The sequence below is a fragment of the Cnephaeus nilssonii genome (genome assembly GCF_951640355.1).
Source record: "Cnephaeus nilssonii genome assembly, chromosome: X".
NCBI classification, from domain to species: Eukaryota; Metazoa; Chordata; class Mammalia; order Chiroptera; family Vespertilionidae; genus Cnephaeus; species Cnephaeus nilssonii.
In genome coordinates this window covers 95,933,927-96,006,015 of record NC_137071.1, presented here as the reverse complement: position 1 = coordinate 96,006,015, position 72,089 = coordinate 95,933,927, and the positions used below count along the sequence as shown (strand labels likewise).

General features: G+C 39.8%; 1 protein-coding gene and 1 pseudogene across 2 annotated transcripts; both read right to left on the bottom strand.

The window, feature by feature from the left end:
• Positions 1-26,273: 26,273 nt before the first annotated feature.
• LOC307095387 (heat shock-related 70 kDa protein 2-like) lies at positions 26,274-27,432 on the bottom strand (annotated as a pseudogene). The gene has a single exon. The product of its transcript is annotated as a heat shock-related 70 kDa protein 2-like (transcript).
• A 19,910-nt stretch (positions 27,433-47,342) lies between these two features.
• LOC307095386 (endogenous retrovirus group K member 24 Gag polyprotein-like) lies at positions 47,343-48,900 on the bottom strand (the record flags this gene model as incomplete). The annotated part of the gene is made up of 3 exons (XM_079764594.1): positions 47,343-47,752; positions 47,843-48,277; positions 48,399-48,900. 3 exons carry the CDS (start codon positions 48,898-48,900, stop codon positions 47,343-47,345), a joined length of 1,347 nt encoding a protein of 448 aa, XP_079620720.1.
• Positions 48,901-72,089: the final 23,189 nt, after the last annotated feature.

Here is a 72,089-nt window from a genome sequence, read left to right as displayed (position 1 = left end):
GAATACTATCCAAAAAGCTGTGAAAATATAAATATCAAATACAAATAACTTACATAAAGAGCATGCACAGAAACAGAGATACAACGTAATAATAAAATCGGAAATTTTGCTGTCCCTGACAGAACAGCACAGTTTCTTAAAGATGGTCTGGTTTCTGGTTTCTGATAACGTCACCTACTCTTGTTGGTCTCCAGAACAAAAGGAGATGCAGCTCCTGCTATTTCTAATTTCTTTTTTTTTTAAATATATTTTATTGATTTTTTACAGAGAGGAAGAGAGAGGGATAGAGAGTTAGAAACATCGATGAGAGAGAAACATGGATCAGCTGCCTCTTGCACACACCCTACTGGGGATGTGCCCGCAACCAAGGTACATGCTCTTGACCAGAATCGAACCTGGGACGCTTGAGTCCGCAGGCCGATGCTCTATCCACTGAGCCAAACCCGTTTCGGCATATTGCTAATTTCTTGATTGTTTCACCTTTGGTAACCAATTCTTTTCATTAAATTTTCTCTTTGTAAACACAATGAATGATTTCAATTTTCCTAGTTGACTCATGACTGATATAAAACTAATTTTTGAGCAAAATTAGAACATATTCAAATTATGTAGTGTCACATCTCATAAAATCTGCTGGTTATTTTCCCTTTGATCCCCTCGACCATTCAATCTCTGTCCTTCTCTCCTTTGTTCTATGCCCTAGGTGGTAGCCCCTATAAGCTACATTCCCTAGCTCCTTGCACTCTGGCAGGAGTTTAGAGAATGTGAAGAAACAGAGATCAGGGTAATTTTCCCCTGTTCCCTCCCTGCCTAAGCCGCTGCCATGGTTCTGGCACTGGCAGTGCCCTTCTATAACTTCAGCTTCATATAGAGCATCTGCATCTTCGTATGGAGCATCCCCTTTCCTCTGCTCTACATCTCACTGGGTTCCAGTAATATTGTTTCCTCCCTTTGTCCTTTAAAGCTTGGCGATCATAACAGCCTCTTCTCACTGCTGATAGTCCCCAGGTGCCATGACCATAATCAACATATTTGTGAGTAAATTTTTGTCAAAATCCCAATTGAGTGTGCCTTCTGTTTCCTAGACTTTGAGTGTTGTTGAAGCATAACTGATACACAAAGGAAGTTTACCAATTTTTGAAGAACTGATATCACACAAATGAAAATACCCGACAATGCAATTATATTATAAATCAACAATAGAAATTAAATATATTTATACAAATATATATATATATATATATATATATATATATATATATATATACACACACACACACTGGAAGCCCAGTGCATGCACTGGAGGGGGGACCCTCAGCCCGGCCTGCCCCCTCTCACAGTCCAGGAGCCCTCAGGTGTTGGAGGCAACCCGGCGATCAGGGGACTGCGACACCCCCATTATACCTGCTGCCACTGCCGGCAGCACAAGCCTCGGCCAGCCCTGGTTACCTGAGCCTCGGATAGCCCCGAGCAGCTGGGCAGCTGACATTTGCGGCTTGCCGGCGCCTTGGGCATTGGCTGGGCAGCTGACATCCGAGGCTTGCCTAAGTCTTGAGCCAGCCCTGGGCAGCTTGGGGACTGAAGGGACTGGGGGACTCCAGTGGCAGGCGCGTAGAGCGGCCAGACCTGCCTGGGTGTGGGCCCGGCCGTGCCATGCGCCTGCCGCCCTGGCGGGGCTGAGGGGACTGGGCGCTGCCATCTTGTGGCTGTGGGTGCCGCCATCTTTGAGGGCATGGCAGTTAATTAGTATATTCCCTCCTTATTGGCTGTGGGCACCATCATCTTTGTGAGGTCGTAATGGTCAATTAGCATATTCCCTCTTTATTAGATAAGATACTTGTTTTGTACTTTTCTCAGCCTATTAATAACCAATGCTGTTGCTGGACAAGCCCCTGTGGTTCTTACTAAGGCTACAAGATGCCCTTTAGCAAGAACTTTGAAAAGATACAGGTTTACTACTTATAAGACCTGGAAATTATACAACACATTAGGGGCCACACAGTGACTTGGGGTGGGGGGGCCCGCAAGCATGGGCCTGAGGTTTTGCTTTTATTGGGGTCAAGAGGGGGCTAAGGTTTCGTGGGCTCACTCTATTGGTGAACTTAAAACAGATAAGAGGAAAAATTTTAAAGTAGGGGAAGAGAAAAAAAACAAATAGCTCAAATGATCAGTTACTGAAATCAACCAAGATTTCTAAAACAAAGGAGCCTCTGTGTTGGGAGGCAGCTTGGCTCTTTATCTAGACTGGCAATGTGTTTATGAAACCAAGGGTCCTGATGATTTTGATTGGATTTGTGACTATAGCTTTAGAAATCATCCTCCCTCCCACCTTCCCTCCCTCTACACCTTATAGACCTAGTCTTTCTCCCTGATAATCATTAACCCCTGAGGCAGCAAAAGACTGTAGTTAGGACCTGACTAATGGCCACAAGGTCCAGACCTTTGTCAGGTAAAATATCACTTTTTTATTTAAAATTTTTTTCAATTACAGTTGACATTCATTATATTAGTTTCAGGTGTATGCATAGTGGTTATACGTTTATATAACTTATGATGTGATTCACCCCAATAAGACTAGTACCCACCTGGCACCATACATAGTTATTACAATATTATTGACTATATTCCCTATGCTGTACTTTATCCCCCTGTGACTATTTTATAACTGCCAATTTGTACATCTTAATCCCTTCAACTTTTTTACCCAGTCTCCTAACAACTCCCCTCCATACACAATCTGGCAACCATCGGTCTGTTTTTTGCACTAAAGATAACATCTTGACCTAAATTATGTTTCAGTTCCTTAGTGTTAAGGTGCTAAGTTCCTTAGTGCTGGATACTTTTCCATGAAACCAGGCAGTAGGAAGCCACAGCAGACCTCAGAACTGTCCTCAAGACCTGAAGAAATTGTCTATTACCCTTATCTCACCTCTGACCAATCATCTCTTAACAGGACCCCAAATCCCCTAAGCCAAGATGTCTTGTGTTTTTCCCTATATAATCTGTAACCTACATGCTATCGGGGAGCCAGGTCTTTTAGAGCATGAGCTCTGGTTCTCCAGATTGGCCAATCCTATAATAATAAATTACTTTCTCCACTGCAAGACCCTGCTGGTTCATTTCTTTCAGCCAGTGCACACAGACAGACTCACATATTGGGGTCCAAACCATTTATTCGAAATAGTCATCTTTGAAGTGGATGCCTCTTTGAAGTGCATGCCTGGGCAATCAAAGCTTAAATCAGGTACTTGTATTATAAAAAATAAAAAATGTCAGGGCTTCACCATAACACTATTGATATAAAGGAGAAATCACAATGTAACATAACTAAATTGTAATAAAACTACTACACATTAAAGACTTTATAGTAATTTTATGGTGTTTTATACAGACAACTTTAATTTCGTTTTATCTATTTATCTCCTAATTTACTTACTCACCATTCTTTCTTGCATCTCAGATCTTCCTTCTGGAGTCTTTCTTCCATGTGGATAAATTCTTTAGACAGTCCTTCAATGAAGGCCATTTGTAAGTATGCTCTCTGTTTTGTTTGTCTTACAGGTCTTTATTTTCCCCACACTCTTATAATACAATTTGGCTAGATATACAGAATTCTATGTTGATGATTATTTTCTCTCAACTCTCAGAAAAATATTATCCAATCTCATTTTCTTGGTAGTTGATTCTGAGATGTTTGTCTTTGGTTTTCTGTAGTCTCACACCATTGTGTGTATTTCTTTTTATATCTCCTCCTATGTATAGCTGTTGTCTCCTATATTCAAGGATTCATGACTTTCATCAGATCTGGAAAATTGTAAGGCCTTAGATCCTCTTCAAAAATTATTCTTCTAATCTCTTCTCTCTAGACTTCTTGGTCTCTAATATGATATGCAATAAAAGATTTATTTCATATATCAAAATGGCAACAGGTTAAATCTACTTGATAGGTACATGGGTATTTCAGTATATTTGAATGATTTGATAATAAAAAATAAAAAATAATAATAATTTCCCATGGCTAAGAATTATCAAGTGCTTAAATGTTTCAGAATGGATGAACATCTGATAAAAGTAGAAAATGTCATCAAAGTTATTAAAATGATAAAAACCTAGAAAGTACAGCTTTCTTCAAATTTCTCACTAGAATTTGAACTACCTCTGAAAACAAATTCATCTATATTAAAAACCTATATACATAATGCTTGCTTTAGATGCTAAGATTCCCATGTTTCCCTGGAAAATTCTGGAATATATATTAAATTCTTAGTATTGGGGTCATGGAACATTTGTAGTAAAGCATTATATCTTAAGCTGAAAATTTCATCAGTTTGTAGCTTGTCTCTGATAGAGGAGGTTTTCATTTAAGTGTTATTGTTCAACTGTCAAGGGTTGAGACCGTACCTAATTTAAGTCTGCTCCATATCTCTAGTGTCCAATACAGCAGCTGACAGCAAAGAGGTACCCAATAAATGTTTAATGCAGTAGTTCTCAAACTTTAATGAGCATAAGAATCCCCTTGGAGAGCTAGTTAAAACACAGTTTTTTTTTTAATCCCATCACAAGATATTTTGGATTCAACAGTTCAGGTTGAGGGTCATGAATTTGCATTTCTAATCAGTTTGCACATAAAGCCTATAATGCTAGACTGAGGACCACACAACAAGTAATACATTTAATGAAAGAAAATGTATGTGAAGATATGCTGCTTGGGGAAAGCATTGAAATTTGCTTTACTCGTGTTATTATCTGATTCTATTTCTGAGTGACTTATATAAGAAATGTTTCTTTTTCCTTCTTATTGAGAGGCCTTTAAGGTAATAAAGCCCTCATGATCTTGTTCATAACTGAATTTTCAGGCCTTATTTGTTACTTTGGTCTCCTATGCTCTTCATACTCCAGCCATACCTATCTATTCTTCTGTCTCCTAAATCATATGCACTTCCACACCCAAGTGCTATTACACATGCTTTTTCCACTTGTTTTTAATTGTCCTACTTTCCATCAAAAATTCATCCTTCAAGGTTTAGATCAAACATTTCAAGTCTTCCATAACTCTCCCTTCTTCCATCCCAAATATAGATCACAATTTATCATCTGCTCTATATTCCCAGGAAACTCTCATATCTTAATTATCATCCAAGTTACATTAGGAGTGGTCATTTATGTCCCTGTCTATCCAAGTTTGTGCTTATCCTCCTCCAATTGTAGCCAACCTCCAATACTGTAGATAAAATCCATCACAGCCCCAGCTGGTTTGGCTCAGTGGATAGAGTGTCCACATGCGAATCAAAGGGTCCCAGATTTGATTCTGATCAAGGGCACATACGTTGGTTGCAGGCTCCTCCCAGGCCTGGGCCCTGTTCAGGGCTCATGCAGGAGGCAACCAATCAATGTGTTTCTCTCACATTGATGTTTCTCTATGTTTTTCCCTCTCTTCCACTCTCTCTAAAAATCAATGGAAAAATATCCCCAGGTGAGGATTAACAAAAAAACAACAACAACAAAAATCCATCACAGACCCAGAACATTGTAGATAGTTAATAAATGCTGGTTGAAATAGAACTAAAAGGACAACTTTAAGTATATTTTAATTTTGCATTAAAATTGCAATATAGCAAACAGTATTTTCATGGTGATGTCCATGAGACAGTGTGAGCCTATGTTTAGGTTAATGCCTGCCATCCCAACATAACTATTAAGAGGTCCCACTCTCACTCTTGAAAGGATCCCATCTAGAAGGGCAAATTACACAGTTACTTCATTATTAGCTCAAGTTCACTTATAGCAGGATCTGGCAAAATGCTGCCTCTGGTTTTAATTTTACCCCTTTGGTCCCTTCATGTAGTCAGCTTCATGTCATTTGATACACATCTGATTCAAATGGACTAACTACAAAGTCCATCTTCATATTTTAAAAACTGTTTTTCACTTGCTTTCTTAATGTGAAAAGATGAACTGTAGGAGGAAGAGGTTTCACAAAAAGAAATCAACCCAAGCAACTATGTGCCATACTCCTTAGACAACTGCTGCAAAAAGGAAATAAAAAGTTTTCATTAGGAGGAAAATCCCTGACCCAGTACTCCAATACTTGAAATCTAGAAAGGGATTGGGTCAACAATTCATTTTTTAAAAATATATTTTTATTGATTTCAGAGAGGAAGGGAGAGGGAGAAAGAGACAGAGACATCAATGACGAGAGAGAATCATTGATTGGCTGCTTCCTGCATGCCTCACACTGGAGATTGAGCCCGTAATCTGGACATATGCCCTGACCAGGAATTGAACAGTGACCTCCTAGTTCATAAGTTGATGCTCAACCACTGAACCACACCAGCTGGGCAACAATTCATTTTTAATATGGACTTCTACAAGGAGAATGATTATTTCTTTTATCAGCTAAAAAAGGCTTCATAGGAAATCTATTATCCAAATATGTGACAAGTGACAGTGTTTAACAACTGTGAAATAATTTATGGTTACATTATTTTAAATGATAAGCATATTAGCTTGACTACTAAATGAGGACTTTTTTTGGTACAACAAAGTAATGAATGAAGTTATTGAGATCCAATGTGGTACAATGAAAAGAACACATTCTTAGAGTCAGGCAAAAGTAGATTTAAATTTCAGTTCTGCCACTTAATACTTGTGAGCCTCTGAGCCTCAGTTTCTTCATCAATCAATATGGAATAACTAGAGGCCCGATGCAATAAAATTCATGCAAGAGTAGGCCTTCCTTCCCCTGGCTGCTGGCACCAGCTTCCATCCAGCACCCAGGACCCCGGCTGCCATCACCAGCTTCCCTCCAGCATCCGGGACCCAGGCTTCCCTCCTCTGGCCACCACAGGCACCCAGGACCCAGGCTGATTTCCTCCTCCAGCTGCCCAAAGGCACCTGGGACCCAGGCTGGCTTCCCTCCAACCGGCTTGGTTAGGAAGGACGTCTGGAATGACATCCGGAAAACGTCTGGTCTAATTAGCATATTACACTTTTATTATTATAGATAGCACCTCCCACTTAGGGTTGCTGAGAAGAATAAGTAAAATTACATTTATGAAGAGTCTAGCACATAAAAAGTATTCAATTAATACTTATTGTATTATTTTAATGATTTTCAAAAGCACAAAATATTGTACAGATGTATTTCGACAGTTGAACTAAAGATTAAAAATTCTTACCAATTGTTTTTATTTTTAATACTAGTGGCCCTATGCATGGATTTGTGCACATTGAAAGGAAATTAATTAGAAGAAATATTTTAATATCACTATTTGCTCTTTCTCTATAATAGACGTATCAGAAATGAAAGAAAATTAGTAAAATGTATATGAAAATAATATATAAATTGATTAATAAATATACAATAACAACATGATATAACAACAACAAATACATGATATGAAAACAACAAAAACATGATATAAAAACAAAAAATGATATAAAAACAACAGATAAAAACAATGACTGATAAATTGATTAAACTTATTCTAATATCTCCCTGTATACCACATTAAGAGTAAAAATACTTTCAGAGTGCTTGACTAATTTCCCTTGTAATGAAGTATTTACAACTTTAACATCACACGCTCTTTGAACTCGAGAGAAAGCAACATATGACTGACCATGTCCGAAAACAGGTTCAGGTAGGAATATTCCTATTCTGTCTAGCGTTTTTCCTTGTGATTTATTAATAGTCATCACAAATGCTGGCATCATGGTAAACTGTCTTCAAATTAATTTAAATGGGAGGTCAGTGTCAGATGGGGACAAATCAATTCTTGGAATCAGAACCACCTCTCCTTCTGCAGATCCTGTTAATACTTCAGCTTTGATTATGTTAGGTCACAATCTTTTGATAATAAATCTAGTACCATTACAAAGACCCCATTTACTATTAAGATTTGTCAGTAACATGGTGAGTGTACCTACTTTCAATTTTAATTTATGACACGGCATTCCCAAAAGAGTAATAGTATTAAGAAATTCGATGGGAAAATTTTCCTCTTTGGCATCATCTTTTGAATCAATGGAATCATCACTCAAATAGGTGTGAGCATCTCCATCGAGTATATCCAAAATTTCTTCATTTAATTTATGAATGTGTTCATTTTTAGGACAAAGAATCACACGTTTAGATGTATTTTTAATATTACCTGTAGATTTACTATTTCTAAAGGTAGCTTCAATAATAGATCCATTTCATGGAGGATTTCAATAATATCCATTCTTAAATGAAAACTGCTATCAAGTTTGCTATCTCCAAGTTTGACTAACCATTCGCTATAAGCAGAATCCTCTGATCTCATATTTGCTTTAAGAAACAACTGTCTGAAACATCCCCAAAGTACTACAGTACTTTAAACACATTTGTATTATGGCCGATCGCTTAGCATGTGGTACAACACTGACACATTGTCAAAAATCCCCTCCGAGAAGGAGAACTTTCCTATCAAATGCAACATTCAGATTCATAATTTCTCCTGGTAATCTATCTATGGTGTTTATAGCATGACTGGATGCCATGGTGCATTCATCAATAATGAGAAGTTGGGCCTTTTTAATGGTTTTAGCAACTTCACTCTTTATATCAAGTCTAGAAATTGAAGTTTCATTTAATGGAATTGGTAATTTATATTGGGAAAACTTCCTCTACCTGGTGAAATAAATAGACTTATAAGTCCAGGAAGCACAGAGAACCCCAAACAAGAGGTATCCAAATAGGACCACACCAAGACACATCATAATTAAAATGCCAAGGGCAAAAGACAAAGAGAGAATCTTAAAAGCAGCAAGAGAAAAGCATTTAGTTACCTACAAGGGAGTGCCCATATGACTGTCAGCTGATTTCTCAACAGAAAGTATGCAGGCCAGAAGGGAGTGGAAAGAAATATTCAAAGTGATGAATATCAAGAACCTACAATCAAGATTACCAGCAAAGTTGTCATTTTGAATTGAAGGTCAGATAAAGAGTTTCACAAACAAGAAAAAGCTAAAGGAGTTCATCACCACCAAACCAGTATTACATGAAATGCTGAAGGGTATTCTTTAAGAAGAGGAAGACAAAGAAGAAGAAAAAGATAAAAAATATGAACAACAAAGTGACAACAAATGCATATCTATCAACAATTGAATCTAAAAATCAAACGAATAAAAAATCTGATGAACAGAATAAACTGGTGAATGGAATAGAATCAGGGGCATGGAAATGGAACAGACTGACAATTCTCAGAGGGAAGGGGGTGTAGGGGAATGGGAAGAGATTAGACAAAGATCTTATATACATGTATGCATTACCTATGGACGCAGACAATAGGGTGGTGAGGGCCTGGGGTGGGGTGGGAACTGAGTGAAGGGGAGTTATGGTGGGGGGGGGAAAGAGGAACATCTGTAATACTCTCAACAATAAAGATTTAAAAAAACCAGCAAACCTGGACCATCATCCTTGCTCTGCTCACGTCTGTGTAACTGTCTATAACACATGCACCAAGAGGTCATTGGTTCGATTCCAGGTCAGGGCACATGCCTGGGTTGCTGGCTCCATCCCCAACAGCCAATCGATTTTGATGTTTCCATCTTTTCCTCTCACTCTAAAATCAATAGTAATAAAATAAACATATAAAAAAGTACAGTATAGTGGAGAGAGTATCAGGCCTTGGACTTAAACAAAACTGTTAAATTTCCAGTTTTGCATTTTACTAGCCATAATATCTTGAGCAAAATAGTTAATCCCTGATAAGCATTAGTTTCTTCACCTTCAATTGGAATGATGATAATGATATCAACTTTAGAGTTTTGTTAGGAGGGTTAAACTTGAAAATTTTTACGTTATTTTTTTAACCTTTCACCAGCATCTCACAATTTGTCCCATTCCCCAGCAACCACCATTCTACTCTGTTTCTATGACTTCAATGTTTTTAGATTCCACATATAAATGAAATCACACAGTATTTGTTATTGCTTGTCTTTTTAATAATGGACATACTAACAAGTATGAGGTGATATCTCATTGTGGTTTTGATGTGCAAACAATTTTAACTTTAAAAAATAAGAGGTTTTAGCAAGTACCTGACATATTCAGGAGTTCAAGAAATGACAGCTATACAATTCAAATAATAATTTGTTTTCATATCTTGTAATCACCATTTGATGACTAAATAAAACAGATACCCCCACAACATGTGTACATACATGTGTGGTATATACAGATATACAGATATAAAACACAATTACAAAGAAATTTGGAGATCATTTAGCCCAACCATTTATCCTGGATGCATATCAAAAACATACAAATGGATTTTAAAGAAAATATGATTATAAGGTGCCCTAATTCCTCCTGCCCCCTCCCCTCCCCCTCTCTGGCCCATAATTCTGACTGCCAAATGATTCTACTATAGCCACAGTTGAGAAGCACTCATCTGATGCAGGCACATTTTCTGGCTGGGAAAGTAAGGTCAAGGACTTGACTAATTTGGCGAAGGTCTCTCCTCAATTTGGAACCTTACTACTCTAGCATACTCCTCTTGGCAATAGAGAGCACAATATTACTTGAGGTTAAAATAAAGAGCCTTGTTCATATCACTGGGGGTAACTACTATGTTGACTTGCTTTCATCTATTACCTTTAAATATTAACAGAACCCCTATTAGTTAAGTTCATATAATTTATAGACTGGCTAAAGCTTTGAGAGGTTCCAAGAGCAAGTACCACTTTTTTAAGTGCCAATGAAGTGTAAAGTCAAGTAAATTATCTTGCTACTTCTAGTACTGCTGGGCTGTCAGAATAACAGAATAACAGAGCTGGCTATTCCTGTCATCAGTGCTCTACTCAACCCTTTAATTGCTTATAGTCTAAGGATATAGCAGGGAAAGAACTGTCCATTGAAAGCAGATAAGCCACACTTTCAATGGTAGGGTATCCCATATGAATAATATGTGGTATTATTATCACTGGCACTGGAAAACAGTACTAGGTTGCCAGTGCTTAAAAAGTAATGCCCATTCCCTTTGCACTTGCCCCAGGCCAGCATATTGACATTCCTTCAGCCACAGTATCCTGGCCTAGAAGGACACATTCAAGTTTTAAAATGTTGGTTTAGTAATTTGAAATAGGAACATCAAAAGAATTTGGGAAAATAAATCATTATTTCACCTCTATAACCCATCCATATCAATGTCTGTTCCATTTATTTGCATGTTGTCTGTACTTTTTTTTTTTCAGTTTGAGCATACAAAATAAATTTTACAATGATAATCCACTGAATATGCAATTTAGGGTTTTGCTTTCCTTTCATAAGTATCGTCTAAGTTAGCTATTTACAAAGTCTTTCTCTGAAGGTCCCTGTAGAAATATTTTAAGCTTTGGGACAATAAAGTCTCTGTCACAGTGTTGCCATTGGGAAGAGGGCTCTTCCACGGAGTCACAAGAAAAGCATTTTAAAGACCCACACATAGAAGATGAGGTGTAGTGGAAAGATTTATTGGAGTAAAAACAAAAGCCTGACCCTAGGTACCCAGTGTCTCATCCATAACCAAGTGGCTTAACTTTGTCTTGCTATGGAATGAATCATGGGCCTGGTGAGCATAAGTAACCATCAGGAGGTTCAGAATCCATAACTGTAATGCTATCACCCTGGGCTTTGATAGTTCAGCATAGTCTCTGATTAAGGCTACACTCTGGCTCACACTTGCCACCATTTGGACCTGCACTTGGAGCCACATGGCTGCTACAGAGAGAGCACACCTATAAAAGACGAAACACAGGAACTAACATGCTACTATGATGGCCTTTGTTAAGGTTTGATTATATTACCTTGGACTTGGGAGAGAGCAGGCTTTCTTTCAAACTAATCAATTTCATTCCTGGCTCTTGGCAGCTTGTGCTGGGTCCTCCCCTATCCAATCCAGTGCTTTTTCCCAGGATTTCCAAGCTAGACCCCGCCCTTTTGTCACCATTTTGGTCCCTACTGTGCATGCCTCAAATTTTGCTGTGTCATCTGGTTTCTACTGCACATGTGCTTATCTCCCCTTGTGCCATTTTGGCTTCTATTGCACATGTGCCTAGCAAAGGAATTTCCCTTACTGTTTTTATTCTTCCTTCAATAGTCCTGACTAATGACTGGCTAATGACGGGTAGCTGATTCTTCTTGCCCACTTCAGGAATTAAGTCCCCTTGGTGCAGGATGCGACTATCCCCTGGGGAGCCTGTGAATGTTGTGGCTCCCTGGTGAATCAAGCTTAATGTCTGATTCAGCTCCCTAGTGAATCAGGCATAATGTACGATTCCATTTGCTCTCTTCCTTAACTAGCTACCTATTCTAACAACAGTTGCTCACCTCTGCTATTGTACCACAAAAACAACATAGAAAATACAGAAATGGCATTGTTGTCTTCCAAAAATTTATTTACAATAAAAAAAAGCAGTGAAATGAATTGGTCCCAACTTAATCAAAATTTACTGACTCCTGTAATAAAATAGGCTCCATATTCACCATTTTAATAGTCACATAATATTTTATCTAGTGGAGACACTAATTTATTTGAGTATTATTCTATCACTGTAGATGGTGTTAAAATAAATAACATGCTATTACATAGTATTTTAGTGAGAGATAATCTTTCTCAGTCTGGTTTAGTTTTCTTAATATAAACTTAAATGTGATGAATCCAATGTCTAGGCCAAGAGGTACCAAATTATTCTAAGTGAATCTATTTTTACACTATCAGTAATATATACCTGTTTCTGCACATCTTTGCCAACATCAGATTTTTTTTTTACATTTTTTTATTGAGGTATTATATGTGTACATATCTTACCATTACCCCCCCACCCCACACCCACACATGCCCTCACCCCCCAGAGTTTTGCGTCCATTGTTTATGCTTATATGCATGCATACAAGTCCTTCGTTTGATTTCTTATCTCCCACCCTCTCCCTAACTTTCCGCCTGTAATTTGAAAGTCTGTTTGTTGCTTTACTGTCTCTGTATCTATCTTTTTGTTCATCAGTTTATAATGTTCTTTATTATCCATAAATGAGTGAGATCATGTGGTATTTTTCTTTCATTGACTGGCTTATTTCACTTAGTATAATATTCTCCAATTCCATCCAGGTTGCTTCAAATGATGAAAATTCCTTCTTTTTTATGGCAGCATAGTATTCCATTGTGTAGATGTACCACAGTTTTCTGATCCAGTCATCTGCTGATGGGCACCTAGGCTGTTTCCAAATCTTAGCTATTGTAAATTGTGCTGCTATGAACATAGGGGTGCATATATCCTTTCTGATTGGTGTTTCTAGTTTCTTCAGATATATTCCCAGGAGTGGGATTACTGGGTCAAATGGGAGTTCCATTTTCAGTTTTTTGAGGAAACTCCATACTGTTCTCCACAGTGGCTGCACCAGTCTGCATTCCCACCAGCAGTGCACGAGGGTTCCTTTTTCTCTGCATCCTCGCCAACACTTGTCGTTTGTTGATTTGTTGATGATAGCCATTCTGACAGGTGTGAGATGGTACCTCATTGTTGTTTTGATTTGCATCTCTCGGATAATAAGTGACTTTGAGCATGTTTTCATGTGTCTCTTGGCCTTCCTTCTGTCTTCTTTTGAAAATATTGAAGTCTCCTACTATAATTGTATTGCTATCAATCTCTCCTTTGATATCTTCCAGGAGTTTTTTAATGTATCTTGGTGCTCCTGTGTTGGGTGCATATATGTTTACCAGAATTATTTCTTCTTGTTGGATTTCTCCCTTTAGTATTATGAAGTGGCCTTCATTATCTCTTGTTATGTCCTTCACCTTGAGATCTAATTTGTCAGCTATAAGTATTGCTACCCCAGCTTTTTTTCATTTCCATTCGCCTGGAAAACCTTTTTCCATCCCTTTACTCTCAGTCTGTATGCGTCCTTTTTTTTGAGGTGGGTTTCCTGTAGACAGCAGATATATGGGTTTTGTTTTCTTATCCAATCTGTTACCCTGTGTCTTTTGATTGGGGCATTCAATCCATTTACATTTAAAGTTATTATTGATAGGCACTTATTTGTCGCCATTTTTATTCTATACCCCTGTGTTCCTTCTTTGCTTCCTATTTCTTTCTTTCTTTTTTTTTTTTACAGCAGACCCTTTAGCATTTCTTTCATTGCTGGTTTGGTGGTGATAAACTCCCTTAGCCCTTTTTTGTCTGTGAAGCTCCTGATTTCACCTTCAATTTTGATTGATAGCCTTGCTGGGTACAGTATTCTTGGATTGAGACCCTTCCTTTGCATGACTTTGTATATTTCATTCCATTCCCTTCTGGCTTGATGAGTTTCTGTTGAGAAATCAGTTGCTAGTCTGATGGGGGTTCCTTTGTATGTAACTGTCTGTCTCTCTCTGGCTGCTTTTAAGATTCTTACTTTGTCGTTGGTGTTTGCCAACTTAATTATAATGTGCCTTGGCGTTGGTCTTTTGGGGTTCATTTTGCTTGGAACTCTGTGAGCTACTTGGATTTGTGTGGGTTTTTTCTTCCCTATATCAGGGAAGTTTTCTGTTATTATTTCTTCTAACAGGTTTTCTATTCCTTGCTCCATTTCCTTTCCTTCTGGTACCCCTATTATCCTGATGTTGTTTTGTTTTGTGTTGTCCCGAAGTTCCCTTAGGCTCTCCTCATGCTTTCTAATTTTTGTTTCTAGAAGCTGTTGTAATTGGGTATTTTTTTCCATCTTGTCTTCTAGTTCACTTATGCGGTCCTCTGCTTCTTCTAGTCTACTCTTGATGCTTTCTATTGAGTTCTTTACAGCAGCGAAGTCATTTTTCATTTCTTCTTGGTTCTTCTTCATTTCCTCTTGGTTCTTACTCATATTGTCGAATTTGTCTTCCATCCTTTTCAGCCACCTTATGACCATTTCTCTGAATTCTTTCTCTGATAGGTTGTTTGCCTCTAGTTCGTTTACTTCCTTTTCTGGTGATGCCTGCTTCTCTTTCCTGTGGGGGCTATTTTTTTTGTCTCCCCATGGTCTCTCTTCTCCGGATGTCTGGTTATATAGTTCTCTCTCTCCGGCGTTGATTTAAAGGTACAAAATACAACACAACCAGGCACAACACACAAGGCACTGAACAGAATTGTATTCATGATATTAATAACCTCCAATAAAGGTAACCACCAGAGAAAGACAAATTAGGAAATAGGAGTGGAAGAGGGAGAGTAAAAAGAAAGAACAACAACAACAAAAAAGAGTGTGAATCTGAACTTGGGAGAAGAGCAGAAAAAAAAAAAGAAAAGAAAAATAAGTAAGAGAGACAAGAACAATACTAAGAGAGAAAAGGGGAACAAACTATATATATGGGGAGTAGACTCCACTAGAACAACCACTAATCCCAGCAAATTCCAGCAACACGAGCCTGGAGATTAATACAAACTGCAACACCAACTAATATCAAGTGAGGCAAGGGAAAACAAAAGTAAAAAACAAACAAAAACAAAGCAAACAATAGAACCAACCAAACAAACAACAAGAATAATCAAAATAATCTCATAAAAAAAGCATAAAAATTCAATCTAATCTACATTAAAGCAAACAACAACAAAAGGCCAGAGAGAAAAATAATTTTTTTAAGGTAGCGTAGAGAGAGGTATGTATGGATTTGGAGCAGGGGGTTGGGAATTAGATATATAAGTAGTGTGAAATTTTAGCAGAGGGTAAACTGAAAAAGTAGGGAAAATCTAAAGCCAGAAAGAATTAAGATAAGCAGAAGACCAAAAGGGGAAAGGTTAGGAGGAGAGTGATGGCAAAATGTTAGTGTTGAGATAGGATAAGGGAAAGATGCAAATAGAATGTAGGACACTAATCCCAAAATAAAAGAAAGAGAAAGTCTAATGACATTTAAAAAAAAAAAGTAAAATAATAGTAATAATAATGCTGATTGAAAATAAAGATGTAATAATTAAAAAGGTGAAAATCGAGTGAGGAAAAAGAAAAAAGTTTTGTTTCTTAAGTAAAAGATGCAAAAAATGAAAATAAAAAATTAGAATAAAAAAATTGAAAAAAAAATTGAAAAAAGAATTAAAAATTAAAAAATAGGAAGACTAAAATGTGCAGTAGCGGCTGTCATTCACTTCCTCTATTATTCTGTTTGGTATGCCTGTTTCCCAGTCTGGGCGGTATTTCAGTTCAGCTTCGTTCCTTTGCTCCTCAGTGTTGTAAGCCAGTCCTGCTTTTTAAGCCGGCCGTGTCTTAATTTCTTGTATTTATTTTTTGATTACACCAGAGACAATTAGCATTTCAGCCCCTGGGTGGCAGTGTTTCTGAATTGACTTCCGGGCCTCTCTAGCTTTTTTTTTTTTCCCCCCCTCTATGGCACTCACTACCGGTTTGTGGAGGTGTGTGCCTCACAGCTGCCTCTAGGATGGTCACACCCAGCTCTGTTCCCAGGTTCCGAAAAAACAACTTCCCCCTGCAGTCTTTCAGGGTTTTTCCACCAGGGTTTTCCTATGTATTGGGCTTAGTAATCAGAGTCGGAAAGAGCCCAAGTGTGAGGACAGTGGGTCTGTGTGCCAGACTAAGGAGCCCGCACTCCTTTGAAAATTCTTAGTCTGATCCTCCTCGTCAGATTAAAATGAGTTGCTTTTAAGAGGTCACTTCTGTTAGCAGCTCAGAGGACCCCCTTCCACATTCACGGATCATGGCAGCTCCAACTGCCGCCAATTTTTCTAGGCACAGACCTCCCGGTTCCTGCTGGTCCTGCGGTTCCCGTGCTTCCCTCCCACCGCGGGGATTAGAAACCACACCTTATTTCAGGCGAAATCTGACCTTTCCTTGGTGCAGTGAAGGGTTCCTTTGAATCCGAATGTTTGCGCCGATAGGGGACCGGTGTTCTGGTGCTCGCAGCTGTTCAGTGTTTGCAGTTGTCGTGGAAAGTCAGATTTCCAATACAATCCTCCTTTCCTTGCAAGATGGCGAGGCGCCCGGTGAGCCCGCAGCTCTGGGAGGGGACCCAGCCCCTGTGGGTGCTGCACGGTCAGGGGAGCCCTGGCCAGCACTCCCCCTCCTTCTCCTGGAGTTTAGCTGTCCCTTGGCTTGCCAACATGCACTCCCCCTGCTAACCTCTGTGGCTCCTACTCTCAGCCCCAGGACCAGACTCCAAACACGACTCTATTCCATCGCCATATTTTTCCCTCCCCTCCCAACATCAGATTTTAATTTTACTAGTTTAGCAGAAGCAAGTATTTATTTCAGAGAACTTTTCCAAAACCCACCTTTTTAAAAAAATATTTTTTTATTGATTTCAGAGAGGAAGGGAGAGGGAGAGAGATAGAAACATCAATGAGAGAGAATCATTGATCAGCTTCCTCTGCATACCCCTTACTAGGGATGGAGCCTGAAACCTGGGCATGTGTCCTGACCAGAAATCAAACCTTGACCTCCTGGTTCATTTGTCGATGCTCAATTGCTGAGCCACACTGGCCTGGCCAAAACCCACCTTTTATAGGTGAGTTATCTATAGCTGAATGATGCTGAGTGGCTTGCATTAAGTCAAACATCCAGATAATGGGAAGACTGACAGCTAGAGTAGGTAGGTGGTTTGAGCACCATTCTCCACTTTAACATGCTTCCTCAGAGGAGCCACTGCTCTTAATGAACTATTGGAAGAAGACATTACAGATCGTTTTTCTTTCTTTGTCTTAAAACTGTGTCATATTAGTCATTCTGATTTTCTGTGGCTCATTTAGAAATACCACACACCCCAAGATGCACAGAAAGACTGTGGGGACATAAAGTGCCAAATATTTTATAAGGCCAATTTTATAACCAATATCCATAAGTAAGGTAGGACTTAACCACTATAATATGGACTATGATAGGCTGCATCCCAGTATTTAAGAGAAGGCACTGGAATATGGCCAACCATAAAATTTAAAAGCCATTGCTAAGGATAGTGAAGTGGAAATGTTATATTTTATTACTCTATTACTATTTTACTCAATGAATTGAAATGAAGTAGTGTTTAATAAATTAGAAAGGAGTTCAGCTCTTGATATGGGAATAATATTCTAAGTGAATCACTTTACAATATGCAGACTTTCTTTATGCTGATCTTTGTGGATGCTGTTGTCTACATTGTCCCCTCCACTTCGTGCATTACACCTTGCAAAAAGAAAAAGTCACCACATAACTTTCAAATGTCATCTATATCCAAGTACAACAGATATAACTATTGGGATATTGCATCAACTGAGAGGGATGAGAAGATAGCTGGATTTTTGTAGGTCAGCTGGGCACCATTAATTTGACCCAGAAGATGATGGCAGGAGACAAAAAGCATTCACTTAGTGAATGTCTGCCATCCACAGGGAAGGAGACTTAGAAACAAGAGTTTAGTAACAGGGCAGTCCAGAAAGAGGTAAGCAGGGTTTTCTGGGAAGTATGTGGAGTGCAATTTTAAAAAATATATATATATATTTTTATTTATTTCAAAGAGGAATATATTTTTATTTATTTCAACAGAGAGAGATAGATAGAAACACCAATGATGGGAGAGAATCATTGATTGGCTGCCTCCTGCATGCCCCCTACTTAGGATTGAGCCTGCAGTGCCTTGACCAAGAATCAAACCATGACCTCCTGGTTCAGAGGTCGATGCTCAACCACTAAGCCAGGGCTGTGGAGCACAATTTTTAAAAAACAAAACAAAACAAAAAAATTCAATGAGAAGTACACACACTAACAGAGAGCCCCCATCTAACTGCATGAACTGGGAATAAAGGTCAGGGCTGGGGCTGGAATTCTGAGACAGGTTTCCAGACCTATGTGCATATTTCTAAGTATATGTATGGGGTATGTGTGCAAGGACTAAGTGTGCAAAATATTTCTTAGGAGACACTGCCTGGGTTCAAATTCCAACTCTAGTACTTACTAGTAAAACCTTGGGTGATTTACCTAAACACTCTATGCCTGTTTCCTCATCTGTAAAATTAAGAATAAAAGTATTTATCTCTTTGAGCTTTAGTGAGGATCAAATTGGTGTGTGTGTATGTGTGTGTGTGTGTGTGTGTGTGTGTGTGTGTGTGTGTCCTATATAATAAAAGCCTAGTATGCAAATTGACCATCACTCCAACACACAAGATGGCTGCCCCAATGTGGTCAAAGATGGCCGGCCCCATGTGGACACAAGATAGCTGCCACAAGATGGCCAGCAGGGGAGGGGAGTTGTGGGCGATCAGGCCAGCAGGGGATGGCAGTTGTGGGGGACCACGCCTGCAGGGGAGGGCAGTTGGGGGTGAACAGGCTGGTAAGGGAGGGCAGTTAAGGGTGACTGGGCCAGCAGGGGAGGGAAGTTGGGGCGACCAGGCTTGCAGGGGAGGACAGTTAGGGATGACCAGGATGGTAGGGGAGGGCAGTTAAGGGTGACTAGGACAGCAGGGGAGGGCAGTTAGGGGCAATGGGGCCAGCAGGGTAGGGCAGTTAGAGGCAACCAGGATGGCAGGGGAGGACAGTTAGGGGCGACCAGGCCGGCAGGGGAAGGCAGTTAGGGGTGACCAGGCCAGCAGGGGAGGGCAGTTAGGGGCAATCGGGCCAGCAGGGGAGCAGTTAGGCTTCAATTGGGGGAGTGGTTAGGGGGTGATCAGGCTGGCAAGCAGAAAGGGTTAGGGGCAATCAGGCAGGCGAGCGGTTGGGAGCCTACAGTCCTGCATTGTGAGACGGATGTCGACTGCCCGTTTAGGCCCGATCCCAGTCCTAAATGGGCAGTTGGTCATCCCTCGAGGGGTCCCAGATTGGAGAGGGTGCAGGCTGGGCTAAGGGACAACCCCCCTCCCCTGTTGCACAAATTTCATGCACCGGGCCTCTAATATATATATGTATATATATGTATATGTATATATACATGTACATGCCTATATTTATAAAAGTGGTGCTTGGCACGCAGTACTATGTAAGGATTTGCTGTTGTATATGACTTCCTCAGTAACTGAGCAAAGGCAGGCTAAGATACAATCTGTACATAGGGGTCAGCTGAATCCAGAGTTCCTTTCTCTACCAAACCAGCTCTCCTCCCTCCTAGTTCCCTGACCAAGGTTTACATGGTGAATGCCTACAAGTGATCTGCTTTTGTTTGCATGTGACTTTACGATGTCTTCTTTCATGGTATGTCCCTTCTTCTCAAACAGAGCGCACTCTTGAGAAAGACTCTGTGTTACCTTCTGATGGAAAGTGCTCTCAATGTATAGGAACTAAAAAGAGCTCAATGCTCTTTATTAACTAGGATCATGTAAACAGAATGTTTATAATGTAAAATCAACAGTGATATTGACAACTGTTGTCCTACTTCTCCTGAAGCCAATGTTAGGGTAAATTCACATCTCAAAACTCAGCTCACAGAGTACCTGGGGAAGTAACTAAGCAGTGAGATCAAGCATCCCCAAATACAAACAGGCAACAGGTAAGTCACAATGAAAATAAAACTCCACAAACTGAATGCAGTGTAATTTTCCTGAAGAATTTACCTGAATGCTGAGAACAACAATTATTTCCCTCTATAACTTTGATTTATTTGAGGCAAGTCTAAGTCTCAAAGCATAAACACAGTGAGCTCACTACAGGGGTCTGAGGCATCACTGAGTCAGATGAAAACTTTTAAATGTCTGTTATATTTGTTGAATCTTTTGTTACAAGATCTTAACAGAGGGATATACCAGTAAACACAATTGTATGTGGCCCTTATTTGAAAGACCCATTTTATAAATGTGTTTGATGAATTACCATTGTACTGCTATATGAAAGTGAAAGCCTGTGTTAAGTATGCAGATGTAATTCATATTTGAAAACATAACCTATGTTTGATTAATTAAATCTAATGATCTTTGATAAGTACTGGCCTTTAGACTTTCATTAATAATGTTGGAAACCCACCAGTAGCATATGGGTGTTTATTTAATTTTATTTTAAAGGCCATAAAATGTAAGAATTCATTTCAATGAGCTATTATATTGAGCAATCACTATTTCCAGCATAGTATATTTTTTCTCTGTACAGAAATAACTGTCAATAGTTTGAAAGTTTTGGCTCAGGCCTTGTTTTGTGGAACACTACAGAGGTTATTCATTCCTGTCACTTAGTGAAATTATGTTACTATTGTGAGATTCTGGAAAATCATTTAGTTCTAAATACCACTAAATTCACATAAGACAGATGGATAAAAACTAGTATCCTGTCAGTTTTGTATTAAAAAAAGCTGTCATCAAGGCAGTGTATCTAATGTTTAGCAACAACCAAAGTCAGACAAAGGCACATTTTCATTGAAAATAATGCAAATATATAGTTACATTTGTATTTGAGACATCTCCATATTAATACTTTTTAGGCTTGTATGATTCTACCACTGATGTTGTCTAGATTCTGCACTGACAAATAAAATTTTGCATCCTCCCTCACCCATCTAATTTTTCTTCTGCTTGAGTTGTCTCAGCACACTCTCCAAATCTTTTCATTTATTTTCCTAGGCTTCTTCCAATTTCTAAGTTCTTGAAACCTTTACTTAGATGCCAAGAGAGAATGAATACCCAAACACCTACCCCAATAGATAGTAAGCATTCTAAGAGCAAGAGCTGTCTTGTTCATCTATTTTATCTGGCTCAGAGTAAAGTAGTTACTTAGAGAAGGAGATGATGCTTATTAAAACCAAGGCACTTGTTATAAGCTGAATTGTATCTTTCCCCAAAACCCATATGTTGAAGTCCTAACCCTATCTCATAATATGACCATATTTGCAGACAGGATCTTTATGGAAGTAATTAAGTTAAAATGAGGACATTAGGGTAGATGCTGATACAATATGGTTGGTGTCCTTATAAGAAGAGAACATTAGGACACAGACACATTCATAAGGAAGACCATGTGAAGACATAGAGAGATGACCATCTATAAGTCAAGAGAGTCCTGGAACAGATCCTTCCCCACAACCTTCAGAAAAATAAAAACTCTGCTGACACCATGATCTTAGATCCTTGATCTTCTAGGCTCCAGAACTGTGAGCAAATATAATTTTGTTGGTCAAGTCATCCAGTCTGTGGTGCTTTGGTTACAGCAGTCCTAGCACACTCATATAGCACTTCCTGTGGCCAGTGGTATTTCCTGTTCCCTCAATTTCAGTGAGCTTCTTCCAAACTATGGCCATGTCAGCTGACAGAAGCTTTGCTTTGCCTTTCCTCTCATGGAAGCTTGCTAGTTACTATTTTCATGAACTTTAGAAATCCCACCTTAATTTTGTCCTGTGGTATTTAGCCACCTTCGCACTGCCACCAATACAATTGCTTATTTGGTCCTTGACCCACCACTTCTCACAACTTCCTGTTCTTGAAATAGCCAGTTTTAAGGCCCTAAGCATCCAGACCCATTCCCACCCTTGGAAAGGAGAAGGAAGAAGGTAACTACAGTTAATGGAACACAACTCCTACTGCCAGGCATTTTGCTAGGTCCACCATGCTCCCCTTATCTACTCCTCCTCTGAAGCCAGTATGATACCCTCAGCCACTCTGGATTGTCTTGCTACCTTCACATGTTCAGCTCTCTGCTTTTGCCATTACTGATTCCCAGAAATGTGGGCTCCAGTAGGTCAACACAGTATTTTAATTCAGGTATTTGAATATAGAATGTTCAATAAAGTTTTGATAACTAAGGTGAAGAAACTGATCTCATTCAAATATTGATTTGTTAATTCAATACTCTAAATTAATATGTACAATATATTAGAAAACTGAATTTTCCTTAAGTAGGATGTTTCTACCGTTGATTTATGTACATGTTTATCACCATCCACTGACCCATGAAGCCAAATACTCACTTCTCTGGATTTAGGCTCTACTATATGATCAGTTCTGCTCTCAATATTCTACACCCATAGAATAAAGGAAACCCTGACCTACTTAAGAAAATAATATATCTCACCTAACCAAAATTAATGTTTCCTTATTGTTTCCTTTGAATTCTATAATAACTGCTCCTAATGTCATTATCCTGTGGCTGGTGGTATTATGCTTTCTCTGTTTTAAGTAAATTAAATATAGTCCTAATATTAAGAATGACAGTGAAACTATGGTACCATAGTTCTGATGCATAAGGAAGTATTTCTTTTCTATACCTTGCAAATGCCATATAATTCATTATAAGTTGTCATTACAACCTTATTTTCATGGAATTTGTGCTGAGTTTAAGAAGTTCAAGAAACAGATCTTTTCTCCCCTAAAACAGTAGATATTTTCACATATTTAACTGATAAGTCAATGTATGAGCAATCTGTGATAAGAAAAAACAATCCAGCCCTTGTTAAGCAAACGAAGACTTCAAATCAGGAGCAGCAACTTGGACCTGGGAAGGACTGTAATTTTTCTGTAAATTGAGAGATGAGGACATTGTTGGTCGGTGACCGGGGCTGTGAAAGAATTCACAACTAAGAGAAGAGATAGATGCAGAGATACGGAATTTATTTCACTTTTCCCAAAGGGAAAGGGCCGGTGCATTGCTAATCAATGCAAGGGCAAGAAACAAAAAGGGGCTTCCCCTTTTAAAGGATAATGGCTGCTGTTGCTAGGTGACAATGAAGGGAGGGGGATTTGGGGAGAGACAGTCCAGCAGATATCCTAGGGAGGTGTCTTATCAGTATTTTTCCAAAACCTGTAAAACATGCGTACAGTAAAAATTATGGAATGCTAAAGAAGCTTGCTTGACCCTAGCCAGTTTTGCTCAGTGTTTAGAGCATCAGCCCATAGAGTGAAGGCTCGTGGGTTTGATTCTGGTCAAGGGCATGTACCAAGGTTGCAGGCTGGATCCCTAGCCCCAGTTGGGATGGGTACAGGAGGCAACCAATCGATGTGTCTCACACATTGATGTTTTTCTCTCTCTGTTTCTTCCTCTCCCTTCAACTCTCTCTAAAAACCAATGGAAAAACTATCCTTGGGTGAGTATTAATAACAACAAAAAAGGGTTCGTTTGAAGGGGAGGCAAAAGGGAACTTTCTACTAATTATCCCTGAGTTGTAAAAACAGCAGGGGGGAGGTGTAGGTAAGAATGTAGCCTTCCAGAGATGGAAGACGCTGACATGGCCTTCCCATACTAGCAGGTAGCAGCTGTGCATCACTGCAGGTTGCCCAGGACCAAACCAGAGAGAGTTGGACCTGCATTACCACCATTTGTCCACCATCCAGAACTGTAATGTCAGTGCTGACATGTACACATAAGGAACTGTTGGACACTGAAATTGGGTCTCAAAAGAACTGTTGGCCCAGAAAGAAACTCACTACACACTGATTCATTTGCCTGTCACCATAACCATTATTGCTTGTCTCATTTTCGGTTCTTATAAGTGTATTTCTATTAGCACATGATCTCACTCATCTAGGGGAAATAATGAACAACATAGACTGATGAACAAGAACAGACCCAGAAACAAGGAGGCATGGATCAGACTGTCGGGCCTCAGAGGGAGGGTAGGAGAGGGCGGGGGTAAAGGGGAGAGATCAACCAAAGGACTTGTGTGCAAGCATATGAGCCTAACCAGCTGTTAAGGGCAACAGAGGTGTGGGGGGGCATGTGTGGGGAGGGGTGTGGGATGGGATGGGGGGATGAGGACAAATATGTGATACCTTAATCAATAAAGAAATTTTTAAAAAAATAAAATTTTAAAAATTAAAAAAAAAGAATGTAGCCTTGAAAGTAGCTTATCTTGTCCCTCAGTTTGAACAAGGGGGCTGTTTGAATCTGAGGAGCTAACAATCCTGGGTCTTAATTACCAGGTAGTTATCATAGCTTATGTAAGGTTACAGTAAGAAAAAAAGGACTCTTTCTTGTCCTTACAGACATCAGTGGGTTATGAAGACTTTTTGAAGAAACACACAGAAATGTGACTAAAAGAGGTAAATTCTAATGTAGCATATAGATGAGTAGAAAAAAAATGTTTATACAGCCCTAGCTGGGTGACTCAGTTGGTTGGAGTGTCTTCTTATAGATCAAAAGGGTTGCGGGTTTGTTTCTTGGTCAGGCATACCTAAATTGCAGGTTCAATCCCTAGTCAGGACACATACAGGTGACAACCAATTAATGTTTCTCTCTCACATGAAAGTTTCTTTCTCTCTTTCCTTTTCTTTTTCTCTAAAATCAATAAAAACATATCCTTGGGTGAGGATTTAAAAAAAGTTTATACAAGTTTGAGACCATGATATTTGTTCACAAGCAGTCATTGTTATTAAAGAAGTGAGACTGTGGGATGGTAATACAGCCTTGTTCTTATTACCAAACTTAAGTGTTTCAATATTTTATAAGTGATAATTCTCAAATAAGTGGCCATACATAAACTTCAGGTAATAAATGTTTTGAATTTCATAAACCCACAAGATGTAGAAGCAGTAATATTAAAATGTTGAATAAACTTACAAATTCTTAGCATTACACTAGGTTTTGATTCTCTTTTTTCATACACACTGATGCTGTAAACTAACATGAAATAGAAATTTCATAGAAGGCTGTAGAGCACAAGAAACTCTTTTCAAAGAATAACTGCTTAGTGCCCTTCAGAAAAACTAGACCTAAGCATCTCTGAGCTGTGGGAGCTACAGCGGCCAGATTCTACTGCATAGTAAAGCCTGATGACCCTCAGACTGAAGACTCTTTCAAATTCTTTTTTTTTAATCATATATCCAAAGAAACTAGAAACACTAATTAGAAAGGATATATGAACCCCTATGTTCATAGCAGCACAATTCACCATAGCTAAGATTTGGAAACAGCCTAAGTGCCCATCAGCAGATGAGTGGATTAAAAAACTGTGGTACATCTACACAATGGAATACTATGCTGCGGTAAAAAAGAAAGAATTCTTACCATTTGCAACAGCATGGATGGAACTGGAGAGCATTATGCTAAGTGAAATAAGCTAGGCAGAGAAAGATAAATATCACATGATTTCAAACTCTTTCTGCTTGAACTCATCTCATTCAGCAACTTGGTTACACTTGAGGCAGCTTAACACTTCCTGGAACTTTTCAAGAACCTTCCTTTCATAGTTTTCTACTAAACTCGTGCCATTGAACATGTGGGATTCTATAGTATTTCTGAGTGCTACCCTACCTCTATTGACTTCATATTCTAATTCATATTGTCTGCTTCTTTTACGATCTGATCAATATCATGTATACTGAAACAGTCTTGGTTAGTAATGTTGATTTTATTCTTCCTGCAAGTACTTTTGTCAGCAACACTTATATTTATAACGATATTGGTGTCTATGTGAAAGGTCACCTGTATTTTAGGAATGCCACATTAGTAAGCTAGAGAATCCCAGGAGCATGAACTTGCCAAGCAGTTTCTTCCTCTTAGGTATAGCCTTTTCTCCCTCATACACTTTTACTAAGACAGTGGTCTCTTGTCAAAGTAAGTTGTGAACATCTGCGTTTGCTTTGTAGAAAAAGTGGTGTTTCTCTGGATAAGGGATGTCACATCCTCCCTGCCATTTCAATGCCCAGGGAGAAAAGGGCTAATATCAAGGTCAGGAGGTCTGACACATTACATTCTCTGATTTGTCAACCAGGAGAATAGGTACTTGTATAGTAGCTGTACCATATGTCACTGCCTCCTCTGTGTTGATGGTCTTGTTGAGCTCCCTTCCATTCAAGAAGTCTTTCAGCAATTTTTCGAACTTTGGGATACAAGTGGAACCACCCACTAACACAATTTCATTAATCTGGCTTTTGTCAAATTCAGCATCCTTCAGAGATTTCTCTACTAGCTTTATGATACCATGGAAAAGAGTACTCAACTGCTCAAAGTGGGTTCAGGAAATGGAAGTGTAGAAATCCACATCCTTCTAAGAATGAATCAATTTCAATCCTGGCATTTAAAAAGAAACAAGATACATTTTGCCTTCTCACAGGTAGATTGGAGGCACAACACTGCCCACTTGTTGGAGGCTATATCCTTCTTGTGTTTGCATTTGACTCTTCAATCATGTGCTTCATCATAGGTTATCTAAGTTTTCCCTATCCAGGTGGTTGTTACCAGCTGTGGATTTTACTTCAAAGATGTCATCATTGATGTTTTGGATAGATACATCAAAGGTGCCATAACCCAAGTCAAAGATCAGCACATGTTTCTCTTTTTTAAAGCTTTTTTGTTTGTTTCATTTTAATCCAGGCCATAGACGATGGCTGCTGTAGTAGGCTCCTTAATGATTCTCAGGACATTCAGATCAGTGATGTTCCTGCATCCTTAGTGGTCTGACAGTGTGAATCATTTAAGTAGGCTGGGACACTAATTACTGAATTTTCTATTTTTCTCCCCTAAATAGGCTTTCCCTTTTCACAAATCATTTGGGAAGGCCAGTGCTTCACTCTGACTGAACTGTGGCATCACCAAACTTGCAACCAATCAGCCTTTTTGGCATCAAAGATGGTACTGGTAAGGTTCATCATTTCTTTGTTCTTAGTAACTTCATCGATGAGGTATTCATTTTGTGAAAGCTATATAACTTGGACCAGTACAGCCACCTTGATAATTGCCAATGATCTCTTCTTTTTCATGCCAGAAGACTCCCTACACATGAATAAGTGGAACCCAGTTCAATACCAATCAGCAGACAGACTGATTAAAGAAAGAAAAGGGGGAAATGAGGCAGAAAATAGTTCTCTTAAAAATCAATGGCAACAACAGCCTCTTGCAGTTAACCGCCACATAAGACTTATATTATCTATTTTTCCACCACCTTCCCTTCACTGTATTTTGGTCCTTATGTAGGTCAAACTCAAATATAAATGGATTCAGTTTTACAACTCATTCAGACAGTACTGGGTTAAATTTGTTTTCTATTATTTGCAGACCTCCACTGCACTTGGAAATAGATGTTAGACTACAAGGTGACCACCAGAATTCTGAGAGTGGTATCAAACCATCTTGGCAACCAACAGGGCTTCAAAACTTTGGGGCCATTTTTTGCTTCTCTCAGGCCCACATCTAATTGATTTCCAGGTCCAGTCATTTTTTCATCTTTGCATGTGTCCTTTCCAATGACCACAACTCTAGTTCAAAGTTTTATTACTTCATGTCCAGATTATCACAGTAGTATCATCACTAGTACATCTCCTTTCTCTGATTTCTTGTCTTATTCATCACCATCATTCCTTTATCTATCCATGCATTCCTCCATTCACTTAATAAACATCTATTGTGTATTGTGTATCTACCATTTGCTAAATACTGTTAGATGTTGAAAGTAAAGAGATGACTTTAAAATGGCTGCTATCCTCTAGGAATACCTTCATGCTGACCTTTTAAAATTAGGCCTTTTATCAAACTAACCCTTGCTCAAAAACTTGTTCCCCATCACCTACCAAATAAAATAAAATAAAACAGACCACTTTCCCTGCCCACCCAGTATGGCTTATGGAATCATACAGACACCGATTTTAGTCCTGACTGTCATTTGTAGCTTTGCTAGCTTATTAATGATAACCAATCTCAGTCCTCAGTTTTATTTCTTTTTAAATATATTTTTATTGATTTCAGAGAGGAAGGGAGAGAGAGATAGAAACATCAATGAGAGAATCATTGATCAGCTGCCTCCTGCACGCCCCCTACTGGGGATCGAGCCCGCAACCTAGGCATATGGCCTTGACCAGAATCAAACCTGTGACCCTTCAGTCTGCAGGCCAATGCTCTATCCACTGAGCCAAGCCGGCTAGGGCAGTCCTCAGTTTTCTTACCTCTAAAGCTGTGGTTCTCAACCTTCCTAATACTGCGACCCTTTAATACAGTTCCTCATGTTGTGGTGACCCCCAACCATAAAATTATTTTTGTTGTTACTTCATAACTATAATTTTGCTACTGTTATGAATCATAATGTAAATATCTGTGTTTCCCGATGGTCTTAGGCGACCCTGCTAGCGGTTCTCAACCTGTGGGTCTAAAGTATACCTAGCATTTTGGCACATAGTAGGTGCTCATTAAAAGTTATTTTGTCTTTCTTTATCTTTAAATAATTTATATCCCCAAACATAGATTCAGATAGAATCAGAATATAATGGATTCTAGATATCATTAAATAAAGCTTCCTGATTTGACAGTTGGGGAAACTGAGGTGTAATTTGGGAAATGAGTGGCCCTTGGTGACACAGAGATTTTCTATCAGATAGAGATCTGAAAGCCAGTCTACCTCACTCCCCAGCAAAGTCCTAAAAGAAAGAAACCAGGAAATGTTTATGGGGAACATTTGAGGACAGGAAGGCAAGGGCTATTTCTAACCAGAAGTGTGTTTAGCTTGTGATCCAGATTTCAAGTATGTAGCAATGTTCAAATATGTAGCAATTCTTTCCATTTACAGGAAAAGGCTATTTTTATTTTTCTCTAAATATCAATGTGGAAGTTATTGATGAATCTGAGAAAACTGAAAGCACAACACATACTGATCTGATTGACATTAAGGTAACTTATACAGTAGCATCGCCACTGGAGTTATAGACAGAACTAACACAGTAGACAGAATGAGAGGTAAAGGAGTTATAAAACTATAGAAAGTTAATCCTGGACTTGTGTTTTCAGAAACTATTCAGTCTAAGACATTCATATGATAGGTAAAAATACTAAGGCCCAAGGAGCCCTAATTACTCAGCAATAAAAAGAATTAAAACATTCCCTTTGCAAAAACATGGGTGGACCTTGAGGGTATTATCTTAAGTGAAAAAAGTCAGACAGAGAAAGACAAATGCCATATGATTTCACTTATATGTGAAATCTAAAAAACAAAAACAAACCCACAGATACAGAGAATAAGCTGATGGTTGTCAAAGGAAAGGGAGGTGGGGGAGGGGGATAGGTGAAAAGGGGGAAAAAGGGGCTAGACCCAGATTGCACATATTCTTATAGACAGAGCTAGTACACCTGACTTTTTAAAATATAGCAATTATTTCATTTGACTACACTGGCTGCTCAAACAGAAATATGTTCATCACTTAGCATTTGCTGAATACCTCCTATGTACAGATCACTGGGCAGAGCGCCAAAGAAAAGTTGGTAAGTTATACCTGGGCTGAAAGAGGTTAAGAGTAGAAGGAAAACAAGCTGTTCAGTTGTCCCTTGTGTGCATGAAACCCCAGCTGCATAGGCAAAATATATAAATGTCTGTAGTCACAGCCAGCCTAAGCAGGGTTACTCCAAAAGAGGTTGTTACACTGTCATTTAAAATTAAAATTTAATAACTTATATTCAACATGAGTTGAAAACATTCATAAATTTAATGAATCACCTAATTAAATATTGCATCAGTATGGAGCAGTCTGAGGGAAAAACCTTAAGAGTTATTTTTATGGTTAAATGCAATTAGTAAGTAATGTTTTAAAAACAAAACCCTCTTGAATTTCATAAAGCTTTTTTTCTAAAGCAGAAAATATTTATTTCATAAGGAATTACATGCTTATTTTTGCTTTCAATGCTAAGTAGTCAGCTGAACTATAATTTATACCAACCACTGTGTTGTCAGTCTAGACTTAGTCAAGCCCACTTTCATGCAAAATGATTACATGGCAATATTGTCAAGTATTTTGTTGTGTTATGATGCCAAAGTGATTCCATGTTAGCAGTCTCTATCACTGGGAGGAAACATTACATTTTTTATATCAGGATATGACATCTAGTTTCATTTATCCTATATTGTGGTAAAGTTACCTCTTACTCTTCTTGAGCAACTATTAATGAATATCTTCTGAATCAACATGTCAGCTATCCTTAAGCCCAATATTCAAGATAAAGTGGAAAGCTCAATTTGAAATTTGATAATTTGCTAGAAAGTTCATGGAGTACAAGTTTGAAAATATTTTAGCCATATCAGCCTGGGTTTGAAATACTGCTCCTCACCCCTCCTCTTAGAAAGCCTTCTACTTAACTTTGGAACTTTAGTAATTCATAGAATATTAAACACCACCCTCCCAAGCAGCATGGCTAACTGTGGAATAAATCATCTTTCATAGCCCTAACTACCTAAGGGAGTTCATTTAGACCAAATGAAAGATTTTCAGATTTCCAAATAGCAGAAATGGTGTTCAAGTATTGAACTCTAAGTAACGTTTTATTTTTTTCAGTTGAGTGATAAGTACATAGGTAATCACTGCACTATTATTTTGCCAGTTAGGTATTTCTTAACTAATAGATCCATCTCTTTAAGTTCATGGACATAATTAGGTCTTTAGATTTAATAATTACCATAAGTATTGTATTTGGTAATGTAATAAATCCAGGCAACAAAAACAGATTTTTGTATGCCTTCATCCAGGATACATCATTATCCACTACATTCTCAAAAGTGAAATCTCTATTGAGGCCCACAGAATTTTGCTAATAAATACAGCTGAATCACCTCCCTCCCTGTGAGTTTGGGGCTACTATCCTATTTCATTTTTCATTAATTTCCTTACATCACTTCGCATAGACCCACTTGTCAAAGGTAAATTTTACTTTTCTTTCAATTCAACTATTCCTCAGTCCTTCACACATTCCCCCCGGAGCTGTATTATCCCTAATATTTAAGTGATGATTTAGCCTTAGGGGGGAAAACAGGCTAAAGATCATAAATTGCTGAATAATGGCCTGAAAAGAAAATCAGTTGACTTTTCTTTTCCCTTTCCAGAGCAAAATGTAGCTCTGGAAAAGCTAAGAAATGAAACAGAGCGGGGTAATTCATGCAGCTCTATCTAACCAGAAATAAGAAAAGAACCATAGTAGAAAATCTGATTAATGAGGCTCACACATGCTTATCTATTTAACTTTCAGAGACTTTGCTGGTCTAGAGGAATAAGGCACATGTGTCAGTTCCTAAAGGTAAAATGTGATGAAATATTTCAAAGTATTTTGTAAATGTAAATCACTATAAAAATGCAATATACTATTACTGATATTAATTAAAATAGCAGTAAATCAAATTATGAAATATCAAGCATACATTTACATACATATATGTATACATGCATATAATACATATATAGGAATACACACACACACACACACACACATATATATATATATATATATATATATATATATATATATATGCAACTATTCTCAGATGCAAAGTAAACTTAGTATTTGAAAGGATATTTCATTTTAAAATATGTGCTCCCACAACAGTATAGCCTATAAGGGCAGAGAAGACTATGAGATCAAAGAGGGCACATAAAAGGCTTAAACTGTATAGCAATATTTTCTTCTGCTGTGTGTTGTGTACACAGATAATCACCATATCTCTTTCACCAGTTTGGTAATCTTAAACCAAACATTATTATTCCTAATATATCCTTATTCCTATTTTGAAGAAAAAGAATGATCTATTCTAAATGTGTGTGGGTACTTGAGAGAGAAAAAATAAAAAGGAAAATACCTAATTGCTGTTCAGCTACAGAATAAAACACAAGCATACCTATATGTGCACATACACGCATCACCACATGGGGTAATGGGATCAGAAAAATTGGAATTCTGTTTTTGGCTCCACCACATCTGAGAGGAGTGACCTTATACAAGTCATTTAACTTTGCTGAGGTCCAGCTGACTTGCCTAAATACACAGACAGGGCCACTGTGAAAATTATTAATATAACAGACAAAAGCACTCTATAAAGTGAAATCCCACCATAACAAGACTAAGGTGTTATGACTTAGCAGTAAGGACAGTAGATACTGATGCAATGAAGAAGGCCCCTTTTTCCTATACAATTACTGCATGGAACACTACCTAGCACCTAAAATCATATTAAAAGTTGCCTATGTGCATACAAAAGGAAAAATATTTCGTATTTGAAATTATCTATTTAAAGGTGGTACTTTCTTAGAGAGTGAGTGGAAAGGTGGATGCATCAATTGTAAGTTGTGTTTGAGAATGGGTATGAGGGTATAATCCCCCTAAATTAGAGGACAATGTCACACTGGAGGGAGTCAGAAGTCAATCAACATATCACAAATTTATCGGACTGAATCATAGTCTGAAAATATATTTTCAAATATTTAGACACATTTCTAACCTTTAAAACCTTCTAACATCTTACAGTGTACATTTTAGAGATGCAAAGACAAGTTCAGCAAAAGCAAGTATAATGGTAAGGTGATGAACTCCACAACCACTTGATCTGGGCGCCCAACATTTCTGGCTCAGGATAGGGTGATAGCCTTCCAATAGAACTTGCTGCTTGTGCCTTTGTCCCTACTATAGCCAGACAAATCCTTCTAAAGTAGTATTTCTCAACGTGTGCTCCTCACCCATCTACATCAGAGTCACCTGAAAAACCTTATTAGATAATGTAGATTCCCAGGCCCCACGCCAGAGTATCTGCTTTCATAGGTTTGGGGTGGGATTGAGGAATCTGCATTTTGGCAATATCCAGGAATTCCCATACCGCTGACATGTGAAAATTGCTGAAGTACAAGGGATATCATAATGTCATTCCTGTATTCAAAACCTTCCAATGGCTCCCTCTCTTACTCTTTAAAGGCCAAAAGAAGCATGATGGCCCACAAAGCTCTTCAAGATCAGCTGATCCCATTCTCTGCCATACTTGCTTACTACCCTCAGCCATTGTGAACTCTTTGCTCTTCTTAAGCTGCTTCTGCCACAGGGCCTGGAGTGCTTCAATGCTCCTATCACACACAGTTCATCCCCTCGCTCACTTCAAGTACCAGCTCAAAGATCACTTCTCAGAGATGCTTCCTTCATTATTTTATATTGACTATAACCCTCTCTTATTTTTATTCAAATAATTTATAATAACCTGACATTTACTTGTCTGTCTCACCTCACTTCATTGAGGCTCTATTATAGAATTGTTACCCACATTGCCTACAACAGTTTTTAGCACTTAGTGAGCCATTAATAAGTATTTGTAAAGGTGATTTAAAACTTGGAGGTTTCATTTACAATATTTTTATTTTTTAATTAAAAGAGATCTTTGGTTTCCATAGGAAAAAAACACAGTATCCTGAGCTTAGCTTTCCACACAGGGACAATTGGATGAAACAGCAGACCAGTGGCCCCTTCACTGGAGGATATGTATAGCTTTATTACACTTCCTATAATAAAGTTGACAACAGGCTCAGTTGTCTGTTCCTTGTGGGAAACCTCCCTCCTTCCTTCTAGAAATCTCCCTCCTCCTGTTCTCTCTCTCTCTCTCTCTCTCTCTCTCTCTCTCTCTCTCTCTCCTGCACTCTCTGTTCTTCCCTCCCTCCTATCTTCTCCATCCGTCTTGCACTCTCTCTGCTTCCCTCTTCCACCACCCCTCCTCCTGTGCATTTGGTCTATTCTGCAATCCCACTTCCTCCCTCCAACCAGTATTCTCCCTCATAACCAATGGTTCTCAACCTAGGTGTTTTTGCTTCCCACACTTCAGAAAATGGAAATGTCTAGAGATATTCTTGACTGTCACAATTAGCCAGGGTAGTACGGATGACATCTGTTCCATCAAGACTAAGGGTAGTACTGATGACATTGTTCCATCCAACAATATCCTACAATGCATTAGGACAGTCCCCCACAACAAAGAATAATCTGGAACACAATGTCAATAGTTCTGAATTTGAGATTACTACCACAAACTAAACTTCTCTGATTCCATACAGTTCCAATAGTCTCCAGCAGAAAAAAGGGAACAACTTTCTTTCCTTCTTGATGCACTCATTGACACACAAGATAATATAAAAGCAAATAAGTTTTTCTATGAGTATTATAAAACATTTCAAATGAAAATTAAGAAGCCCTTGAGGATTTGAATTGACATTTCTCCAAACAGGACATACAGGTGTCCAATAGACATATGAAAAGATGCTAAACATCAATAATCAGGGAAATGCAAATCAAAACCACAATGAGATATCACCTCGGAATGGCTATCATCAATAAATCAACAAAAACAATTGTTAGCTAGAATGTAGAGAAAGGGGAACCCTGGGGCATAGTTGGCAGGAATGCAGATTGGTGCAGCCACTATGGAAAAGGGTATGCAAGTTCATCAAAAATTTAAAGACAGAACTACTCTATGACCCAGCAATTCTACTGCTGGCTATTTATCTGAAGAAATCCAAAACACTTACTGGAAAAGATATACTCACCCCTATGTTCTTCATTGCAGCATTATTTACAATAGCCAGGATATGGAAGCAACCTAAATGTCCATCATCAGATAAAAGAATAAAGATGTGGCATATATCATAATAAAATATTACTTAGCCATAAAAAAAAAACTTAATAAGACAACATGAATGGACTTAGAAGGGTATCATGCTAAGTGAAATAAGACAGAGAAAGACAAATAATACATTATCTGACTTATATCTGGAATCTAAAAAGCAAAATTAATGAACAAACAAAACAGAAATAAACTTATACATACAGAGAACAAGCTGATGGTTGCCATATGGGAAAGGTGAAAGGGATTAAGGAGTACAAATTGTCAGTTATAAATATAGCCACAAGGACATAAAGTACAACACAGGGAATATCCTATATAATAAAAGCCTAATATGCTAAGTGTCTGGTTGTCCAGTGACCGGTCGACTGTTCAACCAATCAAAGCGTAATATGCTAATGATATTAACCAATCAAAGCGTAATATGCTAATGATATGCTAAGGCCATTCGATAGCTCACTATGACATGCACTGACCACCAGGGGGCAGATGCTCTGACCAGTAGGTTAGCTTGCTGCTGGGGTCCAGCCAATCGGGATAGAGCAAAATGGGCCAGACACACCCTGGAGCTCTCCTGTGGTCCCTCCCTGGCTGGCCAACCTCCCGCATCCCTCCCCAGCCCCAATCATGCACCAGTGGGGTCCCTCGGCCTGGCCTGCACCCTCTCGGGGGATGTCCGAGAGCCGGTTTCAGCCCAATCCCGCAGGCCACTCCCCTCAGGAGGGCACCAGACACAGGGATCACCCAGAGGGGCCCCACCCATGCACGAATCCATGCACTGGGCCTCTAGTAGTCAATAAAATTGTAATAATTATATATGGTATCAGATGGGTACTAGACATGAAACTAATATTATATTGTATGTCAACTGTAATTGAAAAAAATTTAAATAAGATGCCTTGCTTTAAACACTCAGGTCACAAATATCAGTTGTTTCATAATATTCAAACATTAAAATATTTCTACTGGATTTTAATGAACACTAGTGAACCCTCATAGTGAAAAGACTGGAAAGTAGTATAACAAAATGTTAGTAGGGGAGGAAGAATAATTTCCCTCTACTCTTCTAAATTCTTGGCTGAGACCACTGCATCCACCCTCCATAACAAAAGACAGGTTAACAAGAGAAAAACAGAAGTTTCATAAAATGTAGATTTAATTATTAGACCAGCTGAAAGAACCTTGAAGGGCTAGAGGAAAGTTTCTTCTACCCCCACCATATGAAAAAGACATCTTAAAATTGTTCAGATAAAACTTACAAAATAAGAAACACTTTTGATATGTGGACATTGGCTTTTATCCTGAAGCAACCATGTTTTTAACTTTTAAAAAGCCTAAAAATATTAATTTTAAAATATCAATTAAAAAATAAATTTTAAACTCTGAAAACTGTAAGAAAGTTTAGCACATTGAGATCATAGATTTCCAAGGTTAGCTCAATTTGCAAGCAGTATTAAAAAGAGCATATTAAAATCTGTCCTCTTAAATCTTAGAAAAATACTTTTGATATATCAATGTCAGCTTTTATCCTGAACTAATCAGTGTTGTCAAAATCCTAAGATGTCAACATTCATGAGGAAGCTGAGGTTTTCAGGATAGTAAAAAGTTCTCATCATTTCATAAAAAATAAATGTCAAGTTGGATAAGAACCCATCTTGTTGGTTTATAGTGTTTATAGTAATCAATTTAATATTACTTCCAGCAGTGTGGCACCAGTACTGCATAAACAATATGATAATTGGAATCCCTCTGCTCCTTGAATTAGTAAGCAAGTTACAGTGCATATCAATCATGCATAATGAGTATGAAGCATAGCTTGATTATATTTCATTTGCATAAGAATTTTCTATAATTTTTAAACTGATCATTTTTAATTCAGAATAGATTTAAATGCCATGTAACTGCTGCTCTCCTCCTGAAATACTAAGCAATCTTCTAACATAATACAAAGATGCTAATCAATTTTTTTAATGCAGATCCTAGCTTACTAATGACTTTGCATCTCTCTACATGCTGTCAAATCTCATTACACTGTCACCTTTCTAGGGTTCACAATTGGAGTACACATTTATATAGTTCAATTCTAATTGCTATATTATTTCATTCCCTTTATGAGGGAAACATCTTTTAATAATCCTTGGATTGTCCAATTTAAAGGATATTTTGTTCTCTTTGTATCTGTAGTTTGTAAAACCCCTTCTATTAATTTGCAGAAGTATTTATTTAAACATATTCTCTGACAAGCCAAAATTCTGAGGAGTAAAAATTAAATAAGCAGGAACTAACAGACAAATAAATATAGATCTAGAAGTTAAATTACAAGGAAATAAAGTATAGAAATAAAAATAGCTTATTAAACAATTTAGAAACATAATCTATTTGGGAATTCTTACATTAAAATAATTACTCATAAGCTATTCAGAGGATAAGCATTTTCTTGAATTTCATATATATATTTCTTACAGTAGTCATGCGAAACGTTAAAATCTTTTAATACAACTTTTCAAAAGAGTAGAGACCAAAACAAGGGGTGAGGCAAGTGACTCATTTTTAAAGCACACCATGCACTGAAAATAATTTTTTTAAATGTCTAATAGGGAAAAAAACAAAAGACAGAAAGAATGGTTTATATGGGAGAAACAAGCACTTGGTGGGAAAAAATGAATTGAACTTACTAAGGAAACTCTTAGCTCCAAGTCTCTAAGCAATGCCAAGTTCCAGCCTGCTGGCTAGAAGGTAGGGTTCCTGATAGATCTCATTATTACACACTGAATTTTCTATTATTTCAAGAAAAAATGTATATATTCTCCACCAAAGTAACACGTGCCCTCCCCCCACCCTCCAGTCCCCCTCACCCCGTCTAAAGAAACCCTGAAATTTCTATGGAGAGAAATCTGCTTGGTAAAATGATTTACTGAATCATTCTGAGGCATTTTTTTCCATCTGTAAATTACTAGATTAAAAAAAATTCTTACTTTAGATGGTACCATGAGTACACATTTGCTTAAGAAAAAATATTCTCCTTTATTCACGTGTTCAAGTGCACCTCTAATTCCTAAAGCGTATTGATTCATTTTCATTCAATCATATAAAGCTTCTAAAAACAGAATATGTAATATTCTTTCAAAAGTGGCTTATGTGAAATTGTAATAATCTGTTTCACATTTCAAAAATCACAAGATTCCTGACATTTCCTAGAAGAGAAGATTCATCCTTAGCGCGAGATCCAAAATGACCTTTAATTTAGCACAACAAAGACAAACCAGCTTGTTCCTTTCCCCAAAAAGCAATATTGTATGTCACTAAAATAGAATTTAAATAAATGACCATTGAGGTATTTAGGGTGTGCAGAATAACCCTATGTCACAGAGTGCCTCCCACTTCCACAGCCAGTGAGGAGGCCACATGGGAACTGCAAAGTAGAAGCCTCTTTTCTCACAGATTAGCTAAAAAACAGCAAAGAAATTACAACCTCAAGGTAAAAATAAAGAAATGATAATGGACTTTGAAAGCTCAAATTGCGGGACTCCAGAGATTAGCCAAATTATAACAAACAAATTCGAATTTAAGCGTAAAGAAAAAAAAAAAAAAGATTATACCTTCCTCTGCCCCACAAAGAGAAAATCACCAGATGCTAGGGAAGTGGCAAATTTCACCTAGCCTCACCAACCCCATTCTGAATGTTCTGGAGTCTCTGCAGAGTCACGCCTCGCCACCTCTCTTACCTAATTCTGCAAGGCTTGACATTGGGCCAAGTGGTGATAAGGCTCTAGACACGATTTACAGCCACACATTACGCACGCAGCAGCTATGGATATACACGTGTGCTCTGCCCACCACCTGGGCCTGTTTATGCATGCACACACTAGCCTGCACACACTAGCCTGCTCGCACATGCACCAGTGTGCACCTGCACATGCGCATGTGCTCTTTCGGAAACCCGCCTTGATTTACCCTTCTTACCTCCTATTCTCCCACGTGGGAAATTCCAAAAAAAATGTTTTCATGTCTATTTTCTCGTTCTTGTTTTTCATCTCTCATCTCCTCAAGTGTCTCATTCTTTTATTTTTGCTCCATTTCTCTTCCATTCTAGTTTCTCATTCCTGCTCCCATTCTTTTATCTCGCACTATTGTTTTCTCATTATACCAAAGCCTCTTGGTTTTTTCATCTTCTCCACATTTCCTCCTTATTCCTCATAAATGTTCTTGTATTTTGTTTTACATTATTCTCGTGGTTAATCTCACATTTTCAGCATATTTTCTATATTTTTCTTAATTTGTTTCACATTTTTCATTCTCAGTTTCATTATGGTCTCATCCCTTCCCCATTAAACTTATATTCTTTCATTTTCACATGTTCTCTTTTCCCTTTCTCGTATTTATATATTTCTCTTTTCTCACAGTCTTATTTAAACTCACCCTTTTTTACAGCATCACAGATTATATTATATTTTCTTATTCCTGGTATTATGTTTCTTTACTAGCACTCATTCTCTCCCATGTTTTTCCTGTCACATTTCTCTCACATACACTTTCACACTTTCTTTGCAATAGCTTTTCCCTCTCATTAAAAACAAAACAAAACAACAACAACAACAAAAAAAAAACACACATGTTTTTTATCTGCAGTTGAGAATATGACTATTCGGCCCTGGCTGGTGTTGCTCAGTGGTTAGAGTGTCAGCCTGCCAACCAAAGGGTTAGGGTTACATTCCAGTCAAGGGCAAATGCCCAGGTTGTGGGTTCACTCCCTGGCCCCAGTCAGGGTACATGTAGGAGGCAGCCCATGGTTGTGTCCCTCTTACATCAATATTTTTCTCTCTCTACCCCCTCTTCCCTCCCTTCCACTTTCTCTCAATGGAAAAAATATCCTCAGGTGAGGATTAACAAAAAGAAAAGAAGAAGAAGAATATGTACCTTTAAAAATTTCAGACAAATGGAAAAATAAAAATAAATATACTGCTTGGGGATGGGAAATAAGTTATTGCAAGCATCCTTAAGCCATGGGAGTAACTAAAAAAAGATAAGGGTTAAAAAAGAAGTTTAAGACAAAGCCCTTAGATACATATAATTCAAATTATAAGAAGCAGGTGAGGGAGAAAGAATGAGCAAACAGATCCTGAAAAAAAAAGTTAAATGATTGTGAGAGAAGAATATTTCAGAAGTGTCAAAGTTTCAGAGATACTGAAGAGAAAATATGGTATAGACTCAATTCTGTATTTGACCACAAGGAAGACAAAATATTCTAAGCAGAGTTTGAGTGAAGTGGATAGACGCTACAATAAATTCAAATACTAAAGGAAGAGAACCTACATAGATTCATCTTTATGCTTGATTGTACAGATCTGGTAAAGTATAACTGAAGATCAGTCTGCCAGCCCAGTGTCAAATAAAAACAAAGCTGGACTTAAGAGAAATTTTATTCAAAGGACTTTTAAAACAGGGAGGACACTCCAACCTCAGGATCTGCAAGAGTCTCCAAATCAAACAGAAAAAGGCTTTCCTATATAATAAAAGCATAACATGCAAATCGACCAGACAGCTGAACACCGGAACAACCATCCTGACGACCATCCAGGACCATGCTATGACACCCACTGGCGCCAGGCCAGTCAAGGAGGATGCGATGTGATTGGTTGGGGGCCCAGCCATTGCCCCATGATCACCCTGCAGAGGGAGGCCACCAGCCGATGGGATGATCAATCGTGGGGCTCCATGATCGCCCCAAAGTGGGACGCCCAGGCCAAGGACCTGCGGGCTGTGGTGGGTGGGCGGGGCCTCCCTCTGCAAGGGAAGCCTGGGTCCTAGGTGCCAGAGGGAAGCCCGTGCCAGCAGCCAGGGGAAGGAAGGCCTACTCTTGCTTTAATTTCGTGCATTGGGTCTCTAGTTCTTATATAAGGAGTAGTAAGCTGTGTTAGCAGGAATTTCATGGGGGATTGGGGCAAATGTTGGGAGTGAGTAGTTTGGTAAAATCAGGTTGCTTCAACAGAAAATTTTTCTCTCCTCAGTCAACCATTTCTTGATTCTGAGAATGAGCTGTTAAGGGGGTAATGGCAGATTTGGCACCTTGGTGCTTGCTTAAACTTTGGGTGAGTCAAATTTCAGGGGCCTATTGGGGAGGACAGAGCCTGACTAAAGTCTGTGTAAGCCAAGTCAGAGAGTAGATAATCATGAGGACTTGGTCATCAGTAGTGAGTTAACACTACTTGCTCTACCTAGAAGCATCCGATGGTAAATCTGTTCTGAACAGAATGCTTAGACTGACCACTCCATTTTTAACATTTATTTCTATTTCATTCAACAAATATTTTTGGAACTTATTGTGTGCCATAGCTATGTCTTATTTGTTTTTCTGTTCCAGTCCAGTTTAAATTCCCAAATAAAATGCACAAATGGGAACAGTTTTAATGATTAGGAAAGCTAAATTTCTTACATTTCAGAGGACAAAAAGAGGATTATAACAGTAAAGTGACTTGCCCACAGGCCATACAACTAACTAGTAGCAAAACCAGGCTCTAATCCTTAATCCTTAAACAGTCACACACACACACATATACACACACACATTTGATTATACCTCTGAAAAACTATCATGGTCACTGAAAATGAAAAAGGGTATCCTTTTGCTTAAGAAAGCATTTTGGCTTTGTTGTATAGTTATATTTAATTTAACTTTGCTTATACATTTTATTTCAGTTTTTCTAAAATATAAAGTCAATCATTTTACCTTGGAACATATATACCCACAAGAAAAAAATGACTTTTTTCCCCCAATGCATAAAATTGCATTATAGAAAATGGTCATGAGTCCAGCGAAATAGCAGGAGAACATTAAATCATGCTGAGGTCAGATATGTTTTTGGTTTTAATTAGTCAGACTGTAATACAATCAAAATATAATTTGCTGTTACTATCATATTAACAAGGTCATTTTTAATAATGAATAAAACTCAGCCTGGCTGGTGTGGCTCAATGGTTGAGCGTCAACCCATGAACCAGGAGGTCATGGTTCAATTCTCAGTCAGCGCACACGCCCAGGTTGCAGGCTCAATCCCCAGTGTGGGTCATGCAGAAGGCAGCCAATCAATGATTCTCTCTCATCTTTGATGTTTCTATCTCTCTCTCCCTCTCCCTTCCTCTCTCTGAAATCAATAAATACTGTGTAGTTTTAAAAAAATGAATATAGCTCTAAATAACCTAAGGTGAATCTGCTCAGAAGTTGTTTGGCTATTAATATTTATCAGAGGATACTACAGAATTCACACTTTCTCCATCTGCAGTCTGAAGTGAATAGAAAGCAGTAATGTGCAAGATAACATGATGAATTAGGTAGAAAACAATCTAATCTAAAAGGAGACATTAACCGTGATTAAATGTATTGTTTGCTATGCCTATTGCAGTGAAAAACAAGAACTTGAGAAATTGTAACCCATCTTTTTACAACATGAAATATGGGAAAAGGTATGATAAAGCTAATATGTCATTGAAATCTGTCACTAGTATGGTCTCTTGCCTGTTTATCTTTTATTTGGTTTATATTTTCATATTCTTAGAAACCATTTATTTCTAGAGCTTCTAATGACATTACACTACATTATACATATTGTGATCTAGATGTCAAGATTGAATGAATATAAAATAGCTCTTCCAAAGATGTATGAATATGGCAAAAAAACAACCTCATCTCCTTAAATCAAGAACAATTGCCTAGAGATAAGATGATAACATGTTGCTAACTACAGACAATAAATAATAAAATAGAAATAACAATGGAATAATAAAATGCACAGTTTTAACCATCAAATATGTGTTATCCCTAATGTGTGCCATATGTTGCAGATTTAAAACTATGCTTTTCATAACTACATTTGAAAAATAAGATGTTTCAGAGTGACAAAAGAGATGGCATATTACATTTTCCTCTCATGCCTCCTCCTTCCACCATGACTATAACTTAATTGACTAAGGCAAACAGCAATTCATTTCCTATATACACAAATCAATTTTAACCATTTAAATAACACAAAATAAGGGTAAAAATTGTGTGTGGGGGCGTTATATTGATACCGCCAAGTATATATTAGAGGAGAAAGAACAAGTGAGCACTAGATAGTGGTGAAAGGAATTTTAGAGACAGGACAGGCAGTTTTAGGGAAAGGGGGTCCATGGGAGAGGAATGCACATGTAAAGGGAAGAAGATAGCTTTAAGACGCCAGAATGCTTATCTTATGTTCATGGAGGATAGGGAAATGTTACAAGAGGAAGGCATATATTCACAGAGGATAGAGGAATGTTGCAAGATAAGGTGGAGAGATAAAGGGGGGCACCTTGTGGGCTTTGAACTTTGAAACTGATACTCTGCAGAAGAATGACCAATTAGGAAAGCACAAAGGTCATAAATTAAGGAAGGGTCCAATTAGAAAGAGTCATATTCAGACAAAGAGCTGCAGCATTTATAAACCCAGAGACAAAGAAACTCAGGAGGATTTGTTCATTTTTCCCATTAGAGACAGAGCAGGCTTTTCCCATTTGGGGACCCTTCAGCGGAGAACCTTCTCACAATCCAGGAGAACCACTGCTGTAGAGCCTAAGACCATCAGAAAACACAGATATTTACATTATGATTCATAACAGTAGCAAAATTACAGTTATGAAGTAGCAACGAAAATAATTTTATGGTTGGGGGTCACCACAACATGAGGAATTTCATTAAAGGGTTGCAGCATTAGAAAGGTTGACAATCACTGTGCTAGAGGCCCGGTGCATGAAATTCATGCACGGGTAAGGTCCCTAGGCCTGGCCGGCGATCAGGGCAGATCAGGGCCTTCTGGCTGCTGGCCGGGGCCTTCCTTTGTTCTGTGCTGCCCCCTGGTGGTCAGCTCACATCCTAGTGAATGGTTGAACTCCCAGTCAGTCGAACTCCTGAGGGGACAATTTGCATATTAGCCTTTTATTATATAGGATATACTGTATATTATTGATTTCAGAGATGAAAGGAGAGAGAGAGAGAGAGAGAATTATCAATGATGACAGAGAATCATTGATTGGCTAACTCATACATGCCCCCTACTGGGGATGGAGCCCAAAACTTGGGCATGTGCCCTTGACCAGAATCTAACCTGGGACACTTCAGTCTGAAGGCTCTATCCACTGAGCCAAACCCCTAGGGTTGGGAGCAGTGATTTAGAAGCCACTTGATTTGCGGACTGTATTTTTTAATTCCTCTGTCTCCACTTACTGCTAGCATTGGCTTTATCCAACAAATCATGTTTGAAAATTTCCAGAGATTTTTATATCTATTTCACAAACAATAATTTTGAGGAGAAAACAAATTGTGAATAGATGTAGATGAGTAATTAGTATCATGAAAATAAAATTAAAGGAAGAAAAGGGAGAGAGCAGATGCTGGGATGGGACTATTTTAAATTGAGTGGTTAGGGAAGGCCACATGTATTCTTTTTTTTTTTTTTTTCTGCTCAAGCCTCCAATTTTATTTTTTACAGCGTTCCTTATATGTGGTTCCTAGTAGGGGTGGGGGCTGGACGGGCTATGTGGGCTTATGTGATTGGCTAAGGTATATTAGGTAAAGGTGGTGACTATAGATAGGGTATGTGGTGGTTGAAGGGCGGCTACAGAAGGAATGCTTTGTCCTCAGGCAAGAGGAAGTGGGCCTGTGGTTGGGACCTAGTTTCTGTGAGTTTCTCTTTCAGTAACTTACTGAAGTAAGATCAGAGTTAATCCTTCGACCAACTCTTGGCTCTTGACATCTCCTCCCTTTCTGTTTAAGAAGCAGGAGTGGGCATTAACCGACCGGGCAGACATTGACCTGGTTCCTCCCGTGGGCTTTTCACGCCCACTGTATGTGGCTCTTGACATCTTTTGGGGAGGAGAGGTAGAGCCATTATTTTTATCGATGTCAACCTCTATGCAAACCAGGTGTACTCTCAGGGAAATCCAGAGGAGGTTGAAAAAAATGTTTGGACCTTCCCTTGCAATGCTTTGCTCTGCACCCGGTTCGATACCCATACCTCTGGCTCTAAGTAGAGCGTAGGTAAGCATCCCTCTGGTTAAGATGCTGTCCCCGTAGGGAAGGAGTGAGTCTGGGTCTGGAGGTTTTCGCGCTCTTGGTAAACCGAGTCCCACCTATCGGCCATTTCTAGGTGTTGATAGTGAACCTGGATGGGTTTTGCTAAAGCTGAATCTATTTGCTGTTTTACAAGGTCGGTTATTTTTCTAAATGCCCAAGGGCCAAATGTAAGAATAAGAAGAAAGCCAACAAGGGGACCAAGGATGGGGAGGAGGTAGGGGAGGAGTCCATTAAGTCCACTCCAGAGCGGGTTTTCAAATAGCTCTTTTCGTCTCTTGACGAGGTCTTCTTGTAGCTTCTTGATCTTGTCTCGGACGATGCCAGACTTGTTAGCGTAGAAGCAGCATTGTTCCTGTAGAGCCAAACATATCCCTCCCTGCTCTGCCTTGAGTAAATCTAATCCTCTTCTATTTTGTAACACAACTTCTGCTAATGAATCGATTTGTTCCTGAAGATCATTAATGGTCCCTGAAAGAGCTTGGACTTCATCAATTAATTGATTGGAGAGTTTTGTGAAGGAGTGTATTGCCACCCCTAGACCTGCTGTGCCAGAAGCTACGGCTCCAGAGATTCCTAGACCGACGAGTAAGGGAATAAATTGGACAGCCCGTTTACTACGGCCAGCGATGTAATCAAGGCTGGGCAAGGGGACAGGCTGAGTATTCCATGGAGAGGTTGTAGGTTCTAGATGCCCAGCGGCCAATTGTTCCTGTACTAACTTTGAGGCGGCTGTAAGTTTCTCGTTAGTTAATGGCCATTGATCTACCCACACAGGGGAATCAAATTTCCATTTGATCTTATCTGCGTGGGGTGCAGGAAAGTCAATGACCGTCATGGAAAATTTTGGTTTCCTAATCCTAATCGGTCATTTCTGGGTGTTATTGAAAGTGGTTGTTTGATGCCTTGATTATTTTTTCCTAGTCCTTGTCCTGGTAAAAAGCCTTGGTTAAGCATTTGTTGGGTAATAATTTCATTGGGGCTACACATAATGAGCTTTAATTGAGATAGAATGTCTCATCCCCATAGGTTAACAGTTAGTCCTGGGACAATATAAGGTTGGACTTGCCCTGAGTTACCCTCAGTATCTTTCCAGGTTAGGATTTTTGCGCTCTGTTTTGGGTTGGTAGATTGGCCAATGCCTTTAAGATGTGTTACAGAGACTTCGCAGGGCCAACTGGGGGGCCAGTATCGGGTCGATATTACCGTGGCGTCTGCCCCTGTATCTACTAAGCCTTTAAAAATTTTTCCGTCTAATTTGAGGGTGAGTAGTGGTCTCTCAGTGGTGATTTGTTGAACCCAATAGATATCAGAGGAACCGAAGGCAGAATCCAACCTAGGTTGTTGAATATTACTTTTATTGGTGGAGTTTAGGGGAAGTAAGATAAGCTGAGCTATTCTTTGTCCTTTGGAAATGGATATGGGCCCTGAGGGCGCTGAAGCCAGAATGGTGATCTGCCCTGTGTAATCATTGTCAACGACCCCTGGGGTAACCTGAAGGCCGGCCAAGGAGGAACTACCACGCCCTAAGATCAAACCAAATGTTTCTGGAGGTAAGGGTCCAAAAGCCTCAGTGGAAATAAGTTGAATGCCTTGATCTGGTATTAATATTGTATCGGAGGCGGAACAGAGGTCCAGTCCTGCGCTTCCTGGGGTGGCGCGGCAGAGGGAGCTGATGCCTGGGCGGGAAGAATCTGTTGCGGGACGAACCTGATGGCCCCTTGGTTCGGTGCCTGGTTCGGGGGCCGGGGGCTGGCCCCTCGAGGAGTTTCCCTGCCGTGGTGGAAGGGTTTTACCCTCGATATTTGTTTTTGAGTGACATTCATTAGCCCAGTGGAGACCGCGTCGGCATCGTGGGCAAACGGTCTTTGGAGGAGTCCGTGGTTGTTTGCCACTGGGGCAATCCTTTATGAAGGGTCCTGGCTGTTTGCAATTAAAGCAGGTTTTTTGTTGTGTATTTGGTTGCTTTTCTTGGGTAAAACTTTTTAGGGCCGCTCCTATAGCTAATCCAATAGCGTGGGAGGTACCTATACCAGAGCAAAGTTTAATATAATCAGAGAGATTGCCACACTGATGAGGTCTTATTGTCTCTTGACAGGATTAGCATTCTCATAAGCGAGATGCTTTACGAAGGCACTTTCCGTCTCACCTTCCCCCACTAATCTCTCAGCGGCATCAGTGAGGCGGCTGATAAAATCACTGTAAGGCTCATCAGCTCCTTGGCGAATTTTGGTTAGCGAGGTAGTGGCAGAATCCTTAGGGGGGAGACGGCGCCAAGCTTTAAGACCTGCGACTTGGATTTGGGCTAGTAAACCAGGGGGAAATTTGGCCTGGACTTCATTGGTTTCATAGGGGGGTCGGCCAAGAAGTTTGTCTCTGGTCCACGAGCGGGAGTTTTTACTTTCATTATTGCGTTGGGCTGTTTCTCGGCAGTTTTCAACAAAGTCTGTACCCCAAAGGACATAATCACCTCCTGAGAGCGTGGCTCGAGCTAGGGATAGCCAGTCATTAGGTGTGAGCTATTTGTCACTTAAGCTTTCGAGAAGGGTGATGGTAAATGGGGCCGTAGGGCCATAGTTACTGACCGCGGCTTTAAGATCTTTAAGATGTTTCAGGTTAAGGCGGCGGTATTTTTGTTCAGATGTGTCACTCTGGCTAGGGTTGGGGTCTTCAGTGTCTGAAGCTTCATTGTCTGAGTCTGGATTTTGCTTTTGAGACTCAGAGCTTTCTTCTGGTAAGTTATCTTCTTCCTCAACGACTGTAGGGCGGGAACCCTGACTGCGGGTGACGGGAAATGCGTGGAGGGTGGTTTTTGATTTCGGGTTTTTTGGGATGGTTTTGGAAGGGTTTGGATTAGTAGAGAGGGTGGTAAGTTCTGCCTCGAGGGCTTGGACTTCTTTAATAAGCTGGAGGTGTTCACGTTTTTGTTGGAGGATTTCTTTTAAAGAGGATATGTCTTGGGTAAGAGAGACCTTAGCTTGTCTGATGGGGTCGAAATTAAAGGGTGGATTTGGAGCTGTAGCACAGAAAGGAGGAGGATAGTAAAAGGTGGGGGGGGGGGTTGTATGGTGGGGGGTTGTAAGTTTTATTAGGAGGCTCTTGAAGAGCAGGAGCAGTGAGACCCCAGGGATTCTCACCGTCGTGATAATGGGCAGCTTGTTCATCAAGGGTTTCCTGATCTTTCGGGGAGAGTTTATCATCGAAGGGTGTATTATTTAAATCTTTAAGTGAGGGATAGATACCGGGGACTTCGGTACTGGGGGTAGGATGGGGTTTTTTGGTTTTTTCTTTAAAACTCTTTTGAGGTGGATCATCTGGTATATCTACCGCGACTGACGGGCAAGCTGAGGACGGGCGGGAGCTGTCTTTTAAGACTGTCTCTCCTGTTTTTATTATATCTTTTATATCCGGATCTAGAGGATGAACTTTAAGAATATCATGTATAAGGTTCCAGTAAGAGAAAGCGGATATAGGGATTTTCTCTGGGCCAAAAGTCTCATAATAATCCTGAAGGGCGTCGCCCACTCTTTTCCATCGCTTTGAATCGATGGTGCCCTCTAGTGGAAACCAGGGACATGTTTCATGAATAAAAGAGAAGAAATGCCTAAGGTCCTTTCTTTTTACCCTTACTCCTCGCATCCTGAGGGACTCCTTGGGCCCATCGAGGAATACCTCGTGAGAATTGAGAGAGGTATGGGGGAGCTCCTCGATTCACCCCCTCCGCGTAAGCCTCTGGGACGTATAAACCCCGTACCAGGTCAGCCCTGAGTTTCTGTAGTGTCTAGGACAGTTGTCTCGTCAACGATCTCCGTTCGCCCAAGGGCCCCTGCTCGCGTATCATAGGTCGGGATGTATAAGCCCCATGCCTGGTTAGCAACCACTAAGACAAAGCGAGCTCAGGGTTTGTGGGAGACGTGACGAGGAACCGACCAGAAACAAAATACTCCTCAGGGTGATTCAGAGTTCAGCCAGATCGCGGTAACTTTAACCCTTCCCGGATCGGCGAGACGAGTGCTTATTAGCGGACTGGGGGTTGAAACGAGAAGCTCAAAGTGTAGGAAATCCGTCAAGGGGCATAAAAATTCGTTCTCGCAAGGAATTCACTCTTAAATCTTTGTCTGAAAAGATCATCTGCAAAACTCAACTGCGATCATACTCACGGACAGGCAGCTCCGCGGCGATCAAGGGACGAGTCTTCACTCACGGCGAGTTTCGCGGAGACTCAAGAGGGTGTCCGGCCGGACCAATGTGCAGATGTTCCCCGGAGAGCCGACCCTCAGGCCCCACGTTGGGCGCCAGAAATGCCCCGGCCAGCGGGGTCTTCTAACAAGGGTAACGAGGCGGCGCACCTAAGAGAATGAGAGACAGACAAGGGACGCAGAAGAATGGAGGCAAGACAAAAGGGTTTCTGCTCAAGCCTCCCCACATGTATTCTTAATGTTTGATCAGAACCCTGAAAAAGAGGAGGGCATGATCTATGCAGTTGTCTGGAGGAAGGACATTTTAGGAAGAGGGGACAGCAAAGACAAATATCCTGAGATAAAAGTGTGTTTGATGTGCTTGAGGGCCAGAAAAGAGAGCAATCCGGTGACAATAATGCAGACAAGGGGGTGAGAGAAGTGGCTAATAGGCCTTGTATACAGGTTTCTACACTAATAATATATGCACCAGATTTTCATGGAAAACATAGTAAAATATTCTTAACCACACACAAAAGAAGACCTAAGTAAATGAAAGGGATAGTATGTTTTCTACACAAGGAAATTCACTATCAGAAAGAACAATAACACATTTTCCCAAATTGATATTAGTTTCAATGTAATAATGCCAATCAAATGTCTACAGGCTTTTATAGTGTGTTTTAAATATTTTATAATTATGCATTTGTTTGATAAAATGGCCCAAAACAAGGATTTTTGTTCATCAAAAGATACACAAAGTTAACAAATAGGTGACAGCTTGGGAGATGAAATGTTCATTGTCAAACTATAAGAAATTAACATGTAATCTATGCATAATACTCAAATTAATAGCAAAAGCAAAATCAGAGGATAGTAAAAATGGACAAAAATATGAAATGGAAAATTGAATATATTGTACTAGTAAATCAAAGAAATGAAAATTAAACAATGAACTAATATTTGCCCTCCATGTTATTGTCAAAAATGTGAAAATCTGATACCAAATGTTGGCAGGTACCACATACCCTTATGTACATTGATGAGTAGTCCACTACAGCCATTTCAGAGAGGTTACTAAATGAAAGTAAGTCTATACATACTGTATGATCCAACAAACACCACTCCTGAAATATTACTCCACAGAAACTCAGGTCACAGAACCATAAGAGGCTTTGTATAAGGTTGTTCATCACAGAGTTGTATGTGGTACTGTTCATCACCAAGAGAGTGGATAAACAAATGTGGATATGTACTATGGAATACTCTGCAGCTGGAGAAACAATAAAGTAGATTTCCTCTTAGCCACCTGGGTGGATTTTGAAAACAACACTACGTGAAAACATCTGAAACCATAACTCAATACCATTTGTATAGATTTTTAAAAATACTGTATTCTTCACAAAGACATAGAGTCTTGATAAGTTAAAACAATGAAATCTTGCATGTTCTTTCTCTTTTCTCTTTCTCAACATTACTTATTCTTGTGACTTGGATTCAGAATTATATTGCTTTGAGTCTAAGGATAACATGAAATTCACTCTTCACAAGAAATGGACGAATCCATGACATTGGCTTACATAAAAGGCATTATGTAAATCACTCTACAGTTGACACCTGGCATAGTAAGAAAGGAGGGAAGAGGTTGATAACAGGTTTATGTTTGAAGGTCACTGTTCTCAGATGAGTGAAGGAACAATTTGACATTTTCTTTTAATAGGTTTTTGTAACAATTTTGTTAAAAGAAAAAAGAATAAAACATCTTTGAAGCTGCAAAGAAACAGTTCATAAAATATATTATGAAGCAGAACAATACCAATAATTCATTATGTTTACAGCACAGTATACTAGTATTCTCACGTAACCCTCCGTATGTCCATGTGAGATGGCCAGGTCAGGAATGAGGATCTATGTGGCTCCTGATGACAGCAGCAGAAAGAGAATATTGGGGACCAGCTATAATTAAGAAATATTAATCATGCTCTGTTTTCCATGATTGTTTTGTTCTGATTAAAGAAGGCACACTCTAACTTGCCTGGGAGTTGCATGTGGGACCTGGGGGTTCACCTGGAAATGTGGCCCATACTCTACATCCCGAAGCTGCTTATTGTCATGGAAAGATTAACAACCTTGTTGCATAAAACTGAGCCCCCAGCCCTTTGATGACCCCCAGCCCTTTGCATACCCTCAGGCCTCTGCAAATCCACAGCTCATATTACCTGTAAACTGCCCATTTGGCATACCCTTTTGCCTACTTCCCCATGTAATCTTCCTCCTTCTACCCAATATAAACAGTTGGCTTATGGTGGGCTGCAGAGCAGATTTGTGTGGATGACCTGCTGCTCTCCCATACTGCTGTTATTACTGTAATAAATGCTCATATATGATTTGTTGATGTAAAAAATCATTGAAACCTGTGAAGAATTTTTGTGAGTTTATTTGAGCCAAACTGTTGACATATGTTGGGAAGCAGAACCTCAATGAATTGAGATAATGCTCTGGAGAATGGCAGGTTACATTTGTATTTATACATTGCAATCAAAGGAAAAGGGATGTAGGTGGGTTACATGAAATCCATTGGTGATAGATTAAGGAGGTGGGATAAAGCAAAGCAGGGTAAACCCCTGGGACTGGATAAAAAGTAAAATGATAGACACATACTTAGGTGGGTACAGGAACAATTAACATAACAATGAAGGAATTTATGGTATCTATCGTGGCGCCCAGACACATTAGGTTGTGCCCCAAGGGGTCCAAAAAAAGGGAAGTTACAAGTTACCCAGACATTTCAAAGGGTATGTTATTATAGATGCAAAAAGACCTATAGGCTCAGTTAAGGTAAAGGTTGACCTTGTCAGTGAAGATACTGGCCTAGGATGTAACTATCCACCATAACTGTTTTTAGTTAAAGTTTAATTTCAAACCATCCTTTGTGGTTACTTTAGGTCTCTGAGTTTGCAAGACCTCCATGCAGGCCTTCCCTGAGCTTGTCAGGTTAGCATGTGGCCCCTTTTGTCCACACATCCTCCTTTTGGTCATAAATCAATCCAAAGGATGCATTGATGACCAAGCTTTTGGTTGGATAATGGAGTCCCATGGTGCTAGGAAGGCTCATTCCTAGGATGTCTCAGTGTCATGTCTTGCTGAACAGATGGATCACTGGGGATGGGGCAAGACCATAACCTTAGATGCCATTTAAGGTTGAATTATTATTATTCAAAAAGGGCAGGTAAATGGGAGGCAGTCAGATCCTATATGTCCTTGTTAAAAAGTATTCTGGATCATTTCTAATTTTTGAGCCACCATGATCTGAGTCTTTTTGCTGTTTGTCAAGTTTTGTTTTTCTGCATCTAGTATAACATTTACATACCAGGAATAAAAGTAACAATAATAAACCAGTAACATTGATTAGGAACAGAAAATGTCTATTATTAAATAAGGAAGGATCTGAAGGGAAACAAGTATCTGCTATTATCCAGAAGTTCCAATTTTTCTTCTGGGCAGTTAATTTTATCCATTCCTATATTTAGACAATATTCATCTAAAATACTCACCTAGATTAGATCTATATATTATTCTACCAGGGGAATTATTAAGGAAGTGTTCTTGGAGAGGTTTGTCCAAGGTAGGTCCTTTATAATAGATATAGCCTAAAAAATGTACCAAAGCTTATATTGATAGTAGCAGACCACCAGTGTGTGACCAAAAAAAAAAAAAACACAAAAAAACATTAACTTCATTACCATATATGATAATCAGAATATCACTGTCTAGTAGGTGGGAAATCTTTCATGTCTAATAGGGAAAGGGGTATGGGGAGACAGATATTGTTTCCACTAGGAAACCATAAGGAGGATAATGGCAGTGTAAAAATTATTTTTATATACATGCAGTCAATAATAATTAAGTGATATAAGAACAAGGTTTGAGCAGCATCAATTTGTGAGTATACAGGTCTTGTTGATGTCTTGGGATGGCTGTCTACCTCCTCCGTAGTCGGTGGCTTCTCATCCTTGAGATGAAGGCGAGTGTGAGAGACAGGGGCAAATGTCCATTCGTGGTTAGGTACTAGATACGGTAAAGTCCCTTTAACACTGTTGGAGAGAGTCTTTCATTAATGTATTTCCCAATGGACAAAAATCTCCGGGATGTTATAGTCTTTGCATTTTTTGTCTCCTGTGAGTACTGTGAAATGAATGTTACTAATTTGTTAGTTCCTACAATGCAGAATGTCTGCTTTTTACTTTTCCTTATATTTGGGAAACAAAAGATTCAAAAGTCAACAATATTTTAAACAGAGTCATAAGAATAATTATTAGTTCATTTAATCCCATAGTTATTTTTGCTTATCCTAATTATTTGTCACTAGGTTTTCTCTTTTAATTCAGTTATTCCTTGAAGTTCTATAAATCTTCATCCAGTTCAAAGATATGACCTGCTTAGAAGCCTGCAACTTAGAGTAAGTCAGAGCCCTTTTCATGGATTTTTCTAAAGATATAATATACCTACAAATGCATCAGAGTACAGCAATGGCTGTCAATGAAAGACAAAATTTAAAAGTGGCATGGTTATAGATTTGATAAAAAAAACTTTGCTTTTATATAAAATATAACAGTCTAAGACAACAATTTCTTGGTAAATAATAATTCCTGTAAAATGACATAGGGAATAATATAAAATGTGTATACTTTTAGATTTAATTATAATTTCAGCATATAAAGAATAAATAATATGTAACACTTTAAAATGAGGCACATGACTTATTGCAAGAAGTGTATTGAGCATTGAAAATAATTCATAAACTCCCAATATGTGAAATGCAAATACCCATAGTATCACTTGGCACACGTCCCCACAGGGAATCATCACTCTTGGCTTGCCTGGTGCCCCTGACTGGACACATGCTACCCCCCTGAAAGTTCCCTGTTTGAACTTGGCTTTGAATCTTTGCAAGTTTCTTTCTGAAGCAGACTGAAATTCCTATAACATTCATTTTAACAAAATACATGTATATAAATAGAACATAGTTATTAATTTTTATGTGACAAAGCTTTCCATGTAATGTCAAGTATATTAAATAGGCCTAATTTAGTTCAAAAATATTTCTTTTAAAAAGAGAGAATAAATCCTTGAGTCATTCCAGGGCCCTTGGAATGTCCCAAAGCTATCTCTCTGTTAAAGTCTTGAAATTTAATATGGAAAGACTGTCAAATATACACAACCCAAAGATCATATCTCACACTCTTTGTAATTATTCTAAAAGACATCAATTAAGCTTAAACCAGTTTTAATATTAAAAATTTGTTTTGGACTATAGAATTAATCCCCCTTTTTTTCAGACCAATAAAAATTATATCCTAGGTTGAAATTTTACCACACATAGTACACAGACACACATACACATAAAGACTATAATATATTTTGAACTACTAATTTTTCCAGAGAAAATGCAATAATTATTTTCCTCAAAAATGAATTTCCATACTTCATGCATTCTATTATCACAATCATATAATTTTTCCCAACTTAGTTTGAACTTTTAACTCTTAGAAGCCTCAAATGTTTTTGGTGGCAAGTTCAATACTTAGCATTTCTCAGATTAGTAATACTTTCACATTTTTAAGGATATGTTTCAAATAAAATATAAAACTTATTCATTAATAGATTCATATCCATTCTCTATATTTTCCCTAAGAGGGAAACTCAAATTAATTAATGTTTCAGTATCCTGTTATTTCAAAATATTTAGATGTTTATTATTTAAACCAGAAATGCTCCAAAGCCTTTAACTTATCAAAGACTTTGGAAAATTATGTATAGGCCTATGAGGCTGGAGGAAAGGGCAAGGAGAAAGGGAGCAGGCGCCTGCAGCCTGTTCCCAGACCTCTAGCTGCTTGGATTCAAAATTTCCATATTTTGCCAAAACCGGTTTGGCTCAGTGGATAGAGCGTCGGCCTGCGGACTCAAGGGTCCCGGGTTCGATTCCGGTCAAGGGCATGTATCTTGGTTGCGGGCACATCCCCAGTAGGGGGTGTGCAAGAGGCAGCTAATCGATGTTTCTCTCTCATCGATGTTTCTAACACTCTATTCCTCTTCCTTCCTCTCTGTAAAAAATCAATAAAATATATAAATTTAAAAAAAAAACAACAATAAAGAATGGCTATAAAAAATTTTTTTCCATATTTTTTTTAAGTGATAACCTGTTAAGGTTTGTTATTGGCCTAATTTTGTTGTGGCTTCTGTTTCTGGCCCTCCTGGCTCAGTCTTCCCTGGGCCACTTGTTCTACAGTTGTGAACATATGTATAATTATTACTAAAAAGCTTTATCATAATTTCTTCATTTTAGTTATATTTATTTATTATATCTTAACAACTTTGATATTTTTAAAGCCATTTATTACCTAAAGCATTTTCTTGACCAATTTTGTAACAGGGATAACTCAGCAGCCTTCAATGGCTTTAATGTGAAAGTACTATTTTATTTTCCTTTATAAAACAGGAGTGCCCCCCCCCCCCTTCACTGCTAGAGGGTACTTCTACAGATTTGTTCCTCCCAGTGTTATGGGGAAAAATAGAACATTGGGGACTAGTTATGGTTATGGGAAAAATTAATTATGCTGTTAACCATGATTGTCCTTTTAGTTCAAAGAAAGGACTTACTAACCTGGCTGGGAGTTATATGACCCTGGGACCTGAGAGTCAACCTTGGAATGCGGCCCATTCTTATTCAAGAATTGTACATTATCATGGAAGCATTAACCTTGTTGTCCAACCCAGCCTGTATACTACTAGCTCACTTCTCCATGCCTGTAATCCCTACTTTCCCATGTAATCTTTGTCCCTATATTCATAAACAATGGAAGAGCAACCCAAAAAGATAGAAAAGCCAAAATTACATTGTAAACACACAGACAGAAATCTCACTAGCTGTTTCTAGTGACTGAACCCTAAGAGGGAGAACAAGAAGAGCCCCCAAGATTAAGAATTCTTGGCAGCTGCTAGGACGTTCCTGCAATCTCTCTCATGCTTTCAACCTCACCACACATAACTGGGCTTCCCCAAAGCGGGACTTTCCTACTCTTTAAACAAATTAAACAAAAAGACACAAAACATCAACACTCTTATACAGGTTCGCAGAACACACTAAAAGTTTATACCAGAGAATATCTGGCATTAAAAATTACCAAAGCAATGAACTGCCCCTCTCTAGAACCTCAGCATTCTCCCAATGGACTATTTAAAAAATGGGCTGCAGCCTTTTCTAGTTGCCTCTACCTCCTTTGTCTGGGGGAATCTTCCTAGGACATGCGCCATCGGCCACATGTCTTCTTTTTGCTCTGGAGAAATTCAGTAATGGCCTGGCCACCTACTATTTCTTTTCTATGGAGATAAATCAGAGGCATGCTTCCTACCAGGAGAAAATGGGGTATAGGCATTTATTAACTTCAGAATAGTTCTGAGACAGTATCTAAAATTTCTCTGTTAGGCAGCTATTACCAGTCCTATTTTACAGAATTAAAAACTGTGTCTCAGAAAACTTGTCATTTAGCTAGTAAATTACAGAAGAGGTACTAAAACATGGAAAGTACTGAATGAAAAAGCAGATATTTGTTCATTTGCATAAAGCAAATTTTTCAAGACAAGGGAAGTAGCAGAAACTGAACATATGTGTTACATTGAGCACAGAATGCCCCCTAATGCTCAATTCTAAATTTGCTGCAATATATTATAGGATTAGAGTGACAGACTTAAGTACTCAGAAACTCAGTAAAGATACCAACTGGTAATTAGCAATAAATGATCTGCTGTTTTAATATTACCATCACATATTCTGTGTAGGTTCTGAAATATTAAATTAAGAATAATGATATTCTTTAAGAAGATATGCAAAACAGGAAAAAACGTTCTATTTTGTGTGGTAAAATTTCCACTTGGTTCATGTTTTATTAATGAAAATTAGCTAACTATGCACTCATGTATTTCTAAAAATGTTATTCTATAAAGATTTGGCAGTGGAATGCTGCACATAGTAAGTGACTATTTACCATAGATGAAAAGATAGCACTTAAATTTTCTTTAGTAATTCTTAGGTAATTAGCTATTGAAGGGAGTTATATATTTTTCAGAACCATTCCAACATATAATTCAAATGTCTCTGCTATTAAATGCACCCTCACAAATAAATCCATAAGGCTTTTTGAAATATTTATTTAAAGTTCAAAATTTACATGTAAATTCATTTTTAACAATTTCTTGTCAAGTTTGGTTACATGCAAGTCTAGGCAGATGTACAATTTCTCAGAGACTGCTGCAACAAAAGAAATTTATTTTTAAACTGTAACACAATTAACTGAGAAATTCATCAAGAATCACTGTGCAGCACAGCCATTGTGGCTCAGTGGTTGAGCATTGACCTCTGAACCAGGAGTTCATGGTTCGATTCCCAGTCAAGCACATGCCTGGGTTTCTGGCTTGATCCCCAGAAGGAGGTGTGCAGGAAACAGCTGATCAATGATTCTCTCTCATCATTGATGTTTCTATCTCTCTATCCCTCTTCCTTCCTCTTTGAAATCAGTACAAAATATATTTTAAAAAAGAGATTTATTTTTAAAAAGTCACTGTGCAGTGAAGGATTATTTTTTTTTTCATTTTAGTTGGCAGAAAGCAGCCTGCCTTATGACTTCACAATATAGCTAGAATAATAATTTATAAGCTCAATTTCTGTACCCCTATATGTAGGCTGCTTAATTTCAGTGTAAGACTGGCCTGCTTTTTGAAAATACCCTAGATTCATTTGAATTTTTTTTAGCTTGCAATCCCAAATATTTTGTCTTACCAATTATTTAGTTATAGTATGCATTAGAGGGAAGACAGCATAATGTTCATAAGCAGGGAATTGCATTCAATTAAATTTTCCAAGTGTAGTTAATAGTGGTGTCATTAATACGGATAAATAAAAATATTAAAAAAGAAGTGATTGCATCATGTTCACTCAATTTACTTGGATAAAGTGTGAGGATTCCAGATGGCCTTAAAATATCACCATAAACTTCCTTCTGAATTTGCCCTCATGATAAAGCTCTGAAGAAAAAGAGGCCAGGTAGTGTAATTGTCATTTATTGATAATCTAAACATTAGGGATTTGGATTTCATTCTAGGTATAAATGTGGCTATGTTGGGCTTAATGTTTATTGCATAATTTTAAATATACTTCTCCCAAGATATTCCTCTTTGGAGGAGATGCCTGAATTTTACATTAAAATATTCATGATTATGGTACTTGTCCTGAAGGAAGAAATGCCGAGGTAGCAACAAGGGAATAGAGAACAATCCAATCATTTAATGAGAATAGGCTACCTCGAGGACTGCATAATTCAAAGGAGTGTCATTCACATAGATCATGATGTGAATGATGCTCCCTGTGTTTGTGCAAGTAAATAAAAAATAGATCTGAAGAAATATAAATGGACTGATTGATAATAAAATAGTAGTTTACACCTGTAACTCAGTTTTCTCTAGGACTCAACAGATTGTTGGGATCAGATGAGTTGGATTGACAGCACCAATCCAAATTTCTTATCCTCTTCCCCTACACACTCACTTCAGAAGGACCTCAGCCTCTGGTTCAGATCCCCATATTTTCAAATATTTCTGGGAATTCTCAAAGGGGATCCTATAGTTTCTCATGAATAAGTCCAGGCAGCTATGTACAACAGCAGCATTTGCTCTTAACTATTGCCATGCTCACTGAGCATTCCTGCCTCTGACAGGCCCTACTATTCTATCCTGATGGACATGGCAGTCTTCCACCAGAGTTCCCCATCTGTTACACCTGTTTCTAACTTCCATTTCTATGTGTTTTGCTTAGGAGGCCCCTTGGTTCATCATGCAAAGTCTTCTAATAGGTCATTGTCAGAGTTCATCATGCAAGTTTAGGTAACTGCTCAAACTGTTGATGGGCAGTGCTTTAAGCTATACAGGTTGGGAGTCCAAGCATAAGTATATGCCATACTTTAAAAGTAACCAGATGGCCGAAACCGGTTTGGCTCAGTGGATAGAGTGTCGGCCTGCGAACTGAAACATCCCAGGTTCGATTCCGGTCAAGGGCATGTACCTTGGTTGCGGGCACATCCCCAGTGGGAGGTGTGCTGGAGGCAACTGACCGATGTTTCTTCCTCGTCAATGTTTCTGGCTCTCTATCTCTCTCCCTTCCTCTCTGTAAAAAATCAATAAAATATATTTTTAAAAAAATACAATAAAATAAAAAATAAAAGTAACCAGATGTTTTCACAGACATTCCGTCATTTAATTCAAACAACAACTCTGTAAAGTAGACCAAATTTTGCTGTGAAAGGAATCAAAATTCAGAGAGATAACATTATATGCTTGATAATTTTAGATAGGAAACTAGAATCTTTCCTCTATAAGACTCATTGGTTATATTTTAAATTTTTTTATTGATTTCAAAGAGGAAGGGAGAGGGAGAGAGAGATAGAAACATCAATGATGAGAGAATCATTGATCGGCTGCCTCCTGCACACCCCACACTGGGGATCCAGCCCGCAACCCAGGCATATGCCCTGACCAGGAAATGAACCATGACCTCCTGGCTCCTAGGTCAACACTCGACCACTGAGTCATTCCTGCTCATTGTTTGTTTGTTTTATTCTGCCTTGTGAGGGGGCTTATTTCATTTCATATGGAAAACTTCATGCTTAATTACGGCACCAAAGTAAGAGGAATTTTTAAAAAATGCCATGTTTAGATGCTATCAGCCTACCCACTGTATCATCTAATAATGCGGATTTTTTTCAATAGATGGAGTTACACATATGTTGATATATATGCAACTTGATATGTATGCTATTTTGTTGTGTTGACAGCAAGCTTCAAAACTTCATATGTCAAATTTTCTGAAGCTGTTAACATCATAGATATTTTTACATTTAAAAATGTCGAATTTCGTGCCAAAAAAAAAGAGCATTTGCGGGAAGTTTTAATTCATAACTTTATTTTGAAGAAAAAGTTATTGTATACTTTGGGAAGTGTACGGTGAACATGCTCCATCTCAAGACACTTGTGAACGCTGGTTTAAATGCTTTAAAAGTGATAATTTTGATGTGAAAGGCAAAGAATGTCCAGGTCAACCAAAAAATTTTGAAGATGAACAGTTATAAACATTATTGGATGAAGATGCATGTTAAACTCAAAAACAACTTGTAGAAAGATTAAAAGTTGCTCAGCAAACAATTTCCAATCATTTACAAGCAATGGGAAAGATTTTAAAGGAAGGAAAATGGGTGCCACATCAACTGAATGAAAGATAAATGGAAAACCAAAAAGTCATCAGTAAAATGTTGCTTCAGTGGCACGAAAGAAAGTCTTTTTTGCATTGAATTGTGCCTGGTGATAAAAAATGGATTTATTTTGAGAATCCCAAATGCACAAAATCATGGGTTGATCCAGGTCAACCATCAATATCGACTGCAAGGCCAAATCGCTTTGGAAAGAAGACAATGCTCTACGTTTGGTGGGATCAGGAAGGTATTGATGGGGAAAAAGAGACATTTTTTGGGGCTAGCAATCTGAATCTAGTCACTGCCCCTTTAATTATCTGGTCCTACAAGACCTGTTTACACCCATTTTAGAGAGGCCATAAACCTTCCCCAGACAAAGTTATCAGTGCTGGCACCAGGCCAGGCCTTTGGTTGAGGTCTCAAAACCCCAGCACATAGGGTTCTTTAAGAACTTGCAAAGGGAACTGGAAAACCCCATATTTGGGAGGCAAAGGACTGAAAAAGATATAAAAGACATTTTTCTCTGGTCCCCTGGATAGGCATCCAGGAGGTGCCGCTCTGCTAATTTAGAAGAATTGAACCAGGGGACTCTGGGCGCTCTCAGACATCAGCCTAGGACCCAACCAGCATCTGGAGAAAGTGGACGGACACTTCTGGACCTGTCGACGGAATCGGTAAGGTAGGGGCCCCTATCAGTCAGGCCCACTCCGAGTGAGTGGAAGGGGGAGCTTGATCACCTCCTCGGAAGTCATACGACTTCCTCAGGCAAATTAATCAAGAATCAGGTGGACTGTTTAAACTCTGAGTAAATATCTGGTAGAAGTAAAAAACTCGGACTGTCTGGTGTATGAATGTAAGTGTGAGAGCCTGTGTGAAGCGAAAGCTACTTTATACTGTCTGGCTGTACACATGAGAGTGTTTGTTATCTTTTCCTGTTGTTTAATTTGTTTAAAGATATGGCAAACCCTACTTTAGGGGGGAGCCTAATTGTGTATGGTGAGGCTGAATGCTGTGACAGACTGCAGCTGTCCCAAGCTACTGCTAAGAATTCTTTTCTCAAAGTCATTCTTACTCTCCATCAAGAAAGGAATTAGCCCATTTAGCTAATGAAATTTCTGTCTATGTTTGTACAGTAAGAGACTTCAATTTGCTCTTCCCTGATGTATGATTTTGTTATGTTGGGTTAAATTTTTTTTAATTCTAAGGTTAATTTAAAGGTATCAAATTTGTAAAGGTTGCAACCCAGAGAAGTTTAAACAAAGGCTGGACCACTACCCTTTTCTCCCCTGCTAAGGCTTATTGGGTTAATATTAGTACATTTTCTCATAGCCTGTGTAAGATGAGAGAGAAAGACTGCCAGATTTTTATGACTTTTCTGGATGATTTCTGCTAACTTTTCATAATTAACTGCTATGTAGGCTGCCTTTTTCAGCCCTTCTAGCAAGCAGAGAATCATGTGGCCCTGAGACCTGTGACCTGCCTGCCCTTCCTGATAGATTTACAGTGGGTCTCTGTTAGGGACAGCATCTGCTCTGACTGGGGGAGGAGAGCCTAAAACTGCTTTGGAGCAGATGTGAGATGGGGTGGTGGCAGTGGGATTAGCTGGGTAGGGTGGTAGGCTCTCAGATGGAGGAGCCCTATGCTGGGGGGCAGGAGGATGGTCGGAGACATCAAAAGTGGTAAAGGAGGCAGAAGATTTGAGATCCTCTGGGGGCTTAGAGTAAAGAAGGAAAAATCTGGGTGGGAGAGCAGCTGTTACAGAGAGAAGGATGTGTCCTTAAGTGTAAAATGCCTGGATATACAGAATGTCAGACCACTTGCCTTGTTTCCCCTGCTAGGACAGAATAAATGGTTAATGCAGAAAGGGGGAGCGTTGGCGGGGAGAGCAGGGAGAGATAGATTTTTGTTGGCTGCAAACTGCTCTGCTGGTGTGGGGGTGTAGTCCATCTTTGGTTTCTTTCCAGGTATCTTATCTGAGCTACACTGGACTCAAGGCCACAAGCTTTCTACAAAGCACAATAAATCTTTCTCTGCCCCGTTTTATTCTCTTTAACCCTTCCAATACACAGAGAAAATCTCATTGTCCAGCCAGATTAAAAAGGTTTCTATCTCTGAGCCTGGCAGGGCGGGGTTACTGGGTGGTTCTTGAGTTGGTTGGAATGTTCATCAAAGGAACTTTAAGATATAATATTTTATTGGCTTGACTAAAAAATAATTAATTCTATAGTCAAGACCAAATCTTTAATGTTACAACTGGTTTAAGTTTTAATAATCTTTAAATTAAATATATTTAACGACTTTTCTGAATATAGTATTTCAAGAATTTAACTGAAAGACAGTTTTTTTGGCATCTCAAGAGCCCTGAGGTAACAGAAAAATCTCTTTCTCTCAATATTTTTGAACTAAATTAGACCGATACAATATACTTGAAATTACATAAGGAAGAATGAAGCAGTTTTTACTAGACAAATTTTAATTTACCTGCTCTTAGTTTTATCACAGAAGGTCTCTTGTACTTTGTTAAAGGTATATTTTCTTGAAAGCAAAAAATATATTTAAATTGTGTTCATAAATGTTAATCTAAGAAATGCTGACTGTTTACTTTTGGGTAATCATTGAAGGATTGAGGTTTCTAAGAATAAGGAATTCTAATACATTTTAAAGAAAAAGCCAGTACAAGTTATTGAAGATATAGCAAAACGAAAGAATATTAAAGTAAAAATACTTACTGGAAGGTCTGAGGCATGGTTATGCATTTTTAAAGGACATAGAAAGAAGGTTTAAAGGTTAATTTAGAAATATAAAATTTATAAAGGTTATGTATGTAATCGGAAGGAGAAGAGAAATATTAAAAGGAAATTAATTAAATAATACAGGCCAGTAAGCCAGGAAAAGTAAATAATTTGTATTTGCCTCCCTAAACAAAGGGTAAATAACTTATATCAAGGTACTGAGGAAGACTAATAGGAGAAATCCAATCAGTGTCATTTTCTATCCACACCCAAGCCGCCTGTAGCCACCTGGAGAAGCAGAAGCTGCAGCAAGAAGCCGGGGATGCCAGTGACTCCACACCCAAGTTGCTGCCCAGTGAGTTATAAGTGTTTTACAACACATAATGAAAGACTTAAGCGTTTGGTTTGCTGGTTAAAGGGAGACAAGCAACAGGCCCTGGGATCTGTAAAAGTGGCTGGGGATGAAGCTGGTAAAGTTTCCCATTTGCAACTGTGCTAAAAGGGTTAAGACTTCAGCAGCAGCTTCTGGTACAGCAAGGAGTTAATGGGAGAGAAGACAGTCCTTTGAGTTGGAGGGCTCAGGACTTTGAACTCTCCAGGAGAAGTAGGGAGAGTTAACCTCTTAGACAAGGGGTGGGCCAAGACACCTGGTTAGCGGGGGCTAGATGCCACATTCTTAAAAGGGACCGCAGGAGAGGACGCAGTCACTGCCAGGAAGGAGGACAGGCAGTGTAGTAGGGCCTGAAGCCCAAGCCACCACTGCAGGAGCACTTTGCTATGTGCAAACTGTCTCTCTCTGCAGCCCCGGCTGTGTTTGGCTTGCCACTAAGAGCCAAGCAGTGGTGAGAGACAGGCCTTGTAACTGGTAAACAGGGTTAACTGGAGAGGGCAGAGGGAAGGCATTCTCCCTGAACAAGAGAGCTAAGAGCAGCTCAGGACTTTCAGACTCTCCCAGGGAGGAGGAGTCTGACTGAGGGACTGGCTGAGACCCTGTTGGGTTAGGAGGACCCGAGGCTGCATGTTGAACTTGTAGACTGCAGTTGCTGGGCAGAGGTGTGAGCCTGGTTGTGTAGGGGTTAAGCTGCCTGTGTGCAGCGAACAACTCCCATGACAGAATACATTCTAGGGAGATTGGACAGACTGTTTATGACTAGAGTGAAGAAGAGATGGTCCGCCCGCATACAGCCCTACAGATGTCCAATGTGACCATGGAAGAGGAGCCAATGGCACTTAATAGATAACTGTGATATACAGAAAACTGCATGATAAACTTAATTGGTGCCTTCTCCATGGACATGACTCCAAAGAGTCAAGGACAGTTTACTTTTACATAAACGGTCAACAGTGAATTTTAGTTGCCCTCCCTCAGAGGTGTTTTGCATAGCTTTACCATGTGTCATGTTTATTGGCAAGGGATGTGGCTGCCTGCGGTGGCCACGGTGTCAATGTTATGTTTCATTATGTTAATAATATTGTATTAACCTTTAATTCTCTTACAGATTTGATTGCAGCTGCCACCAATTACTATAGACCTATGTTGGTCTACAGGCTTTAGTAGTCTTTGGGAATAACTGGCAAATGTCCGGTTTCCCACACTAAGAATAATTATTATAGCCATATATTAGCTGTCCTGGAAGAGGGTTATATAGGGTTAAACCACAAAAGAAGTAAAGTGTACCTAGCTGCCAAAAGGGCAGGTGCCCAAATAGGCAAGGGAAAATACCCATCAGGTTTTGGTCTCAGTTATGAAAGAAAACTAGGAGCCAATGCTCTCTTATTGAGAGACAGTTGGCAGCCTGTGCACTGCCTTGCAGGCCTGTGTGACCATGCCCATATCAGGGGTAGCACAAACCTCAACTTTGGGAAAGTAGAGAAGGCCTATTTAGAGCAGAGGGAAGTGGTAAGTACCAGTACTCAAAAGAGATCCTGTGACATATAAGACCCTGTAAAGGAATAGAACTCATATAGAGGAGCTACTTCCTTAGTCTGTTCTGAGGGGGCTTTTCAAACCCCCCCCCCGCCTCCACAGAGATCATATATAGTTTAAGGACAAGTCAAGTAGGGGAAACCCTAATATAGGGACAGATGTAACTGTCTATTTGAGTATATACACATTTTAAATTTCTTCTTGTCGCCAAAGCTGGTTTGGCTCAGTGGATAGAGCGTCGGCCTGTGAACTGAAAGGTCCCAGGTTCGATTCTGGTCAAGGGCATGTATCTTGGTTGCGGGCACATCCCCCGTGGGGGGTGTGCAGGAGGCAGCTGATCGATGTTTCTCTGTCATCGATGTTTCTAGCTCTCTATCCCTCTCCCTTCCTCTCTGTAAAAAATCAATAAAAAATATATTTAAAAAAATTCTTCTTGTCATTTAAAGACAGTTACTATCTACACTAATAAAAGAGAAACATGCAAATTGGCCATCACTCCGTTACACCCACCAGCCAATCAGGAGCGAGTATGCAAATTAACCCAACAAAGATGGTGGCAGCCATGGAGCTGGAGTGAGCAGGAGGCTTGGGTTGCCCCTGGCGATGGAGGAAGCCAAGCTTCCCTCCCGCCCTGGCCTGCCCTGGCCTCTGCTCAAGGCTACAAAGTTTCAATTATAGAAGATAAATAAATCCCAGATACCTGCTTCCAGTGGCCCTGGCCTCCGCTCATGGAGGCGCTTAAAAAAAAGAAAAAGAAAAAAAGGAGGGCCTGGGAGCCTGGATCGATGTGGGGCATAGCCATCCTGAAAACATCCCTCAGCTCCTCACCTAGGCTGGGGACACTCTCATGGGGTGAGGGTTCCCACTGGGGGGAGTTGGCCAGCCTGCAAACAGCCATCAGCTCCTCACCCAGGCTGGCCAGGCACCCCAGTGGGTACCCCCACCTGGAAGGGGTGTGGCCAGCCTGAAAACAGCCCTCAGCCCCTCACCCAGGCTGGCCACTCCCCCCCAGCAGGGACCCTCACCCCATGGGGGCATGGCTGGCCTGCAAACCACCACAGGCCCCTCGCCCAGGCCGCCCCGTGCCCCAAAGGAACCCCCACCCTGATCCGCGACACCATTCAGGGCAAACCAGCCGGCCCCCACCTGTGCACCAGGCCTCTATCTATACTAATAAAAGGGTAATATGCTAATTAGACTGGGAGACCTTCCAGGAGACCTTCCGGACGTTCTTCTGGACAAAGCCATGGTGGCAGGGCCGAGGTAGAGGCAGTTAGAGGCCAAGAGGGGAGGGCAGTTGTGGGTGATCAGGCCAGGATGGGTCAGCAGTTGTGGATAATCAGGCTGGTGGGGAGCGGCGCCGTTGGGGGTAAGCAGACCAGCAGGGGGCCCAGTTGGGGGTGAGCAGGACAGCGGGGGGGACAGTTTGGAGTGAGCAGGCCAGCAGGGGGGCAGTTGGGGGTGAGCAGGCCAGTGGGGAGGAAAGGTGGGTGCAAGCAGGCTGGCAGGGGAGGCAGTTGGGGCCAGCACACTGGCACGGGGGGCAGTTGGGGCGAGCAGGTCAGCAGGCAGAGTGGTTAGGGGAAATCAAGCAGGTATCTAGGCAGGTGAGCAGTTAGGAGCCAGCAGTCCCGGATTGTGAGAGGGATGTCTGACAGCTGGTTTAGGCCCAATCCCTGTAAACCGGCAGTAGGACATCCTTTGAGGGGTCCCAGATTGGAGAGGGTACAGGACGGGCTGAGGGACACCCCCCATGCACAAATTTCATGCACCTGGCCTCTAGTTTTATCATAATACAGTTTAAAAATACTACCTAATAATAGACAAATATGCAAACTGACCACACCTCCAACACACCCACAAGCCACGCCTACAAGCCACACCCACCATCCAATCAGAGCGAGTATGCAAATTAACCCAACCAAGATGGCTACAGCCACAGAGAGCAAGGTTTGCTAGGTAACAGAGGAAGCCAAGCTTTCCAACTGCCCTTGCCAGGCCTAAGCCTCCACTCAAGCTACAAAGTTTCAATTATAGAAGGTAAACAAATTCAAACAGAAATGGCGGCAGAATGGAGCTTGAGAGAGCAGGCCAGGGTTGTCCCCAGCAACAGGGGAAGCAAAGCTTTCTGCACACCCTGGCTGGGCTCACCCGCTTAAGGCTACAAAGTTTCAATTATAACCCCAACAGAAATGGCTGCCGGCTGCAGAGGGAGCCCCAGGCTTGGCTCTGCTCCCGGCTACAAAGTTTCAATTGTAGAAGGAGAATAAATTCCAGATACCAGGGCCTCTGCTTGGGTTGCCAGGGGGCGTGGCCGGCCTGCAAACCACCACAGGCCCCTCGCTCAGGCCGCCCCATGCCCCAAGGGAACCCCACCCTGATCAGGGACACCCTTCAGGGCAAACCAGTTGGCCCCCACCCCTGTACCAGGCCTCTATCCTATCTAATAAAACAGTAATATGCAGATTGATCATCACTGCAACACACAATATAGCTGCCCCCATGTGGTCAAAGATCCTGCCCCCATGTGGACACAATATGGCCATCACAAGATTGCCAGCAGGAGAAGGCACTTGGGAGGCACCCAGCCTGCAAGAGAGGGCAGTTGAGAGGGACCAGGCTTGCAAGGGAGGGCAGTTGGAGGTGATCAACCCTGCAGGAGAGGGCAGTTAGGGGTGACCAGGTCGGCAGAGGAGGGAAGTTGGGGGCAAACAGGCTGGCAGCAGAGTGGTTAGGGGCAATCAGGAAGGCAGGCAGGCAAGCAGTTGGGAGCCAGCAGTCTTGGATTGTGAGAGGGATGTCTGACTGCCCGTTTAGGCCCGATCCCGGTGGGTTGTCCCCGGTGGGATCGGGCCTAAACAGGCAGTCAGACATCCCTCGAGGGGTCCCAGATTGGAGAGGGTACAGGCTGGGCTGAGGGACAACCCCCCTCTTTGCATGAATTTCGTGCACTGGGCCTCTAGTATTATTATAAAGAGTCCATAGAAAGGACTGGCAAGGAAAATCAAAAAATCTTAAAGCAGGTCAGTATATTTTTCTCCTTATATAATTCCTCCGAAATTTGGCAAAACATTTCTTTGCATAAATTCAATAAGACTGGTTTCCAATAGTGGTTTTATTGACCGAAAACTTTGACTGGAGTATCATGTTTTAAAGAGCCCTGTCTGAACTCTGAAGACTTGAAGCCAATAAGAATGCCACGAGAAGGCCTGGTATCCTGCTTGTTAGCCCTGAATATAGATGGTGCTGAAGCTTCAGGCCCATGCCCTACCATCACTGGCAGTTGGTCAGAGTAGAAGGGGTGTAATAAGGGTGCCTCTGCATCCCTGCGGAACCCCCATGCACTCTAGGCTGGGACGAGTAGGAGGGCTGCTGAGATGGGCCTTGAAGCCTAGGGCACGGGCCCAGGTAGAGTTGCTCCAGGTGAGGAATTCACCTAACTCAGCAGATACTGCAGGCAGGCCTGAGGGCAGCTGAATGGCTTGGCTTCCTGGCCCTATGGGGCACATTAAGATTCAATCATGAGCTATCTGTGCCATAACTGGTTTGGCTCAGTGGATAGAGCATCAGCCTGTGGACTGAAAAGTCCCAGGTTCGATTCCAGTCAAGGGCATGTACTTTGGCTGTGGGCACATCCCCAGTAGGAGGTGTGCAGGAGACAGCTGATCGATGTTTCTGACTCTCTGTCCCTCTCCCTTCCTCTCTGTAAAAAATCAATAAAATATATTTTTTAAAAAAGATTCAATCATGAAATTCCGACAAAGGTAGTCAGTTACCATTCTTATTGTGTCTTTGCAAATAATCAGGCCATATTGAACACGATAAATTGGTCTTAATTTAGCTCTTTCAATTAACATAATGGTAATTTTAAGGAGAAAAATTCTATTTTAATAGAGGTTATTAAAACTGAAATATTTTCTTTCCCTTCCACCAGACTATTTGTTACAGTTTATCTCTGCCAAGTCACAAGTCCACCTCCTTCTGTGCCAGGCCTCATTGTCCCTCTGACAGACAGTAAGGATCTCTTGGCTCTGAAAAAAAACTCCACCCCTCTTCAGCATGGAAGTAGCCAGAGGAGCCCCACCGATATCCATTTTCCCTAAAAAATTCAGAGCCAGGATCCTTGAGGGGATATATTAGGCAATAAGACAGACATGAGCAGAGCAAGGATGATGGGCCAACTAAAGAAAGGAATAGATGGAACTCTGAAACACGCTTCTCACCACTCCAACTGCTCTGAAGCCAGAAATAAAGAAACCTGTGCAGACTCCCTCTCCCTTTCTCTAAGAGAGCCCACACATTTAGAACAGCTAATAGATAAAATTAGTAAGCCCTAGATGTTATTCCAGACCAGATTTCTGGACTACCATCACAATCCCTTAACTAATAATAATAAAAAAGGAGACTTAAGCTGCTAAACACCCTACTCCCTAGCTTTAAGTTTTCTATTGAATCCCTAAGGCTGAAAATCAGCTTGATGATCAAAGCAGAAGAATGATGGGGAAAAGAGACATTTTGGGGGGCTAGCAATCTGAATCTAATCACTGCCCCTTTAATTGTCTGGTCCTGCAAGACCTGTTTACTCCCATTTTAAAGAGGCCATAAACCTTCCCCAGATGAAGTTATCAGTGCTCGTGCCAGGCCAGGCCTTTGGTTGAGGTCTCAAAGCCCCAGCACATAGGGCTCTTTAAGAACTAGCAAAGGGGACCAGAAAACCCCATATTTGGGAGACAAATGACTAAAAAATATATAAAACAAGAAAAGTCCTATTGGGACAGTATCCACAAATTACCTGAAAGATGGGGGAAATGTGTAGCTAGTGATGGACATTACTTTGAATAAAGCACTTTTGATGTTTCTCTTGTAATTATCATGTTTTCTTTGATTACAAAACCCGCATTATTAGCAGGTACACCTAGTACATGGGCAAGTCATAAAAGCTGTAATGATCATAGCACCTGATGTGACACACCATGCTTCATGAGGTAAACTTTGACCAACCAAGTTAACAGGCTCACCTTACAGAGAGTGATTTTGGTAGACTGGTGGGGGAAAGAAAAAAATTTGCAGAGATTTGAGGAGAAAAGGACAAAGGCTGAGAAAATAAGACCAGCTTATTTTGAGGTGCTCAAGCTATTTATTTCAAGAACCTGATACTTTTTGAAAAATAAGGGATATAGATGAGTATCATATGGGGCAAGAAATCTTTCCTACATAGGCAAGAAAATACTTGAGTATATGTGATAACAAAGAAGCAGAGAAAAATTGGAAGTACAAAAAAGAAAGAAGATATACTTACATGGAATAGAGGCCCAAAGAAGGCAAAGGGGATGGATCAAATGAACCTTGTCATGGGATTGTCCTTCAATAATCTGTATAGTCATATATTTTAGACTTTTTAGTATCCTCACTCTTTCTGTCACCTTTCCAGTAATATTGTCCATGGTACTTTTAGTTAAAGAAAAAATTCTTAATTTTACTACAATTAAATTCATCAGATTTTTCCTTTGCCTTTGATGCTTTTGGAGTTTTGTTTAAAGAGTCTTAGTTCAGGCTGTTATAGCAAAACTAGTAGCCCGTTTGCACGAAGATTCGTGCAATAGACCTTCATTCACCTGGCTGCCTGCACCAGTTTTCTGCCGGCACCGGGGACCCAGGCCTTGGCTGTGGCCACCGCCTTCTGCCTTTTTCAGGGTCGGGGCTTGGCCCTGGGCAGTGGCCTTGGGCTCGGCCGCACCCAACATCCCTGCTAAGGATCGCAGGCGCCGAGCCCCAGTGGTTTCCTGCGATCCCTGCAGGCTCCCCACTGGTGCCCAAGGCTGGGAAAGCCTCCGCCCCAGGCTTTTCTGGCCTTGGGCTCGGCGGCACCCAGCGTCCCTGCTACCGATCGCAGGAGCCGACCCCCAGTGGTTTCCTGCGATGGTGCAGGCTCCCCACTGGTGCCCAAGGCCGGAAAAGCCTCGGGCAGCTTTCCCGGCCTTGGGCTCGGCCGCACCCAGCGTCCCTGCTACGGATCGTAGGAGCCGACCCCCTGGTCGTTGCCTTCGATCCGTGCAGGCTCCCTGCTGGTGCCCAAGGCTGGGAAAGCCTCTGCCCCGAGGCTTTCCCGGCCTTGGGCTCCACCACACCCCAACGTCCCTGCAATGGTTTCCTGGTGGGTGTGGTTGGTGGGCGTGGCTTGGGCGTAGCGAAGGTGCGGTCAATTTGCATATTTGTCTATTATAAGGTAAGATACCCCAGCTGGGTTATAAACAACATAAATTTATTTCCCACAGTTATGTAGGTTGGAAGTCTAAGATCAGGGGACAGCATGGTCAGGTTCTAGTGAGGAACTTCTGGGTTGCAGATGGCTGACTTCTCTTTGTATCCTCACAGGGCAGAAAGAGAGCAATAGTTCCCTGAGATCGCTTATAATGTCACTAATCCCATCATGAGGGCTCTGCCCTTGTAACCTAATCATCTCCCATTTCCAAATACCATCACTTTGAGGATTAGGTTTCAACATATAAATTTTGAGAGGACACAATCATTCAGTTCATAGAAAATATCTTTTTTAAACCTAGATAGTAAAAATAACCTATAAATTTTATTAACTTTATAGAATTACCTTTCACATTTGTAGTTCCACATTATACTGTATGTGTCCGTGGATAGGAAATTAGTTATATTTTCTCCATATAATGAGCTAATTTTC